Here is a 72,089-nt window from a genome sequence, read left to right on the forward strand (position 1 = left end):
ACACTCAGGTTGGTGGCCGAATTTAGTTTCCTGCAGTTGTACATGGGCTGCATGAGAGCAGGGTAGATATGTGAACAAGAGTTCATAGCTTTTGCCTAAATCTGAATCAGTATTTTCATCTTATTGTCAATGTTGTTACTTTCACAATAACTTGCATTGAAAACATGTCCATGGATTATCTTTGTCATTATCGCATTAAAGTGGAAGTTCAAGAAAAGGTTCCTAGATACCATGAAATCAGTTGTCATTTCTTCGTGGTACCCATTTTGGGAACACATATGGACAGAATAGAGCTCACTCGGGCCACCACACTCAGGAGCATGCACGGGGCCCTGGCTGCAGTGGTGGGTGGTGCAGGTTTAACACTTGGGGCACTGGCTGTGCCCAGGAGCCAGGTGGGGAATGCTGGGGTGAGGATTCCCCAGCAGCTTGTGGGCAGCCTTCTTGCTGTAGTCCTTAGTGCACTCAGGACCCGCACCCTGTTAATACCAAGTGATATTATCTACCTCTTTCCTGATCTCCTCTTTGCCTCCCAGTCTTGGAGGTACTACCCCAGTATTCGGGGTACTGCTGGAGAGAAATAGGTTTCTCCAGCAGTGTCCTGGACAGGGTCCAGACTCGTAATGTTTTTTCTCTACAGTGAAGTGCTGGAATCTCTCCTGGGGAAGCCTGAACTTCTACAAAGTCTCTCTCATCTGTGGCTATGTGCCCAAGTCAGTACCTCCAGGTTTTCCCCTATGGCCATCCAGAGGGTTTGGGGCCCCTTTAGTAGTTCCCGCTGGTTCTGCAGCCCATGCCCAGGCCTGTTTGCCTATTACCCGACACGCAGATGGATGGGACTCCTCCCTGGTCCCTTGACATACGGTGCTGCCTCCCACAACTCCCACACAGGCAATTTGTTCATGGACGGGTGCCAAACTTCAGTTGTTAGAAGGCAGGGAAGGTGTGGCAGAAGAAGGGACGTCTCGTGGAGCCATGACGCTGACGCCACTCCTCTCATGTCACAATTTATTGAACCATCTCCTGGTAGTGGGAATTGAAAGTTTTTGCTACAACAAACAATGGGCTACTAGGAATTCTTTCACGCACATTTCTATGCACTGCTGCTCTTATTTCTTTATGATAGCTGTACAGAATTGGAAAAATCTGTGTGTGTTCTTCTTTTTTAAAAAACAAAAAAGCCCTCGCAATGTGTGTGTTCATCACCAGGGCCTCTTTCATGAAGAGCCCTTTGTCTGCATCCATCAGCGTTTTCACTTATCTGTGGTGTTGTTCTGCAGTTTGATGAGGATAGGTGCATCCTTTTTTTCCCAGAATAACGCGCATTTAATTGAATGCTTGAGAAGTATCATTTTACACGTTTGTTTGGTCATTTAAATGTTGTCCCCCGTGGGATGTCTCTTTTCAGCCTTAGCACATGTTACAGTGATTTCTTTGCCTTTTTACTTTTCAATTTACAGGAGCTCTTTCTATATTATAGGTGTGAATGTTCTGTCTGAGTATATGTTACAATATTTCCCCTCCGGTTTTGTTGTCTTTTAAGGTGATTTATGTTACATTTTATCAGAAAATACGTTATCTTTTGCACACCAAAAATCTTTTATGCCCTATCTTTTCTAGATTTTAGTTTTACGATTACTTTAAGAAGTAAGTGTCTACCTCCAAGTTCCTTTTTTTGTTCAGAGGTCTCTGATGCACCTGGAACTTATTTTTCATTATGGTACGACATCTTTTCTATCAAGTGGATAACCAATGATGCCAGGATCTATTATTAGATGTTTCCTTCCCTGAACTGAAATTAGGTTTTTTCTTTTTTTTGAAAGATGTTATGGGCTAATATTTTTTAATTTTATTTATTTATTTACTTTTAGAGGGAGGGAAAGGGATGGAGAAAGAGTGGGAGAAGGACATCGATGTGTGACAGAAATATCACTAGGTTACCTCTCATGTGCCCCCAGCCTCCTACCTGGCCCGCAACCCAGGCGTGTGCCCTGAGCAGGAAACAAATCAGCAACTGTTCGGTTTGCTGGACGACACCCAACTCAGGGTGCTCTACCAGTCAGGGTGAAATTACCAGTAGCTTTTCTTAATTACTAAATAGTTATACATACTCCCTGGACACTCTGTTGTAGTCAACTCATCTGCTTTTTAAAAATTGATTTTTTTTTTCCTTTCAGGAAGTCTGAAGAATTGTATAGTTCACTCCCATATGCTATTTACTCAGATCCACAGATTATTTCTTGTTGAATTTTGATGTAAAGTCTTTATCACAGTGTTTCATGACATTTCCATCTTACTTATGGTCTTTGTTTCTCACGAAGAATGCATGCTACTTTTTTCAGACGCCTTTGCTGCATTCATCACATTTTGGTCCTTTAGTTTGTTGATAGATTTTGCTAAAGGTGACTAGTTTTTGCACTCCCCAAACAAATTGCACTTGGTCGTGATCTAATCTTTGATGCATTAACAGTTCTGATTTCTAACACTTTGTGTATAATTTTTGCATCCGTTTTTTAAAAGGTTGATAGTTCTGCATTTCTTTCTTTTCAACTACCTGTATGTGGTGCTGGTGTTAGGGCTGTATTAGCTGCAGGAAATAAATTTCTAAGCTTACTGTCACATACTGGATGGTAACAGTATAATTCTTCATTTAAATTATGTTCTTCTGAATTGGTTCTACATTAATACGATTCAAAGAGCAAAATGATCCAAAAAGGCAACATTAAGAAGTCTCACTCTCAGCCTGTTCCTATCTACCCCTTCCCTGTTGAATTTCTTGTTGAAATTCACCTTTCTTCACCTTGCTGCCCCTACAGATACACACAGTTCAGTTCTATGAATCCATTCAATGACCCTTCACGCAAGTACGCTCAAACATAAATACCTGTTTTTATTTCCACCATAATATTTTATTCTTTCATGTGGCTGTAGCACACTTACTGGTGGACATACTTGTTCCCAGTATGTGGTTATTACAAATGAAGCATTCAGATAGAGCATTACACAGAGAGCATTTCTTACATGTGCAGGCATCTCTACAGGATAAATTCCCTGAACTAGGCTCCTGGATCATTAGGCAAAACATTTGTAATTTTGGTTGCCATTGCTAAATTCAGCTCTCTAGTTACTGAATCCCTTTGCGTGCCCCCCCCCCAAACAATGTCCTCTGACACTGCCTGTTTCCCCACCACCTGGAAGGGGCTGAAGGGGCTCCACCAGTTTTAGGAAAGGTATTCTAGGTTGCTGTGTGGCAGCTGCTGTAGCGGTTGCTAAAAAGCTAAACAAAAGAGGTTCTAACCGGGCATTCTTCCTCCCGGGCCTGAGTAGAATAAGAAGATACAAAATAAGATGAGGCAGATGTTTTGTACACTTTTCTCCCACCGTGGGAGCAAGGGAGTAGAGATGTGCTTTGTGAGAAGTTTTGTTTGTCTCTGGGACGAAAAGATGGGAAATAATTTGGACTCTACAGTGATCAATTTCATGGAGAGATGAAAGCTGTTGGACATTGTATTTGCATGTGTCTGCTTTTCTCTGACCAACATTTTACAAGTTTCTGTGATGAGCTGTGTTAGATAATTGAGCGTAGGTGAAGATGGGCAGAAGACAAGGTTACTTCTTGGCCTAATTAGTGTTAAGAATGTACACTGGCTGATGTTTGCATTTTGAGGTGTGTATGTCTTCAGTGAATATGCTATGGTAGGACTCACAGGTGTGGGGCATGACTCGACATCTATGTCATGAAAAGGTATGACCAAGAAGGGTTACTCCTCTTTCTTCTTGGGAACTCCCTCTGCCTGCCTGTGGATTTACTTCTCTTTCCAGGTTCTCCTGCATGCAGCCAACTCAGTTTCAGTCTCTCCTTCTGATTCCTCCTCCTCTGACCCCTCTCTAAGAATTTCCGTCCTTTAGGGTTCTTCAGCCTTCCTCTCTGCTCACTCTGCACTTTGGGAATGGTTGTACTGCCCTTTCCCCATTTGCCTCCCAAATTCTGTGTCTGTAGGCTGACCTCCCGACCTGTATTTTGAGCTAGATGTGCCTGTTACAAACTGAATTCGTCAACCCTTCAACTTGCTTTTTAAAATTAGTTCCCTTGATTAATTTTGAAATCTTGGGTTCACTTTTGGTTATCTTCTCTCTCAGACCCCGCCCCCCCATCCAATCAGTTACAAAGTCTCGATGATGACTGTCTCGGGGCTTGCTTTCTCCATTCTCACTGCCCCTACTCCAGGGCAGACCATTATTCTGTCCAGCCAGGTGTGCTCAAACAAGTAGCTTTTGAGTAGTCTCCACACCTGTAGTCTCTGCTACCCACCCATTGCCAGGGCGCTGCCTCAGAATATAGTCTGCGCTTTACGGCCAAAGTAATCATTTCAAAAACAAACTTGAGCATGCCCACCCTGTGATAGAAAGCCTTTAAGGATGCCCTATTGTTCTCAGGACAATGTCCAAGGCCATTAGTTGGTCACTGAGGACCTTCATATTTGGTCCCAGTGTGCCTTTTTGGCTCTATTTCCTGCCATTGGTTTCTATGAGAATGCAAGTGTCATAAAGCATAACAGATTTTGTCAGTCTCGTTCATTTGTATCTATGATGCCTAGAAGAGGGCCTAGCACATAGAGGCACCCAGTAAATATTTGTTGAATGACAGCTCTACCATTACCAGAGAAATGCTAAGAAGTACCATATACTTTGACATCACCAGCCCAAGGCTCCCAGACACCTCAAGGCTCCTCTGCCTGCTGGCTGCCTGTTAGGCTCAGTCTCTGAAAGAGCCTCTAGAGGCACAGGAGTTGCTTGAGGACGTTCTCAGTGACTCACCAGGTAGTGGTGAGTGGTGTTCAGCCGACTGATCCAGGTTCAAAGTCGACATCAGTGCTGAGTCTGAGGCCACCCATCAAGAGTCCTCAGGTAGCTGCCACCCCCTGAGTGCCTGTGGACCTGGTGGTGGGTCAGGGTCTCAGGATTTCCCTCAGGGTGTGGCCAGCAGAATACAGCAGGCTCAAACAGACCAAGAGGTGGCCTTATGGAAGGGGGCTCTGCACATGACCAGTGGTGCTGGTCTGGCTTGTGAGGGAAAAATGGCTTCCACCCAAGAGCCACACAACTCAGTTTTGCCCAGATTCAGCCGGGCGCTCCCAGAACGTCTTCTGCAGGGCAGGACGAGGCTGTCCACAGTGTGCTGAAAATATTGCAGGACAGAGCCATGGGAGTCCCACTTGGCAGGGCAGAGCTAGTGGCTCTCCAATGGTGAGGCTAGTGCATCTGTCTCCCACTGAAGGCAGAGTGCCACTGTGGTGGCTCCTGAGGCTCCTCTTCTCTAGGACTCAGGGCCTGTGCATGCAGGGAGGGGGACATGCCACTGCAGAGGCCCTGGAAAGGTGGAGAGGGTGCCAGTGCTATAGCCTTCAAGGCTGCACCATTGGCCTGCAGAGGTTGGGGCTGGGCGAGGAGTCACTGCTCTAACCCAGCTTGAGTCAACTCTGGCCCTAGTGGTGGAGGTCTGGGGGCAGTGTGCCACTGCTCCAGTGCTTGGGACGGTGCCCTGTGCCACGAAGTCGCTGCCTGGGACCAAGCGGGTCGGGAGACTATGCTCTGGTCCACGCGGTAGGGGATGGGGAGAGGGGGGTGCGAGCGAGGGTCCACTGCTCTATTGCCAGGACCTTCTACTCGGTCCTGGATGGGGGAGGCTGTTCCTAGCTGTGGTCCGACAGCCACTCTTGCTGGGAAGGGGGTGGGGCTTGGCGAGGAGTCACTGCTCTAACCCACCTTAAGTCAGCTCTGGCCCTAGTGGTGGAAGTCGGAAGGGCAGCCTGCCGCTGCTCTAGTGCATGGGATGCTGCTCTGACCCACAGGGCCCTGGCCTTGGATCAAGCGCGGGGCGGGGAACACACGCTGCTCAGGACCGTGGGGTGGGGGTGGGGAGGAGCTCGGTGCCACTGCTCTCTTGGGAGGACTGACTCCTGGGCCCCGGATGCGGGGCGCTGTTCTAGCTTGTAGGTCAGCTGCTCTGGCCTGCAGGGGGCAAGGTGCGGTGCGGTGCCCTACTGTACTCTGGAGGGCCTGGGCTCTGCCCTCCCCCGAGCCGGGGGGGCGGGGGGGAGCGGGGAGGGGGGAAGGGCGGGCGAGGGCAACAAGCCACCGCTCTATCGTTCTGTCTGGCCTGGAGGAAGGCGGAGGAGCACCGATGCTCCTCAGCTGGCCCACAGATGCTGTTTGTGAAGTTTGCAAAGTCAAGTTCTTAAACGTTTTAGTCAGTTTCACAACATTGTAGGGCTGATATTTCTGTTTCCTTGCTGGCGTTCATCTGGGAGCCACAATTAGCTTCTACAGACCTCTCTCTGGTCTTTGTACATACCTCCCTAATTCTCAGAACTAGTGATGTGGCATCAAATCCTTCTCAAGCGGCCATCTCTCTGACCCTCATTCCAGCATCACATCCCTGTAACCTCAGCAGGGAAAGGGCCTTCGTGAGCTTCTAAGGATTTATGCGATTACATTGGAGCCACCCCGATAATCCAGGATAAACTCTGCACTTTGAGGTCCATAACTGAATTTGACCCGGGAAGTCCCTTTTGCCTGTAACAGCTGCCAGGGATGAGGACGTGAACATCTTCTGTGAGCCATCATTCTGCCCATCACACAACAAGAGGTGAGTGGTGAGTTGTGAGAGAAAGAATAAAGTATCGGACTTGGTAGTTACTGAACTTACTAGCGCTTGCCATGAGACAGGGTTCAGAATTATTTGTACGAAACAGGATGTGGAGAGTGGTGGCATCATCACTCCAGGAGTGGAAATGGGCCTATATGCATAACTTGTGTTTGAGGTCATTTTTCAGATAGTTTCAGATAGTTTTGTTTCAGAACACAGCATGTGGCAATGTCCTGCTGACTGCTAGAAGGTGATACTTGTTCCCGTATCCTGTGATACTGATTGCTTTACATCCAGTGCCGGACTATCTGTAGTATTATTCTGCATGTCAAAGATACGTTTAGCTAAGCAGAGGAGATGATTTTTTAGTGGGGCTGACTGAAAATTAGATGAAGAGTTTTCTGTGTGCGAGACCTTGCCCTCAGTCTTGTAGGCTCAGAAATCAGATACTCCTTTGTCTTGTGATGCTCTGATTGCCTCCCTCAGTTTTCTTTCATCTCTGTAACTTAAGTAATATCTTATCACACTATAGATGTTTTAAGAGAAATAATTTTTGCACTGATTTCCTGTGTTGCTGGAACTGGGATCCAAACCTGTGATAGGGTATATGGCGCCCGAGCTCGGGAACAAGGAAATGCTGAACGAGTAAGTTCCCAAATAGCACAGCGGTTTCTGCAAGAGTTCCTGCCCTTCACAAAGTGAGCAATTTTTTTTGGTCTTTTCACCAACTGAATTTAGCCTTTGATGTTGCTCTGCCTTCTCTGCATTAGCCCAGGTTGTATTTCTCAAAACAGTCCTCAGAAGGATGGTAGCCTTTGTCTCTGAGTATCAAATTTCAGAGCTCTGATGACCCAGCACTGATTCCCTTGGTTCAGAAGGGTGTATCTTCCCCCTAAGAAAGCTGAGTTAAATGGTATTGGCCCTGCCTCAGGGAGCAGAAAGCCCCTAACACAAGTATTGGTAGTCATCTTTTCTCTCTTTCCCCTATATCCCAAGGCCTCCTGATCTGTTTCCTCCAGTATTTCCTACTTCATTTAATGGCATCAACATTCACAGAGGTTTTCCGTTCGCCTTCATTTACCTCACTCCCAGTAATCAATCAACGGGTCTACCTGATTTTACCTCCAAAACATATGGTAACTATGTGAGGTGATGGATGTGTTGATTATTTTGATTGTGGTGCTTATTTCCCAATGTACATTTATATGAAAACATCAAGTTGTACATCTTAAATATATACCATTTTTATTTGTCAAGTATACCTCAGCAAAGCTTGGAAGATGTAGAATAAATAAGTAAATGGATAATGCTCCTTACCATGTAATTCTCTTGCTTGAAATCATTCACTGACAATCCTTCACCTCCAGGGAGGATAAAAGTCAAAACTTCTCAGCACAACTTACTGCGTCATTTATGTCTTGACTACCTCTGCAGTACACATCACACCACAATTCCACAAAACTGCTTGGAGACCCCTGCATACCTCACATAGTTACTGGCCTCGAGTCATTCTCTGCCCTCCGTCTGCCGTGTCTTTACCTTTCCTACAGAACAACCGCGGATAGTATTTTAAGACTCAGGGAAGGTACCACCTTCCCACGAAGCTTTCCATGACTAGCTCTCCCAGCTGAACCTAGTGTTGATTTCCCTCTTCTGAATTACTGTAGTTGATAGTGCCTCCCTTTACCCTAGAGCTGAACATGTTATAGAGTGCTTCCACGAGTGTTTTATCCTTGAAGACAGGAAAATGCCCTCTTTGTCTCTATTTGTGCAATGCATAAAAGACTCTTTGGCACATGTGTAAATTCCATAAAATAGTTGACAAATGAATCAGTAATATAATGAGTGCATTTACTGGAACTTTATTCAAACTGAAGCATGAGTATATGATAGAGGGTAGCTGTTGAAGTAAGGAAAAGAGGAATACCGAGAGCCTAGATCATAACGAGTAACAGTGCAGCCTGACTTACCCAATCAAACACCTTATTGTGGTTACAGAGCTGAAACAACTTCAGGCAGATTCGGGGCACCCTGACTGATTCCGGTGTCTCAAGGCATACCTTGGTGGTGAATTCCTCCTTTCATTCCAACATACTTCATGTTGGCTCAAATGACTTCACCTAAGGAGCTCCACAGTGTGGCAAAATGTCAGGCCAGGAGTCTGCCTCCATTGGGGTGGGTTCCGCTGAGCACTAGTCAAAGGTGATCACCATTGATGACGAAGGCTCATGACATCAAGAACGCAGTGTAACACTGAGTACCTCAACTACTAACTACCCATCCTGATAGATGGTCCCTCAGTCAACTGGGCTGCAGTGGGCTATGGAAGTATGCCTCCTGACAATCTCACTGACATTGGCAGGATGCCTTCTATCCTGGGTTTAAAAATACTTTCAAGCCATACTTGGCTTGAAAAAAATGGCATATAATAAGCAATGGACTATAATGCCAAGGAAACCTGACTTGGAATTCAACAATGCATAGGGTGAATAAAATAAATCCACATCTCTAATAGGATTCAATGTCAATTCATTAATGTTGTGCAACATAACAACTACTGATACTGTTTCTGGTCTGTTTTTAAGGCTGATGCAGCACAACTAAAAGTTAAGGTTCTACCCAAGGAATGATCCTGAGCGATGAGACCATGTTCTGTCCTTGTGATTGTACAATTGCATCAAATGCATCAGAAAATGGTAGTTGCATATTTTCTGTCAAAACCCAGACTACACCTGCTTCTGAGATGTGGGCAGCTTATCAGGTTGCCACCTCTGTCTTGTTTTGTTCCCCACCGGGCAAGTGTTTATCTATTTCTGCTTTGGGTTCTAAAGGTGAACCATCACCCCCACAGTGGTAAACACAGCGCTACTCACTGACCATACACCTCAAATAGTGACTCAAATAGCTAAACACATAGTGGGAGGAATGGTGAATATTGTCTTTATGCAAGTCTTGGGCTATTTTCCTGACTTTCCATTTCTCTCTCCCGATTATTAAAAGCAAGATAATCATGTGAAGGCCAGTGCTCAAAGCTACAAGCAAGTGCTTATCTATCTCAATAGGCACTTAAATGTTAAGAAAGCAATTGCCAGAGACTCATTTTTAAACATAGACAAGGCCACATAGTTATATTTTTCAAAGGCCTTTTGTTATTGAGTTCTTACATGTGATTTGTCCAACTTATGATTCGAGGACTAGAATCCAGAAAACAAAATGGAACAAAATCTAAAGGTGGACATTGGCTAATTGTGCCAATAGTTGGCTTCTCATATGGAACATAAGGAAGCAGCTTATTACATTTTCTCATTCTACCTCTTGAGAGAATCTTAAGGAGACAACACTGAAACTGATGAACACCTTAGCCATAAAGCTACAAGAAAGGGATTTTAGGTCTACTTTTATGTGGATGTGGATTTTTATTTTCCCTCAATATCCTGGGGAAAGTATTACCTTATCAAAACAGTATGATGAACTTGAACTAGAGCAACCCGATTCTTGTCCCTGATTTGTTTTTTCTCTCACCTCTGAGGAACTAGCAAAGCGATGTCAGATAAACTCTGTGACCTTCTTTCACTCATCTTTAGAATGAAGAGGCTGCGCTATTTTGTATTACAAATTTCAATAGATGCTTGTTGACCTGAATGAATTTATGAATGGATCTAATGATGATACGTAAAGTTTGTTCTTTCCAGGATAATGTATGGGTCTCTCATTAGTCCTGTCATTGAGCTTAGCTGTGCAGAAGCTCCATCTGTAGTCGATGCTACCAGAGGAATTCTTGCATTGGGCATTGATTGGCTGGCAACTCCTCAGGGTTCTTCCACCTCTGCTTATCTATGGTGCTATCAACACACAAGACACTGTTCTTGGAGCTATTGTTAAGCCATCCCAGTCAAAACTGTGAAAGCATAGAACCATTCAAATGGTGTACAATGTTTAAAAATTAGTCTCATTAATAATTCCAGGAAAACAAATTGAAGAGGTAACATGATGTCACTTTCTCCTAGCCAATTGGTTTACAGTGAAGCATAAAATGATAGTGTTCCATATTGGCAAGGGTGTTGGGTACCCTCTCAAACCCCTGTGGGTTGTAATTTGATACAGATTTTCGGAAGGCTCTTCCCCTACCTGGCTGCTTCTTATGCTTCACATCTCAGCCTAGAAGGCTATTCATCAGACTTTCCTTGCCCACCTGGGCAGAGTCTCCTTCAGTCCCCACTCTGTGCCATCCCTGCCAGTTCTTCCTTTCATGGTATGTATTGTAACTAATAATTGCATATTTATTTGTGTTTTTAAAGATGCATCAGGACTCTACAGATAAAAAAGAACCAATAGGAGACTGTGTGTGCATCTCCTATTGTGTGCGTGTGCACACACACATATATATTTAGAAAAATTCATTGTTGCAATTGTCGTGTGTGATTGTGGGAGGCTGGCGAGTTTGACAGTTTCAAGGCAAACCGGCAGGCCAGAAACTAGGCAGGAGTTGATGTCGTGCTCCTGAGATGGAATTTCTTCTTCTCTGGGAAACTCATTTTTTGCTCATAAGACCTTCAACTGATTAGATGAGGCTCACTCAAGCTGTGAGGGCTTATTTACTTTATGTGAAGTCGACTCATTATAGATGTTAACCGTATCTACAAACTACTTTCAAAGCAACACCTGGATTATTGTTTGATGAAAGAACTGACTCTTATATAGCCTATTCAACTTGACATAAAACTAAGCATCACAACAGATATAAAAAGTTCCATCAAAGGGCAGAGTCGATGGCTTTCTTGGTGTACTGCTACTGCTATACCAGTAACACAGTACGTGTTCAGTACTTATGGTAGTTTCTCTACATTTGTTGAATGAATAAATGAATGCATGATCTGATGACCACTGGAGGTCTCATATCCTATGGTTTGGTGGTGAAATGGTAGTTTCTTTTAAAATATTTAATTAATTAATTTATTTATAGAAAGAGGGGTAAGGGTGGAGATAGACATGGGCCAAAACATCAATGTGAGAGAAAAACTTCAATTGGTTTCCTCTCATAGGTACTCTGACAAGCAACGAAAACCTCAACCCCAGGCATATTCCCTGATTGGGAATCAAGCCAGCAGCCTTTTGCTTTGAGGAGTGACCCCCCCAACCAACTGAATTACTCCAGTCAGGGCGGTACTTTTTGGTCATGACCATACTCAGTACCTCAGTTGGATAGAATCATGAAAATGCATTTGAGTGCTTCGTGGGGTTTCTTTACAATATTATTAGAACTAAAATACAAGCAGCAAACTTATAAATGAATAGTCAAATCATAAAATGTAAAAACATGCATAATGTATGGTAGGTTTACTTTACTCCTTATAGGTTTATATCTTTTTAAAACTATATTTTATTATATTTTATTGATTATGCTATTCTGTTGTCCTGATATTTTCCTCTTTGTCTGTCTTTACTCAGCAGCCCCCATTGCCTCAGGCAATCACCCTGCCATTGTTCATGTGCATGGGTCATATGTGTAAACTCTTTGGGTACTCCATTTCCCACACTGGACTTTACATCCCCATGGGTATTCTTTAACTACTTATTTGTACTTCTTAATCCCCTCACCTCTTCAGCCATTATCCCACATCCCTGCCATCTGGCAACCATGAAAGTGCTCTCCATATACAAGATTCTGTCTTTGTTTTTTTTGTTTGCTTCATTTGTTTTTTATATTCAAGTGTTGATAGATATGTATTTTTGCCTATTTATTGTTCATAGTTTCGATCTCTTTCTTACATAAGTCCCTTTAAGATTTCATATAATAATGGTTTGGTGATGATGAACTCCTTTAAATTTTCTTGTCTGGGAAGCTCTTTATCTGCTTTTCGATTCTAAATGATAGCTTTACTGGGTAGAACAATCTTGGCTGTAGGTCCCTGCTTTTGATGACTTTGAATATTTCTTGCCAATCCTTTCTAGCCTGTAAATTTTATTTTGAGAAATCAGCTGACATTCCTGTAGGAATTCCCCTATAGGTAACTAACTGCTTTTCTCTTACTGCTTTTAAGATTCTGTCTTTATCTTTAACTTTTGGCATTTTAATTATGGAATGGGCCTCTTTTAGTCTTGGAATGGACCTCTTTATATCCACCTTGTTTGGGACTCTCTGTGCTTCCTGGACTTGCATGTCTGTTTCCTCCACCAAATTAGGGAAGTTTTCTTTCATTTTTTTTCCAAGTACATTTTCAATATATTGCTCTTTCTCTTCTCCTTCTGGCATCCTTATAATGTGAATATTGGACCTCTCTGAACTTGTCACAGAGGCTGCTTATACTATCCTCACTTTTTTGGATTCTCTTTTCTTCTAGTTCTTATTGGTTGTTTTATTCTTCCTTATGCTCCAAATCATTGATTTCATTCTCAGTTTCATCTACTCTACTGTTGTTTTCCTATAAATTGTTCTTCATTTTAATTAGTGTATCCTTTATTTCTGACTGGATCCTTGTTATGCTGTTGAGGTCCTCACTAAGTCCCTTGAGCTTCCTTATAACCAGTGTTTTGAACATTGCATCTGATAGACTGCTTATCTCTATTTTGTTTAGTTATTTTTCTGTAGTTTTGATCTGTTCTTTCATTTGGGCCATGTTTCTTTGTCTCTTCATTTTGGCAGCCTCTCTGTGTTTGTTTCTATGTATTAAGTAGAACTGCTTTGACTCTGTGTCTTGATAGTGTGGCCTAATGTAGTAGATGTCCTGTAGGGTCCAGTGGCATAGCTTCACTTATCACCCAAGCTGGGTATTTGAGGTACATCCTTTGTATGGGCTCAATACACCCTCTTTTTGTAGTTGAGCCTTGGTTGCCTTTGGCACAATAATGGGAGGAATTAACCCAGGGTAGTCAGCTGTGAGGACTGTCTGTGACCACTGACTGCCAACTTCTACTCTCTGTGGAGGGTCAGCTTTGTGTGGCAGGGTGGTCTATAGTTGTCCATGGGGTAAACAGACTCTGGTGTTTCCCAGGTGGTGCAGACCAAGTTCAGTCCCCACCTGTGTATTTCCTGGGGCCACCTTGCCTGATTTATAAAGCAGTCTGAGGTGGTAGATACTTTTGCTGGGCTTGGAGATTCCCAGGCAAACCCAAATTGTGAATCTCGACTGGTTTCTGCTAGTGGCGGGCTTGTGGCCACTTTCAAGTAGTAAAGGGGCTGGGACCTCATTGAGGCTGGATGTTACTTGATAGGATTTAGGAAGTTGTGAAACATGAGCCAAAACCAACCATTCATATGGAAAAATAAATTGGGTGGGCCCATAAGTTGGTTAGGAAGGAGTCTCTGGGGATCTCTAGAGCAGGGAGGGGGGGAAACAGTGTTAGCCAGGTTGATGGAATCTCTGATATGGCACCACCCTGACGGCTCTGTTGCTCTTTGGGGAGGTTTCAGAAAAGGGACAGTGGCCTCAGCATGCTTTTCTCTTTGGGAGAAAGGTGTTCTCCAGCTCTCACCTTGACACCAGACACTTCAGTTTCTCCCTGAGTGCCACGGGTGCCTTTCAAGCTGCTACCCTGGCTCTAGAGTTCAGAGGGAGTGAGTCTGATTAAGTGTATGTGTGGGTTCTTTAAGAGGAATTGTTTGAGATTCCAGAAGTTTCTCCCACTGATTCAATCCCTACCCCACAGTATTTTTTGCAGCTAGAAGTCATGGAAATCTGAGCTGGGAATCCTGGTGTGGGGCTAGGACTCTTTGCCACCAAGATATCCCTCATGAATTTTTATCTACCACACATGGGTGTGTGATCAGCCCATTGCGAGTCTCTGCTCCTCCTGCCAGTTCTGTGGATGTGTTTTCTTTAATTCCTTAGTTGTAAGACTTCCATTCAACTGATTTCTGATGGTTCTGAGTGCTGGTTGTTCTATATTTTAGTTGTAATTTTTTTATTTCTAAATATTTTATTTATTTATTTTTAGACATAGGGGAAGGGAGGGAGAAAGAGAGGGAGAGAAACATCAATGTGTGGTTGCCTCTTGCATAACCCCTACTAGGGACCTGGCCTGCAAGGCCAGGCTTGTGCTCTGGCTAGGAATTGAACCAACAACCCTTTGGTTCACAGGCTGGCACTCAATCCACTGAGCCACACCAGCCAGGACTATTTTAGTAGTAATTTTTAATTATAGCCTTGCTGGGTAAAGTATTCTTGCTTTTCTTTACTTTGAATATTTTGCCATCTTATTTATATCTGTAGTAATGGGATTTTTGTTCAGCTAGATTTCAGGTGATTCTGAATGATGGTTTTTCTGTAGTTTAGATGTAATTTTGATGTGGTTGTTGAGTTCCTGAGTGTTGTGTTTACCTATGCTTGTGTCTTGACCAGAAGTCTTTATATATAGTTTCTATGGGTTTTATAGCAAATATTTATCATAAGAAACTTTGGAAGTCTCACAATTAGGTGCTTTAATAAATCTCTTTTTAGCCCTGGGCAGTGTGGCTCAGTTAATTGGAGCATTATCCCATAGACCAAAAAGTTGTCGGTTCAATTCCTGGTCAGGTCCCAGTTGGGGCATGCACAAGAAGGCAGTCGATTGAAGTTTTTGTCTCACATCAGTATTTCTCCCTCTACCTTTCTCTCTCTAAAAATCACTGTTTTATTAGGTCTGAAGGCATGTAATTTTAACTGATTTGTGTTAAAATACAGATATTTGAGTGGCTTGACATAATAACAAAAAGCTATTGTATTTTTCTTACATCTTTAACTGAAATGCCAGTACATTTTAAAAGGAAAATATAATTCTGGAAAACCTCTCTTTGTTCACATCATAACTAACATTTTTGATTAGGTCAAAGTTTGATACAGTGATTAAGAAGCAAATTTCTACCAAAATACTTGAAGCTGAAGAAATAGAGAAAGAAGCTAACTTCAGATAAACAAGAAATTTATGGAACTAAATAAAACCACAAGTTCTCCTTTCCTCCAGCTTTATTGAGATAAAATTGGCAAGTAACATTCTGTAAGTTTGGTGTGTACAATGTGATGATTTGACATACGTGTATGTGGCATAATGATTACCAAAATAATGTTAGTTAACACATCCATCACCACACATAATTACTTGTGTTTGTGTGTGTGTGGTAAGAACTTTTAAAATTTATTCCCTTAGCAAATTTCAAGCATACAATAGTTTGTTAACTATAGTCACCATGCTGTACGTTAGATCCCCAGAAGTTATTCATCTTATAACTGAAAATTTGTACCCCTTGACTAACATCTTTCAATTTTCCCTATTCTTCAATTACTGGCAACCACCATTCTATCCCGTTTCTATGAATTTGGTGTTTTATATTCCACATATAAGTGAGATCATGCAGTATTTGTCTTTTTCTGTTTCACTTACTTCATTTAGCACAATGTCCTTTGAAATTCACCCATGCTGTTGCAAATGACAGGATATCCTTCTTTATAATTGTTGAATAATATTCTACTATTGTATGTGTATACTGTAGTGTAGCTGTAATTTTATATTTTAGTTTAGTTGTAATATATCTATATAATTATACCTATGTAATTATAATTATACAATTATATCTATTTAATTATATAATTATATATATTTACATCTTCTTTATTTATACATCCATTGATAGATAATTTGTTTTCGTACTTGTTTATTATAGTAATACTGCAATGATCATGGAAGTAAAAATATTTCTTAGAGATTCTGATTTCATTTCCTTTGGCTACATACTCAGAAAGTGAAATTGCTGGATCTTATGGTTGTTCTATTTTTTTTTTTTGAGGAACCTCCGTACTGTTTACCATAATGACTTAGCCAATTTATATTCCCACCAACAGTGTACAAGGGTTCCCTTTTCTCCACATTCTGACTAGCACTTGTTACCCCTTATCTTGTTGATAATAGATATGAGGTGATATCCCATTGAGGTTTTAATTTGCATTTTCCTAATTAGGGATGTTGAGCACTTTTTCATGTACCTCTTGGACTTTTGTTTATCTTTGGAAAAATAACTGTTTGGATCCTTTGTTCATTTTTAAATTACATTATTTATTTTTTGGTATTGAGTTGTATTAGTTTCTTATATACATTTTTTTAATATTAACCCCTTATCAGATAGTGGTTTGAAAATATTTTGTCCAATTCTTTAGGTTGTTTTTTTCATTTTGTTTATCATTTCTTTTGCCATTCAGAGGATTTTTAGTTTATATTATCCCATTTGTTTACTTTTTATTTTGTTCCTTGTGCTTTTGATGTCATATCCAACAAATCATTGGCAAGACTAATGGCAAGGATATTTTTCCCTATGGTTTCTTCTTGGAGTTTTCTGAATTCATTTCTTACATTTAAGTCTTTAACTCATTTTGAGTTAATTTTGGTGAGTGTTATAAGATTGGGAATCAGTTACATTCTTTTCCATGTGAACATCTAGTTTTCCAAACATTATTTATTGAAGAGATTCTTTTTTCTCCATTGTGTATTTTTGGCTCCCTTGTCAAATAATGGTTGACCATCAATCTGTGGATTTATTTCTGGCCTCTAAAATCTGTTTCATTTCTCTGTGTCTGTTTTTATGCCAGTGCCATACTTTTTGGATTATTATTGCTTTGTTCTAAGATCAGCATGTGTGATATCTTCACTGTTTTTCTTCTTTCTCAATATTGCCTGGTTAAGGTAGAGGAGGGAATATGAAATATGTCTTTCTGTCCTGAATAAGAGTCTTTTCCCAAACTTCTAACTATCTTCATCTCAGTTTATTTTACATTTTTTTACTTGACTGTAATTTCTCTGATGGCACTCACATGTTGGCACATTCAGTCAGGAGGTGGGACCAATACCCTGTCCCTGTAAAATGTTCTGTCTCATGTCCAGGGGATTTCACAGACCTCTTCCCCTTCCACTTTATTCATACACATGCTTTCAGGTGACTACTCTTGCAGTTCAATATCTTACAAGCAGCTAAAGGATAGAAGCTAAAAGGATGCTGAGAAGTGGTTTGGTAAGCCTTTGTTTGAATTACCAGTTGAGGCAGTGGAACTAATTAATCTCAAGGAAAAACAAAACTTATGTTTAATTTTCCATCCTGTGACAATCATCATGGCAGTAGGAGAGCATTATTACAGAACATCAAGGGGCTCTTTACTGCCCCCAAACCACGTGTGCCTCTGAAAGAAACTTGAAGGAGAAATGAGTTGCTCTGAAAGCATGGGTACAAGGTACATTACTACCTGGAAAATCATTGCTATTGTGTTGTTTATAAGAAAGTTGTCAAATAGTTTTTGAGTAAATTATTTTTCTCCTTTCATGAATGCATCAAGATCAGCAACATAGTTTGATTTCCTGCAAGGAATGGATAGAAAGAGATTTTCTCAGTGAGGTAAGTTCAGAGAGACATGGCACACATGTATTAGAATGGCAAAAAAAAGCATGTAAAACTGATAATACCAATTGCTGACAAGGATGCAGAACAACAAGGACAGTACAAAGAATGAACCTTAGTATATGCAAATTTTAAAAAGTCTATTAGGAAGTTAGGGAGTCCCAGGAAGTTAGGAAGTATTTCAGAATGTAACACAAGAATCTAACTGTATGGAACCGGAGAGCATTATGCTAAGTGAAGTAAGCCAGGCAGTGGAAGACAAATACCATATGATCTCACCTATAAGTGGAACCTAATTAACAAAACAAACAAGCAAGCAAAACATAACCACAAACACTGAAATAAAGAACAAACTGAACAAATTGAATAAAATACTATTGGATTTTAACACAAATTATAATAATAAATATCTATGAATTCATACTAATACAAATAAATGGTTGACTAAAGAAATAGATGGAGGAGAACAGAAAAATCTCCCTTGTGGAAGATTTATGTAGACACTCTGCTGTCAAGGATGTGGAACATAGTGCAGGTTGTGCGTAGTGACTTCCAAAGAGTAAAGTATGGAAAGGGTGGTGAGGGGAGGGATAGTAAATTTATATTAGAGAAACCTGAAACACTACTTCATCCAGATGATCAAGATTAATATCATTGGTGATAAGACATGGGGAGGGCACATACCTTTAATATGATATGATGAGAATAGCTTACCTCTCCAATCTTTCTCCCTAAAGCCCATAACCTTGGCCCAGTCATGAGAAAAACAGTTGAGGGAACTTTCTAGAAAACACCTGACCAGTACTCTTCAAAATTGTCAAGATCTTCAAAAACAAGTCTGAGAAAGTGTCACAGCCAAGAGAGCCTAAGGAGACATGACAACTAAATGAAATGTGGTGTTCAAATGAAATCTGCCAAAGAAAAATAACAGTAGGTAAAAACTAAGGAAATTTGCATGAAATATGAACTTTAGTTAGTAATAATGTGTCATTATTGTTTCATTAATTGTGGCATATATACAGAGTATCCTTAAGTAATGTTGTCTTGTCCAAGTTGTTTTGCTATAATATTGATGAGAAAAAATATCTATTCAAGAAAAAGTATACACTGCCAGGGCCACTGTCAATGTAGTTTGTATGTTCTCCCCATGTCTGTTTGGGCCTTCTCTGGGGACTTGTCCCACATCCCAAACATGTGCACATTAGGTAAATTAGCATGTCTAAATTGTTCCAGTCTGAGTGAGTGTGGGTGTGGATGTGGGTATGAGTGTACCCTGCAATGGAAGAATATCCTATCTAGGGTTAGTTCCTGTCTTGCATCCTGGCTGCCAGGACAGGCTCTAGTGACTGCTACCTTGAATTTGAATGAGCAGGTAGGAAAATAATTATCTTACTTGTTTTAATTGATCTTTCTCAAATGGAGGTATAACTCACATTTATTTCAATGTTTAATATTAGAAGTGTTTTAGATCTTTATTTAAAAGTTTGGTGAAACTTACACCATACACAAAAATAAATTCAAGGTGGATAAAAGGCTTAAATATAAATCATAACACCATAAAACATTGGCAGAAAAATCTCAGACATTCCATGCAGCAACATCTTCACAGATGTGTCCCCTAATGCAAGGGACATAAAGGAAAGAATAAACAAATGGAACCTCATCAAATTAAAAAACTTCTGCATGGCTAAAGAAAATAGCATTAAAATGAAAAGAGAACCAAGTATTTGGGAAAACATATTTGCCAATGATACCTCAGACAAGGGTTTGATTTCCAAAATATATAAAGAACTCATATGACTCAATGACAGAAAGATAAATAATGAGAATGAAAAATGGCAAAGGACCTGAATAGATAGTTCTCCAAGGAGGACACACAGAGGGCCCAGAGGCATATGAAAGAATGCTCAGCATCACTAGCCATCAGAGAGATGCAAATTAAAACCACAATGAGATACCACCTGACACCAGTCAGAATGGCCAACATAAATCAACATACAAGTGTTGGATAGGATGCAGAGAAAAGGGAACCCTAGTGCACTGTTGGTGGGAATGCAGACTGGTACAGCCACTGTGGAAAACAGTATGGAATTTCCTCATGAAACTAAAAATGGAACTGCCTTTTGACCCAGCAATTCTGCTGCTGGGATTATATACTGAGCTCTGAAACACCAATCCAAAAGAACCGGTGCACCCCAATGTTCATAGCAGCACAATTTATAATACCCAAGTGCTGGAAGCAACTTAAGTGCCCATCATCAAATGAGTGGATCAAAAACCTATGGTACATTTACACAATGAAATTCTACGCAGCAGAGAGAAAGAGGGGGCTCCTACCCTCTGGGACAGCATGGATGGAAGTGAAGAGCATTATGCTAAGTGAAATGAGCCAGGCAGTGAGGGACAAATACCATATGATCTCACCTTTAACTGGAACATAATCAACCAAAGAAAAAAGCAAACAAAATATATCCAGAGACATTGAAATTAAGAACAATCTAACAATAGGCAGAGGGGAGCGGGGAGGGAACAGTGGGGAGAAGGGTTTTCAGGAACTACTATAAAGGACATGTGGACAAAGCCAAGGGGGAGGGTGGAAGCAAGGGAGGGAGGTGGGTTTGGCTGGGGTTGGTGGGGACTGGTGGGGAGAAAATTCAGACAACTGTAATTGAACAACAATGAAGTAATTTTAAAAATGGTTTTGTTAGGGTTAAGAAAAATGTTATTTCTTGTCAAAATAAAACTGGAAAGAAGTCCAGAAAAAGCAAAATGAATGAATGAATGAATGAATAAATAAATAAAGTTTGGTGATATTTTTGTGACCAGAAATAGGCATGGGAACTTACCTTTTATTTGTATCAATTAGCCTATGATGAAATCGGTTTCATTACATGTTATTCTGCTTAAAGTTGCGGTTTCCAAGAACCTATCAAGGATTTAAATCAGAACTTATTGTACTATACTAAATTAAAATGTTTAAATAGGCAAAAGTAGGTGTGGGGCACTCAGGAACTTTGTACCAACTCTAATAATTCTGCAAATCTAAAACTGTTCTAATATAAGAAGTTTATTTAACTAAAAAACATTGCAGCAGTTTGAGGTTATTAAAATCAATTCATTATTAATTATTAATAAGGTGTTTAACTAAGGGTCAGAATTTGTTGACTTTTCTCTGACTACAGTAAGTCCTCAGTGTGTTTGATAGATTCTGTAACTTTAAGTGAAACTTTTAAAAAAACTAATATCATCACAGGTGAATTGATATAAACAAGAGTTATGTTCCTGGGGCATATCATTAATATAATGAACACTGAACAAAATGATGTAATTGGAGAACATGCTGTACTTCCTTCCTTCTACAGAACCTTCATCTGAGTATTTTCTTAGTGTCTATTTAGGTTTTTTAGAGATGTTGGGCTTGAATTAAGCAAAAAAATGGCTTAGTCATAAATATAGCCCCTTTACTGCAAGGGACCAACCTTAAAACCTGATTATAACTTTTATATGGTGCTTGCATTTAGCTTGATCTGAGAAATTAAACCATTGCAAACTCCACATAGAGAAGGAAGGTGTCAGATGGAGCCTGATGTTTTCATTTTCTTTGAACATTAGCCATCTTGAAGTCAATGTTAGTTAGCCAGTTATTGAAGAATGCACTCTGTCATTTCAGGTAGCTTACTGAATGACAAAACGGTAAATTAGATGAATTCTCAAACCTTGGGAAATGTTTTCTGGCTTATTTTAATGGATGATGTGAAAGCCTTCTGTGCATATTGGGTTCACCTAATGTCACCTAAATAGAAACACCCAAAGGCCCTAGCTTCTTCAAGGACCCTAATCTTACTTCTGCACAGGTGCTATAAAGAATAGAATGGTGCTGACCTTGTCAGAGAGAGAAGTTTATGTCTAAGGTAACAATTAGTGAAACTCCTTTAAAGAAAAGCTCAGCGAGCCTGTGGAATGATTACATCAATAGAAAGAGGCAACACTACAGGACTATTTAACCAATATCAAAGTTAACATCCAAAAGGATGGGCAGATCTAAGATGGTGGAGGAATAAGTAGAAGCTACACTAACCTTCTCCCAGGACCAATCCGGAATTACAACTAAATTGTATATAAGTCATCCAGAATAACCATCTGAACACTAGCTGGAGAGAACCCTTATAACCATGGACAGACATAAAAAACCACTTCACAACAATGTGACTGGTAGGGAGTGTGGAAAAGGCAGAAGAGGACTGGCTGGGCTCCCACAGGTGGCAGCTGAAGTTCTGGAGGGATATTTCAGCAGCCAGGGAGTTCCCCTTGAGAAGTGTGGGGTCTAAACTGCAAGCTGGGCTCCCCAGCTTATAGCACCAGAGGTGAAAAGAAACCCACATAACATTCAGCTTTGAAAAACAGCAGGGTTTCTGTCTGCCAGGGAGAGATGGCTGGAAATGCTGAGAAGCTCTTAAAGGGCCTAAGCACAAAATTTCATTTGCAGCCACTTACCCTGGGCTCCAGCAGAGGGAGTGCAGAGTGGACTAGAGATGTTTGAGGAGAGTCTAGGGCTGGTGGCTCTGAGGAGAGAACTGAAGGAACAGCTACCAGGATCCCTATATTGCATCATTCCCTGTACTGCAGGAGCCATCTTTCTTAGGCAGAGCACACCCCTCCAAGTGGCATCAGCCTGAGGGTAAGCAGTAGCTTTGCCCACAGGAATTACTCTGCCCCACCCAGTGGTACTTAGGCCTGACTGCTGATTACAGCTTGATTAGTTTAACAACTGGTCAGTTTCAGGGCTGATTAGTTTTTTTAGGATTTTATTTATTTATTTTTTAGAGAGGGAAGGGAGGGAGAAAGAGAGAGAGAGAGAGACAGAGACAGACAGAGAGAGAGAGAGAGAGAAACATCAATGTGTGGTTGCTGGGGGCCATGGCCTGCAACCCAGACATGTGCCCTGACTGGGAATCGAACCTGTGATACTTTGGTTCACAGCCTGCTCTCAATACACTGAGCCACGCCAGCCAGGGCCAGGGCTGATTAGTTTTAACATCTGAGGTGGAAAATACAAAGCAGCCAAAATGGGAAGACAAAGAAACAGACCCCAAGAGAAAGAACAAGAGAATTCTCCAGAAGAACTAGATGAAACGGAAGCAAAAAATTTATCAGATACATATTTTAGAGTAATGATTATAAAGATACTTAGCAGCATGAAAAAAGATATAGAAAACATAAAAAAGGGCCAGTTGGAAATAAAGAATGCAATATCTGAGATAAATAAGACACTAGAAGGAATAAACAGTAGGTTAGATGAAGCAGAGGGAGAATTAGTGTTTTGGAAGACAAGGTAGAAAAACCAATCAGGCAGAGCAGCAAAAAGAAAAAAAATAATTTAAAAAAATGAGGAGAGCTTAAGAAGCATCTTGGACAACATGAACATAACATCCTCCTCATGGGGATACCAGAAGGAGAGGAGTGGGCAAGGGGTTGAGAATCTACTTGAAGAAATAACTGAAAACTTTCCTAACTGATGAAGGAAAAAGCCACACAAGGCCAGAAAGCACAGAGAGTCCCAAACAAATTGGACCCAAAGAAGCCTACACTGAGGCACATCATAATTAAAATGGCAAAGCTTAAAGATGAGAGAATGCTAAAAGCTGAAAGAGAAATGCAGGTAATTACCTACATGGGAGCACCAATTAGACTGTCATCTGATTACTCAATAGAAACATTTCAGGCTGAGGGGAATGGAGTGAAATATTTAACTCAGAAGACCCATCTCAGATCAAAAGATACATGCAGAGTAAAAGTAAAGGGTTGTAAAAAGATATTTTGTGCAATTAGAAAAGAAAAAGTGCCTGAGGTAGCAGTACTTATATTTGACAAAATATGCTTCAAAACCAAGGTTATAGTAACAGACAGAGAAGGACACTACATAATGACAAAAGGAACAACCTAACAAGAGGATATAACCCTAGTAAACATTTATTCATCCAACATAAGAGCACCTAAATATGTAAAGCAAATCTTGATGGACATAAATGAAGAGGTCAACAGAAATACATCGGCAGTTGGAGATTTTTACACCCCATTAAGTTTAATGGATAGATTTTCCAGACAGAAAAACAACGAGGAAACAGCGGCCTTAAATGACACACTAGATCAAAAGGATTTAATTGATATCTTCAGAGCATTTCACCCCAAAGCAGCAGACTATACACACTTTTCAAGTGCACATGGAATATTTTCTAGGATAAATAACAAATTGGGACACAAAATAGACCTCAGTAAAGTTAGGAATATTGAAGTCATATCAAGCATCTTCTCTGACGACAATTCCATGAAGCTAGAAATCAATCACAAGAACACTGAAAAATATGCAAGGACATGGAAGCTAAATAACATCCAGTTACACAATAAATGGGTCAACACTGAGATCAGGGAAGAAATAAAAAAATACCTTGAAACAAATGAAAATGAGGACACAACAATCCAAAATCTGTGGGATACAGGGAAAACAATCTTAAGAGGGAAATTCATAGCATTGCAGGCCTATCTCAGAAAACAAGAAAAAGCTCAAATAAACAATGTAACTTTACATTTAAAGAAACTTGAAAGGGAACAATGAACAAAACCCAAAATGAGTAGAAGGAGGGAAATAATAAATATCGGAGCAGAAATAAATGATAAAAAATATACAAAAGATCAATGAGTCCAAGAGCTTGTTCTTTGCAAACATAAATAAGATTGACAAACCTTTAACCATACTCATCAATAAATAAGAGAAAGGACCCAAATAAAGAAAATCAGAAACAAAAGAGGAGAAATAACAACTGACAACAAAGAAATGCAAAGGATTGTAAGAAAATATTATGAACAATTATATGCCAAAAACTGGACAACCTGGATGAAATGGATAAATTCCTAGAAACATACATTCTTCCAAAAATAATCAGGAAGAATCAAAGAATCTGAATAGACAGATTACACCTAATAAAATTGAAGCAGTAATCAAAAAACTCCCAACAAACAAAAGCCCTGAACCAGATAGCTTCAAGGGTGAATTTTACCAAAAACTGTGAGAACAACTTACACCTCTCTTTCTCAAACTATTTCATAAAATTAAAGAGCAGGGAAGGCTCCCGAGCTCATTTTAAAAGGCCAGCATTATCCTAATTGCAAAACCAGATAAAGACACTATAAAGAAAGAAAATTATAGGCCAATATTCCTGGTGAACATAGGTGTTAAAGTCCTCAAAAATATATTAGCAAACCAAATACAGCAATGCATCAAGAGGATCAAACACCATGATCAAGTGGGATTTATTCCAGGAATGCAAGGTTGGTACATTTGCAAATCAATGAATTTGATTCACCATATAAACAAAAAAAATGAAGGATAAAAACCACACGATCATATTAAGAGATGAAGAAAAAGCTTTTGATAAAATCCAGCATGAATTTATGATCAAAACTCTCAACAAAGTGGGAACGGGGGAACAAAGCTAAACATAATGAAGGCCATAAATGACAAACCCATAGCCAACATGATCTTCAATGGGCAAAAACTACAAGCATTCCCCTTAAGGTTGGGAACAAGACAGAGATGTCCACTTTCACCTCTCTTATTCAACATAGTACTGGAAGTCCTAGACACAACAATCGGAGAAGAAGAAGAGACAAAAAGCATCCAGATTGGAAGGGAAGAAGTTAAACTGTATTTATTTGCAAATGACATGATACTGTACATGGAGAACCTCAAAGATTCCTCCAAGAAAGTACTAGATCTGATAAATGAATTCAACAATGTAGCAGGATACAAAATTAATATTCACAAATCAGTTGCATTTTTATATGACCATAACAAACTAACAGAAAGGGAAATTAAAAAAAAATCCCATTCACAATTGCTTCAAAAAGAATAAATTATTTAGGAATAAACCTAACCAAGAATGTGAAAGACCTGTCTGTACAAGGACAATTATAAAACACTGAAGAGAGAAATTGAAGAAGATAGAAATAAGTGGAAGCACAAACTGTATTTATGGATAGGAAGAATTAACATCATTAAAATATCCATACTACCCAGAACAATCTATATATTTAGTGCAATTCCTCTCAAGATTCCAATGATGTATTTCATAGAACTAGAACAAATATAGGGTCTGGCACAAAAAACACCCCTTCCTTATTGCAAAATCTTTTGGTACAAAACCATAGGCATGTAATTCTGTAACATAATAATATCACACTCAAGCACACCATATGACATTTTAGGTGAAATGTTCAACTTAAAACTATAAATTATTACACCCTTATATTATTGCCCTACCAACCACACTCAAGCAGGTGTTACTTCTGTCAGACCCCATATTGCAAAAATTTATATGGAACCACAAAAGAACCCACATAGCAACAGTGATTCTGAGAAAGAACAAAGTTGGAGGATTCATGCTACCTAATATCAAACTATATGACAAGGCCATATTAATCAAAACAGCCTGGTACTGGCATAAAAACAGACACATAGATAAATGAAACAAAATACAGAGCTCAGAAATAAACCCACACCTTTATAGTCAATTAATATTTGACAGATAAAGTAAGCACATACAGTGGGCTGAAGATAGTTTATTCAATAAATGATGTTGGGAAAATTGGACAGATATGTGCAGAAAAATGAAACTAGATCACCTTCTTATACCACAAATGAGAATAAATTCAAAATGGATCGAAGACTTAAATGTTAGACCTGAAACCATAAAAGTCTTAGAAGAAACATAGGCAGCAAAATCTCGGATATTGCTCATAGAAATTTTTTATCAGATATATCTCCCCAGCCAAGGGAGCCAAAAGAAAAAAGTAAACAAGTGTGATTACATTAAACTAAAAAGCTTTTGCACAGCAAAGGAAAACACCAACAAAATAAGACAACCCACAGAATGGGGGAACATATAAGCTCATACATCTAATAAAGGGCTAATATCCAAAATCTACAAAGTAATGATAAAACTCAACAACAAAAAAAGCAAACAACCCAATTAAAAAATGGGCAAAGGACCTGGATAGACACTTCTACAAAGAGGACACACAGATGGCCAGTAGACAAATGAAAAGATGCTCAATGTCACTAATCCTCAGAGAAATGCACATTAAAACCACAATGAGATATCATCAATACATCAACAAACAAGTGCTGGTGAGAATGAGGAGAAAGAAGAATGCTTTGGCACATAATATTAGTCAGAATGCAGACTGGTGCAGCCACTTTGGATAGCAGTATGGAGATACCTCAGAAAATTAGAAATGGATCTGCCTTTTGACCCAGCAATCCTACTTCTGGGAATATATCCAAAGAAATCCAGAACACTAATTCGAAAGAACATAATCACTCCTATGTTCATTGTAGCGTTATTTACAATCGCCAAGATATGGAAGCAGCCCAAGTGTCCATGAATGGATAAAACAACTATGGAAAATTTACACAATGGAATTCTACTCAGTTATAAAAAAGAAAGAAATTTTGCCCTTTGCAACAGTATGGATGGACCTGGAGAACATTATGCTAAGTGAAATAAGCCAGTTTGAGAAAGACAAATACCATATGATTTCACTCATATGTGGAATCTAAGGAACAAACTGAACTAACAAGCAAAACAGAGACAGACTTATAGATGGAGAGCAGATGACAGCTATTGTGGGGGAGGGTAGTGGGTGAAGGGACTGAGTAAAAAGGAAAAAGGATTCACAGACATGGACAACAGTGTGGTGTGTTCTTGGGTTGGGGAGTATTAGGGGACTAAATGATAATGAAAAAAATACAATTAAGAATAAATAAATTATTAAATAAATAAATAACACTTAAAAAAAGTTAATGGCAGAGAGAAATGCAGTGTTAGGAGAAAAAACAACCACAGCCAAATAACTAAAATATTTAGGTATCTCCCTCCATTGAATCATGAAACAAGTTTCTACAAAGAAGACTAAAAGACTACAGTATTTAGCAAGTATCAAAACTAGTATTTGAGAGGAGAAAAGCTACCTTGCTAAATGGAACTTTGATAAAGAAAAATCAAAACTTGAAAATATCTGAAATTCACAGCCTGATCAAATATATTGTGTACTGTGCTGATAATTTTTAGAATTTATTCTTCTCTTTATTATGTCTCTTTAAATCCCCACCACAACTCCTTTTTTAAAAACTGTTTTTCTGCCCTGACTTGTGTGGCTCAGTGGATTGAGGTCGGGCTTGCAAACCAGAAGGTTGCCAGTTCAATTCCCAGTCAGGGCATGTGCCTGGGTTGTGGGCCAGGTCCCCAGTAGGAGGTGTCTGAGAGGCAACCACACATTGATGATTCTTTTCCTCTTTTTCTCCCTCCCTTTCCCTCTCTAAAAATAAATAAATAAAATCTTTTAAAAAAGAATTTATTCTTCTCTTTATTGTGTCTCTTTAAATCCCTGAACCACTCCTTTTTAAAATTATTGTTCTATTACAGTTATCCCAATTTTTCCCCAGCACACTCCCCTGCCCACCCCCTCCCCACTCCCACAGTCAATCCCCACCCTGTTGTCCATATCCATGGGTCGTTTATGCTTGGTTCTTTCTAGGGGTGTCCAACATTTTGGTGTCTTGGTGCCACACTGGAAGCACAAGAGTTGTCTTGGGCCATACATTAAATTTTGTGACACATTATCACAAAAAATCTCATAAATTGTAAATTTATAATTTTGTACTGGGCTGTGTTTACAGCCATCCTGGGCTGCATGCAGCCTGTAGGCCAGAGGTTGGATGCCCCTGATAGGCCCTTCCCCATCTTTCCTTCCTTATTCCTTGTGCCCCCACCCTGTCCCCGTCAGTTTGTTCCTTGTTTCCATCTGCCATTACCCATATAACACATGTTATAAAACTTGTCCTTTTCTTTTTGTGCATGGATTGGTGATTCTGCTGATTCCTTGCCTCTTTCATGTTCCCCTATTCTCTTCTCTGCTCTGTACAGTATTTACATTTAGAAATAAGCTAGGAGCATTCACAAAGTAGTGGGAAGCATGACTCCAAAATTCACATGCATTGACCCTTAGGATTTGAGAAAGAAGATTTTCTTTATATAAATCAGAATACATTTTTCCTAGGAGATTTAATGAAGCTGTTGAGTTTTTGTTTTGTTCTCTAAGGATTCTAAAATTTTTGTTAACTATGTTATTTATGCACCATAGTTTAATAATATTAGTGTTTTGTCAGAAAATTAGCATTTTTACCTTAAATATGTAGGTTTAAATCATACAGAATGTGGTTCTTTATTCTCCTTTGTGACTCTCGTATTTTACTTGCTTTAATTTTATCTTTTTGGAGGAGTATATCTCTTATGTTAAAATGAAAGTCAAGGCAAAAAGTAATTCAAAATACATACATTTAATTATAGGAAATATAAAGTCCATAATGTGAATTAACTCTCCTCTGCCAACACCATGGAAGTAGTAAACTCTATTATGCCATTGTATTGACCCTCTCCTGTAAAAGCTCTGCAGTTCAATTTTAAGATCTAAGATTTAGAGAAACACCAAGACTGTGTTCATATGGCAGAAATACAGAGTCATGAATGAATCAGTGATTTAGATAACTAGTCTTATATATGAAAAAGTATTGTTAACATAATTAAAACCATAAAATTGATTACCAATCTGTCACTGTGATTAACTCAGTTAAATCATGGAGTCATGTCTTTCACATAGTAGTAGTAGTTGTTGTTAGGAAGAAAGGATTCTCAGGTTCTTCAGTTGGATGTCAATTGGCTCCTTCACTAGATTCATTCCCTTTCTTTTTCTGCCTCTTCTACTTGCCTTCTTTCCTTCTATTATATATTATACTCCTCTCTTGGGGTATGGAGTTATATAGATATAGATAAGTATAGATTATATAAATATGGAAATCCCAAGGGAGATGTTTGGTTGGACTTTGGGGCAGGGGGGTTCTTAGAGAGGAATGAAATTCTCCTCTTAAACCATTTGCAAATGGAGGAGAGAAATAATAAGCTTTTTTTGATCAAAGCCTTAATTCATTTAATAGATTTACATATACACATGTAACGAGAACTATAGAGAAAAGGTATTATATTTGCATTTTTATTGTCTTTATGTAGTAGACTTGTGCAAAAATTATTTTCACAAGAAACAATTTGGTTTATTCCTGTCTTATGGTACTTTATGCATTCTAAATCAGGGGTGTCAAACTCATTTTCATCGGGGGCCACATCAACCTCACAGTTGCCTTCGAAGAGCCAAAATAATTTTAGGACTCTATAAATGTAACTACTTAACTGTTAAGGAGTTAAAATTAGGTTTGGCCCTTTGAAGACAACAGAGAAGCTGATGTAGCCTCTGATAAAAATGAGTTTGACACCCCTGTTCTAGATGATAACACACTAACCTGGATAAATATACTTCTCTTATGTTTTAAGCTCCTAGTTGATATCTACAGTATTTGATTCCTATTTTATCCCTTGTGGTGTCTAACATAGTACCTGGCACAAAGCAAGTACTCTGTGAATGTTTCTTGAATAAATGAACTGTAGGAAGTGGAAAGCTATAAGACAACTTTTTAACTTTGAACAAAACTGTAGTCCTTGAGCTGTATTACCTAGGTTCTGTATACATTTCAAAATGATTTAAAAAAGTGAAAACTTAGCCTCATTAATTATAAAGTTTTGTGTTGGCAACCACCTAGTTCCTATGGTTACATCTCTAAGAAATTATAAAATAGGTACTTCAAGTATTTGGGAACAAAAACAAATTGGCTGTTATAGAATTCATGAATGCTAATAATTCATTTACTGATAATTAATGGGTTTAAAATTATCTACTGCAGTCTTAAAATGAATAGGATATTTAAAGGTCACCATTGCTATTGGCTCTCATTTGAAACTCTAATTAAACAAAAATACATTGTGGATATCAATTAAAACATTTGAAATTATTCCCTAGCTAAAGTTGGCCTAGAATAATAAATGATGCATTTACTAGCTATCTTTTGAGGACTGTGACCCATACTCTGTGATGAAGTTATTATAAAACCATAATTTCCAGGGTTTTGTATGATGGGGGATAGCCCAGTCATTTAAGAAATGGAGTGAAGTAGAATAAATTATGTACACACCATGTAATTCCTTATTTGATGTTTAGCAAGGAACCCTCACTATTTTTTTCTTCCCTGGAAATGCCAATTGGTATTATGTACTAAGCCATGTTTAACACTGAAGATATCAAATCTAATTTAAAAATCCTTTTTATCAATGATAGCACATCCTACAATAGATCACAACAAAAATAAAACACATCTCTATACATAATGCAAATGCAGAAGTAATAGTATTTCTTGTAATTAAAAAATATTTTATTTACTTTTAGAGAGAGGGGAAAGGAAGAAGAAAGAGTGAGAGAAACATTGATCGGTTGCCTCTCACATGCCCCCAACTAGGGACCTGACCCACAACTCAGGCATGTGCTCTGACTGGAAGTGGAACCAGCAACCTTTCGGTTTGCAGGCTATCACTCAGTCCATTGAACCATGCTAGCCAGGGTGCTTTCTTGTAATTTTTGACTAGAAATGTATTAACAAATATGTTGATACTGCTAAAATGGGTCATTTGTATTTTTAAAATTATAAATCTTCAGAAAAAGGTCACACTGTTGATTCATACAATTTTTCAAACTGTATTCCATGGAATACTGTTTCAGAAAATGTTTTTTGAAATTATTATTTTTATTTTTCAGTTACAATTGACATTGAATATTATATTAGTTTCAGGTTTTCAGCATAGTAGTTAGACATTTAAATAACTTACAGTGTCTTTCCCCCAATATTTCCAGTACCCACCTGACACCTTACATCATTATTACAGTATTATTGTCTACATTCCCTATTCTCTATTCTACATCCCTGTGACTATTTTGTAATTTGCTAGAAATGCTATCAACAGTGCTCCACAACCAAATAAGTGTGAAGAATTGTGGATGATGGCTCTTTAGCTGTATCTCCTTAAACAGGTTTTTCTATAGTCCCAGATGAATCCCGGAAAGCATTATCTATCTGCTTAATGATGTTTTTTCTATTTACCACAACATCAAAAAACATTTTAAAAAGATTTTATTTATTTTTAGAGAGAGGGGAAGAGAAGGAGAGAGGGAAACACCAATGTGTGGTTGCCTCTTGCACGCCCCCTACTGGGGACCTGTCTTACAACCCAGGCATGTGCCCTGACTGGGAATCAAACCAGTGACCTTTAGGTTCACTATCTGGTGCTCAGTCCATTGAGCCACACCAGCCAGAGCCATTTTGTTTAAGTATGATACACACATCAACAATATATAAAGAAATACAAATGTGATGGGTTATATTTTCCAAAGGTAACTGCAACAATATCTCTCTCATTGTTCTTACAAAGTACTATTGTCATTTCTCCTTTGGAGAAATGGGGTCTATTTTCCCTTCCCTTAAATTTAGGTGAACTTGTAACTACATATAACTTCTGCATTGCATGCTACTTCTGCATGCAATGAGATTTTTGAGGCTGGATCATAAAAAGTGACATAGTGTCTGCCTGGTTCTTTTCCATACTTGGTTGGAGCCCTGACCAGTCATTTAAGCAATCCAACTGTCTTGAGAGCTCCATGCAGGACCATGAGAAAGTCCAGAACTAGCACATATGGACTCACCACATGCAGAGGCCCTTAGATAACATGAAGTGAAAAGAATGCATGGCCAGGCCCCTGTTGCTTCAGTGCCCCCTGCAATTCCAGCTCTAATCACCATCTAACCACAATGACATGTGAGATCTGAGCCTGAATCAACAAGCTGAACCCTTCCTGGAATTCCTAGCTCACAGAAACCATGAAAACAATGACACGATTTTTATTGTTTTAAAGCATTAAGCTTTAGGGTGTTGTGTTATGCAGTATTAGTAACTTGAATATTGGATACCATATTAATCTTTAGTAATAATACTAAGGCTCTCATCATAATAATAAACTTGCCATAGTCCCTTTGACCTTTGGCTTTGCCATTGTGAAACAAGGATAATATTTTGATTAAAAAAAAGAAATAAGAAAAGCAGATAAAATATTTCACAAATTCCATATCTTGAGACCTTTGGTAGATAAGCTGTACGATCATTGTCAAAGGTATTTTCAGGAACAAAATTTAGGTTTACTAAGTCACTAGGATCATATGGTTTAACTTGTTCTTCTTGAATTATTTAAATAAAAGAGAATATTAGAAAATTTGGCACCAGTTTCTTTACTATTTATTGCCCACAAAAACCCTACCATGATTTATTGATTCAAAAGGAGTTAAGTATTCATAGAAACCTATATTTAGACTTGAAAGGGCCCTCTGTATACCTGAAAGCAATCAGAGAAATCGACTTGAAGACAATGATTCAAAGAGTTTTACAGGACTCTTCTCTCACATGGGGGAAAACTGAGGAGACCTGCCAGTAGATTTCCTGGAGATAGGAGTACAGCGCTCTTCATTAGTAATAAAGAGCCACTTAATTGGTTTGGTTGCCAGTGTTCTCCCTCGTGAGGGGACAGGAGACTTCCTAGTCATAAGTTAGCAAATTTGAAAAGGGCCATTTAAAAAAAAATATTTTATTGTTGTTCAATTACAGTTGTCTGCATTTTCTCCCCACCACTCACCCCCCCTCCAAACCCACCTTCCTCCCTTGCTTCCATTCTCCTCCTTGGTTTTTGGAGGATTTTGTCCATGTGTCCTTTATAGTTTTTCCTGAAAACCCTTCCCCCCATTGTCCCTTCCTGCCTCCCCTCTGGTTATTGTTAGAGACATTTTAAGGGGGTGTTGATGATATACGTTTGAAGTAGGGAATGATCCACGTCTGGGAAAATATTTTAAGCTCTAAAAAAGAGTCCAGTGTCTGCCTAGGAGAGTGAAATGTTACCTATCTTTTTCTAGCCAATAATTGAAATTTCTCTAAATGCTGACCTACAATCTTGTCTTAATATATAGAGAGGCTAATTTCTTCTTTATCATCTACTCAATGGAGTTCATCATCTCCACTTAAACTCACTTAATATTGCCTAGTATTTATTTATCCCTTACCAAGCACCTGGTACATGTATTAACCCTTTTAATCCTCACAGAAACCCTATGGGATAGGTACTGTTATTATCATCCCCAGTTTACAGATGAAGAAACTGAGGTCCCCAAAAGTTAACTTGCCCAAGATTACAGTCAGTAATTGACAGAATCTGGATACAGACTTAGCAGTGTGGCTCCAGAGCCAGTGCTGTTCAACATCAAGCTAGATTGCCTTTTTTGAACATTTGTTTGTATATAGTGCTAACAAAAGATGATACTGAGTTTTTTAAGGTCACTGATTCTGACCATGGATAAGTTACTTAATCATTTTTACCCTATGTCTCTGTGACTGTATTGTGAGGATAATAATGTTCCTATGCTTATAGTGCGGTTTTAAGGATTGTAAAGTAATATATGTAAAATAGCTAATTTAGCACTCAGTATATAACACTGCTGCTCATAATGATGGTAGTACCACTTCCTTCTTCCAGGACTACCTAATCAAAGCTTAACATGATCACACACAAGGACACACAGAAACAGATATGTAACACAGTGGGTATTAGATGGTTTATTTGAGAAGACTGATTTATTTGAGGTGAGAATGTTATATTGGTAAGACAGGCTTGAGGCCACTGAGAGCTTTGTCTTTCCAAGGTTTATGCTGAAATGAGGGAGAAACTGGCAGTAGGATTGTTAGATGTATCCTTGAAGATATAAATCTGAAGTTATGATTGCATGAGAAAGCATTTTCTTGGGAGATCTCATTTATATTTTAAAATGTGCTGAAAATCCATAGAAACATAAGAAATAGTTTGAGACTATAATTATGAGCAGTGACAGAAAATAAGTATGATAATAATATCCACAAAGTCTTTAGATTATCTTTTGGTCTGGAAATAATTTTGGAGTATTTATAGTATTCTGTGGAAAAATAGATATTTTTAAAAGTTCTTTAGTTCAATAACTAAGCCAGTATAGTATTCTTGCATCTTCATACTTTATAATGCCTAGGTTAATATGTTCATAAAGCATCTATGTGAAAAAAATCCAGATGTAAAATTCTCATGTATTTAGCAATATGCAGGTAATCTGCTAAATTTGGCCTCTGTCTTACAGTTTCAATGTCACAGTGGGATTTATCTCCACCTCTTTCACACAAACTTATTTTCAGAAATTGTTTTTAATTACATGAGTTAAGAATTTGAAAAACTAAATATATCCACATTCTCAAACCACTAATCCCACCCTTTAAGAGGTGTTTTAATTATTTTTAAAAAGCAGAAAAACTATTGGGCTTATTTTATTACTCCTCTTGAATGAATTCTTTAATAAACCTTTTGTTGACTGTTAACGGAGGTAAATAAAAATCTCATTTAATAATTATGTTTGGTAAAATATAAATCTGACCTTTTCAGCTGTATCAGTCAACAAAATTTATTGAATTCACTTTGTTGCATCTGAGACAAAATTAAACTTTGAGATGCAAAGGAAGCTGAAGGCATAGAATTATGTATTGAGCTACAGTTCTGACACTGTAGTGTTTAGAAGGATAACTTGGGGAGCTTGTTTAAAATGGAAATTATTGGGCCCTGCCTTCCAGAAATTTAGACTTATTAAGTCTTGGATAAAGGCCAGCAATCTACATTTCCAATAATCTTCCAGAATCAGATGATTCTGATGCAGGTGAACCTCTATCAACTACTTTTAACTCGAGAGGTAGACATATTCATGCATAGTGGTTTTCAAAATTTGCATTGCATTGGAATTCTCTGGGAAAACTAAAAAATACAAATGCTTAGCCACCAGTTCTAGATTGTCAATGCCCATTATATGGGAAAAACACTCACCTAGGATGAGCCAAGACTACTCTTCTCTTTCCCATTCAATCTCTTGTTCACCTCTTACTGACTTTACTCCTAATGCTGAATTAGATAAGATCTTTGTCTGAAATTTTAAACTCAGTTCTATTTCATGCTAAGCATATGCAATTAATGTCTTTACCAGTTTTTCTCAAAGTGTGAACAATGGCTCAACTGTATCAGTGTTGCTTGGGTAGTTTCTTAAAAATGCTCATCCTCAGACACAATCCCCAGAGATTTTGATTCAGTGGATTTTAGATAAAGCCTGATCTACACTGGTCAAAAGTACCTCAGATGTTTAGGATCCAAGTGGATCATTATCTGTACTGAAAACGATTAATTTCAGCAGCCTAGAAAATCATTCTGTCACGTCTCCTATTGACATCTCCAGTAATAATAAACTCATGAATTTCTCAAGTGGCCAATTCCTCTTTTGAAAAGTTCTGGTTTTAAAATTCTTCCTTAAACTATACTAGGCTCTAGGTCAAGCCCCAGCTTTCTTTGGCACTTGGTGTGCCCACTGGTACTGGATATCCTTGCTTCTAGGTCCTCTGGGTGGACAGAGCTAAGGAATATAAGTATGTTTATACATACATAGATACATTCTGTTTCTCTAGCTATCTGTATGTATGTTAAAAACACTGAGTTCATACTGATTTTAATTCTATACCAGAGTTCACTCTAGCCCTCTCTGTTTCCTTATTGTAACTTGTTCAAGGACACCAAGAAAACTGGCTCTCATTATCTACAATGAATTTAGTAATTTGCTCAGTCCTAGAATACATATAAAGTAGACCACAATAATTATAGTTCTATATGTCTTTAAGTTCAGGTAATATATTCAAAATAATATATTTGCCCTAGCTGGTGTGGCTGAGTGAATTGAGTGCTGGCCTGTGAACCAAAGGGTCGCTCCTTCAATTCCCTGTCTAGGGCACATGCCTGAGTTGTGGGCCAGGTCCCCAGTAGGGAGTGTGAGAGAGGTAACCACACATTGATGTTTTTCTCTTTCTCTTTCTCCCTTCCTTCCCCTCTGTCTAAAAATAAACATAAAATGTTTAAAAATAATATATTCAAGAATTAATTGGCTAAGTTACCACCCTTATATCTGCTCTCATTGTGATTGTGTTATGGAATTCATTTGACACACAATTAGCTTAATTTGTTTCTGTTTTTTATTTAATTTCTGAGCCCCCTCCATCCTTGTTAAATGTATGTATATATGAATAAGTGTATTTAAAAAACAAAATATTTTTTTCCTTAAAATCTACCTGCGACTTTTACCTATAGAGCTCTTTCCCCTGCCAGAACCATTTCTCCAGTGCCCAGCCCACCTCCACCCCTCACTTCCAATACATTTTATTTTCTGCAAACTAAACATCCTTTGTCTTCATGTGAGGTGGACTAGAGGTTGATATTATTTGTCAATGTGTGTTTTATTCATCATCTACACCAGTCATGTGGAATGACTTATTAAGATTCAGACTTCTGGGATCTACTCTAAATCTATTGAATCAGAATCTCTGGTCAAGAGACCTAGGGGCCTACAATTTATTGAGTTCCCTAAGTGATTCTGATGACAGTGGGTCATAGACTACCCCTTGAAAAATCATGGTATAGAGGTTATATGTGTGGTATTTACAGTTAGGTAGAATTCAGTTAAAATCCAAGCTCTGTCACTAATCACCTGTACTCAGGCCCTAAACAGATCTCATGATTAGTGGCCCTCATATCTGTCCTGCCATCCATTGTTCCCTGTTACAATATTGCCTTCTGTGCATACTCTATTAAGACATTTCCCTTTGACCTTGGTCAGGGAAAGCCTCCTCAGTAGATGTTACTATTTCTATCATTCCCTTCCTGTATGTGTCCATTTATTCAGTTGTCCTATCTACTTTTTCTAGTCCCCTGTGTCAAAATGGTTACCAGTTCTCCTCCTGAGTCCTGTTTGCTAAATGGCTTGGATTCATTCTTCTAACCAATCTGAGTCCCAGTCATTAATGGTTTTGTTTTGGAGTCACCCAGAGTGCAATGCCTTTAGACCAACCACATCTGCAATGTACAAGATATCTTTGCAAATGTTACATCTCTCCCTCACTGTACCCATTGCTCCTTTGTTTTCCAGAATTGCCAACTCCCCTATGTCCTATCCCATAGCCACAGAAGACATCACAGCTCTTGTAAGTAGAGCACATGCATTTGAGTTCTGCCTTAAAGGATGGTCTTGGTCCACTGTCACTGATGGAGGGCAAGGGCAGACCAGAAAGAAGCACCAATATGAACAAAGGCAAGAATGCTATAGATCAGTGGTTCTTAAAGTATGATCTCAAGACCAGTAGCATCAAAATCACCTGAAAATTTATTAAAAATGCAGTCTCAATCTACACAGCAGACTTAGTTAATCAGAAATCCTGGAGATGGGTCCGAGTTATGTATGTTTTAACAGGCTTCCAAATGATTCTGATGCATACTGAAGTTTGCTGCTGCTACAGAGCTTTTTAAGCTCTGGAAGTATAAGATATTGTACTTGGTATATTGGGGTTCAAATCTCATCTGCTGTCACTTGGGAGATCTACTTATGGAATCTACTCCTCTTACTTGCTACTTGCTCTTACTCTTTTCACACATCCTCTCTTTTACTACCTACCCATAGATACTGGTCTAGTGGGCAGCCATTTCTTTCTCATAAGACCTCTGTCTTAAAATGACTGCCAGTATGTCTTCTTAAACACAGAATTTACTGTTGTGACTAATCAGAAGGCTAGTATTGTTCTGTTGTTACTAATTTATTTAATTTATAGCCTTTGAATACCTGTGTTCAAATTTCTACACTGAACTAGAAACTTGGGTATTTGTTGTACCTTACCATTTCTTTCTCTAAAATTTAACTTTCTTTTTAAATTAAATTTTTTTCCAATTACAGTTTACATTCAGTTTAATTTTGCATTAGTTTCATATGTACAACATAGTAGTTAGACAATCATATACTTTACAAAGTGTTCCTCCTGATATTCCAATACACATCTGGCACTATACATAGTTATTATAATATTATGGACTTATATTTTCTTTGCTGTACTTTACATTCTCATGACTATTTTGTAACTACAAATCTGTATTTCTTCATCTCTTCACCTTTTTCACCCATTCCCCCAACTGCACTATCCTCTGGAAGCCATCAGTCAGTTCTCTGTATCTATGAGTCTGATTCAGGTATGTTTTTTCATTTATATTGTTCTTTAGATTCCACATGTAAGTGAAATTATGATATTTTCTTTTTCAGACTGACTTATTTCACTTATCATAGCACTCTCTAGGTCCATCCATGCTATTGCAGATGGTAAGATTCTTTTCTTTTTTATGGCCCAGTAATACTCCATGATGTGGCTATAAAAAATGTAAGTACCACAGCTTTTTAATCCACTTGTCTATTGATGGGCACTTGAGTTGCTTACATAGCTTAGTTAATGTAAATAACACTGCAATCAACATAGGGGTGCATGTGTTCTTTCAAATTAGGGTTTTGGGTTACTAGAGATATATATCCAGAAGTGGAATCACTGGGTCATAAGGAAGTTCTATCTTTAACTTTTAAAGGAAATTCCATACTGTTTCCACAGTGGCTGCACCAGTCTGCATTCCCACCAACAGTGCACTAGGGTTCCCTTTTCTCCACATTCTTGCCAGCACTTGTTCTTTGTTGATTTATTAATGATGGTCATTCTGACAGGTGTGAGGTGATATCTCATTGTGGTTTTAATTTGCATCTCTATCATGGCTACTAATGTTGAGAATCTTTTCATATGCCTATGGGCCCTCCGACTGCCCTCCTTGGAGAAGTATCTATTCAGATCCTTTGCCCATTTTTAAATTGGATTGTATGTCTTCCTGGTGTTGAGTCATCTGAGTTCTTTACATATTTTAAAGATCAAACTCTTATCTAATGTATCATTGGCAAATATGTTCTCCCATACAGTTGGTTTTCTTTTCATTTTGATGATGGTTTCTTTAGTCATGCAGAAGCTTTTTAGTTTGATGTAGTCCCATTTATTTATTTTTCCCTTATTTCCTTTGCCCTAGGAGATATATCAGCAAAAACATTGTTCTGTGGGGTGTCTGAGATTATACTGCCTATGTTTTTGCTAGGACATTTATGGTATCATGACTTATATTTAAGTTATTTACTTGTTTTGAGTATATTTTGGTGTATGGTATAAGTTGGTGGTCCAGTATAAAATTTTTTGCATGTAGCTGTGCAGATATCCCAGGACCATTTATTGAAGAGACAGTTTTTATTCAATTGTATGCTCATGCATCCTTTGTCAAATATTAATTGACTGTAAAGGTATGGGTTTATTTCTGGGCTATATATTCTCTTCCATTGATCTATGTGTTTCTTCTTATGCCAGTACTAGACTGTCCTGATTACAATGGCCTTGTAGTACAGATTAATATCAGGTATTGTGATCCCTCCAATTTTGTTCTTTTTCAGGATTACTGAGGTTATTCGGGGCATTTTTTGTTCCATATAAATTTTGGAAATATTTGTTCTAGATCTGTGTAGTATGCCATTAGTATTTTAATAAGAATTACATTGAATCTATAGATTGCTTTGGGTAGTATGGATATTTCGATGATGTTAGTTCTTCCAATCCATGAACACAGTATATGCTTTCATTTATTTGTATCTTCCTCAGTTTCATTAGTCAGTGTGCTATAGTTTTCTGAGTACAGGTCTTTTACATCTTTGGTGAGATTTATTCCTAGGTATGTTATTTTTCTTGTTGCTATCATAAATGGGATTTTTTCCTTAGGTTCTCCTTCTGATAATTCATTTTTGGTGTACAAGAATGCCATCGATTTCTGAACATTGACTTCGTATCCTGCAACTTTGTTGAGTTCACTTATTAGGTGGAGAAGGTTTTTGGTAGAGACTATAGGGTTTTCTATGTATACTATCACGTCATCTATAAATAATGACAGTTTTACTTCCTCCTTTCCAATTTGGATGCCTTTTATTTCTTTTTCTTGTCTAACCACTATGGTTAGAACTTCTAGTACTATGTTGAATAGAAGTGGTGAAAGTGGACATCCTTGTCTTGTTCCTGATCTCAGTGGGGAAGCTTTTAGTTTTTGCCCATTGAGTATGATGTTGGCTGTAGGTCTCTCATATATGGCCTTTATTATGTTGAGGAGTGCTCCCTCTATTCCCACTTTGCTGAGTGTGTTTATCAAAAATGTGTGCTGAACTTTGTCAAATGCTTTTTTAGCATCTATTGACATGATCATATGATTTTTATCTTTCATTTTGTTTGTGTGAGGTATTGCACTTATTGATTTGCGAATATCATACTATCCCTGGGATAAATCCCACTTGATTGTGGTATATGATCTGTTTAATGTATTGCTGGATCTGAATGGCCAATACTTTACTGAGGATTTTAGCATCTATGTTCACCAGAGATACTGGCTTGTAATTTTCTTTCTTTGTTGTGTTTTTCCCTGGATTTGGAATTAGGATAATACTGGCCTCATAAAAAATAGTTTTGAAGTCTTCTTCTTTTTTGAATTTGTTGGAATAATTTGAGAAAGATAGGTGTTAGTTCTTTGGTGAATGTTTGGTGAAATTCGCCTGGGAAGCTTTGCAGTCCAGGGCTTTTGTATGCCAGGGGCTTTTTGATTACTGCTTTAATTTCACTAGTTGTTACTGGACAGTTCAGGCTTTCTGCTTCTTCTTTATTCAGTTTTAGGAGATCGCATGTTGCCAGAAACTTTTCTACTCTACCTAGGTTGTCCAGTTTCTTGGCATATAGTTGTTTATAGTAACTTCTTACAATCCTTTGTATTTTTAAAATATATTTTATTGATTATGCTATTACAGTTGTCCCATTTCCTCCCTTCACTCCCCTCCACCCTGCACACCCTCTCCCACCCACATTCCCCCCTTTAGTTCATGTCCATGTGTCATAAGTTCTTTAGCTTCTACGTTCCCATACTATTCTTACTCTCCCCCTGTCTATTTTCTACCTACCTTCTATACTACTTATTCTGTGTACCCTTTCCCCTTCTCTCCTCCTCCCACTCCCCTGTTGCTAACCCTCCATGTGATCTCCATTTCTGTGGTTCTGCTCCTGTTCTAGTTGTTTGCTTAGTCTCTTTTGTTTTGTTTTAGGTGTGGTTGTTAATCATTGTGAGTTTGCTGTCATTTTACTATGTGTTTTTTATCTTCTTTTCTTAGATAAGTCCCTTTAACACTTCATATAATAAGGGCTTGATGATTATGAACTCCTTTAACTAAACACTATCTAAGAAGCACTTTATCTGCCCTTCCATTCTAAATGATAGCTTTGGTGGATAGAGCAATCTTGGATGTAGGTCCTTGCCTTTCATGACTTGGAATACTTCTTCCCAGCCCCTTCTTGCCTGCAAGGTCTCTTTTGAGAAATCAGCTGACAGGCTGATGGGAACTCCTTTGTAGGTTACTGTCTCCTTATCTATTGCTGTTTCTAGGATTCTCTCTTTCATTTTTATCTTGGGTAATGTACTTATGATGTGCCTTAGTGTGTTCCTCCTTGGGTCCACATTCTTTGGGACTCTCTGAGCTTCCTGCACTTCCTGGAAGTCTAATTCCTTTGCCAGATTGGGGAAGTTCTCCTTTATTATTTGTTCAAATAACTTTTCCACTTGTTGCTCTTCCCCTTCCCCTTCTGGTACCCCTATAATTCAGATGTTGGAATGTTTAAAGGTGTCCTGGAGGTTCCTAAGCCTCTCTTCAGTTTTTTTGAATCCTTGTTTCTTCATTCTTTTCTGTTTGGTTGTTTCTTTCTTCCTTCCGGTCCACACCATTAATTTGAATCCCAGTTTCCTTCCCATCACTATTGGTTCCTTGTACATTTTCTTTCATTTCACTTAGCATAGCCTTCATTTTTTCATCTAATCTGTGACCAAATTCAACCAATTCTGTGAGCATCCTGATTACCAGTGCTTTGAACTGTGCATCTGATAGGTTGGCTATCTCTTGGTCGCTGAGTTGTATATGCTGTGGAGCTTTGATCTGGGCCATTTTTTTTTTTTGGCCTTGATGCACCTGTTACATAGTGAGGGGCAGAGCCTTAGGTGTTCACCAGGGTGGGGCAACCCAGTCTCTGGGTTGTGACACTGTATGTGGGGGCAGGGTTTGAGAGGGAACAATGGAGCCTGCTCTGCTCTCTGCTGGATTCCATTCCCTTCTGCTTCTTCCCCCAAGCAAACTGGGCCTTTCTGGTGATGATTTTCAGGTGAGTGGGCTTGTGTACATTCTAGGGCTCTGTGGGTCTCTCCAACGAACTGTCCTGTGAGGCTGGGAGTATCTCCTAGCACCTCAAATCCCACAGGTGTTTTCAATCAGTGTCCTGAGGCTGTATTTCACTGTGCTGGGACCCTAGGTTGTATGGTCTGTTTTCACCTGGTTTATTTGCACGTGAATGTGTTACTGCCCAGTGAGCCAGCTGCCTCACTTCACAATCACCACCTTACTGGGTCTGCCCACTGCCACCCTGCACCCAGGGTCTGCCCACTGTGGTTTTGTGTGCCTGGTGCCACTGCTTTTTGTGCTGCGACCCCTCTCCGCCCAGAGGCTTGACTCCACCCTTCCTACTGGTCTGGATGAATGTGTGTATTTTAACTTCTTGGTTGTCTGACTTCCATACAGTTCAATTTTCTGTCAGTTCTGGTTGTTTTTGTTTCTAAATTGTTGTCCTTGTTTTCGTTGTGCGAGGAGGTACAGTGTGTCTACCTATGCCTCCATTTTGGCTGGAAGTCTCCCTGCATTTTTGTGGTATTGGATTTTTCTTCTTCTCTTTAATTTCTAACTTTATTCATTTGGGTCTTCTCTTGTTTTTTTCCTGATGAGTCTGGCTAAAGGTTTGTCAGTTTTGTCTTTTCAAAGAACAGGTCCTGGATTCATTGATCTTTGAATTGTAGGATTTTTTTTTTTTTTAGTCTCTATGTCATTTAATTCTACTCTGAACTTGATTATTTCCTTCCTCCTACTTTCTCTGGGCTTTGTTTCTTGTTCCTCTAGTTCTTGTGGATGTGAGGTTAGGTTGTTTATTTGAGAATTTTCTATCTTTTTTAGCTAGGCCTATATTGCTGTGAACTTCCCTTTCACACTGCCTTCACTGTGTCCCATAGGTGTTGGATTGTTGTGTGTTCACTTTAATTTGTTTCCAGATTTTTTTGATTTATTCCTTGATCTCATTGTTAACCAGTTTATCGTTTAATAACATGTTATTTTATGTCCGTATATTTGCATATTTTTGAATTTTTTTCCTTGAGGTTGGTTTTAGTTTCAAGCTATTGTGATCTGAGCAGATGCTTGATATGATTTAAATTTTCTGGAATTGTTAATGCTTGTTTCATGTCCTACCATGTAGTCTATCTTTGAAAATGATCCATGTGTGTTTGAAAAGAATGTATATTTTGCTTTTTTGGGGTGAATTGTTCTGTAAATATCAATTAAGTCCATTTGATCTAGAGTGTTATTCAATGCCACAATATCCTTGTTGATTCTTTGCTTGGAAGATCTATGCATTGTTGACAGTGGGATGTTAAAATCCCCTACTATGAGTGTATTGCTGTCAATATTTTTCTTAAAGTTCTCCAAGATTTTTCTTATATACTTGGATGCTCCTATGTTGGGTGCATATATGTTTCCAAGGCTTATATCCTCTTGTTGGGCAACTCCCTTAAGTATTATGTAATGACCTTCTTTGTCTCTTGTTATAGCCTTTGTTTTGAAGTTTATTTTGTCTGATATAAGTATTGCTATCCCAGCTTTTTATTCATGCCCATTTTCTTGGAATACTTTTTTAATCCCTACGTTTTAGTCTGTGTAGATCTTTCATTTTCAGGTGGGTCTCTTGTAGACAGAATATATTCAGGTCATGTTTTCTTATCACCTCAGCTACCCTATACCTTTTGATTGGAGCTTTTAATCCATTTACATTTGAAGTTATTTTTGATAGGTACTTGTTACTTGCCATTTTTCACTTTGTACCTGTATTCCTTTCTCTCACTCTCTCTTTTTCTTCATCTTCTTAAAGCAGTCCCTTAAACATTTCTTGCAATATTGGTTTGGTGGAGATGTATTGTATTATCCTTTTTTTTTTCTGGGAAACTCCTTATTTTGCCTTGTATTTTAAATGAGAGCCTTACTGAGTAGAGTAGTCTTGGTTGCCGGCCTTTGCTTTTTATTACTTGGAATATTTTTTGTCATTCCCTTTTGGCTTGTAGTTTTCTGTTGAGAAATAAGCTGATAGCCTTATTTGAGCTCACTGGTATGTTATTAGCTATTTCTCCCTTGCTGCCTTTAAGATTCTCTTTGTGTTTAAATTTTGCTATTTTAATTATGATGTATCTTGGAGTGGGCCTCTTTGGGTTCATCTTGATGGGGACAATCTGGTCTTCCTGAGCTTGCATGCCTTTGTCCCTCATCAAGTTACAGAAGTTTTCTGTCATTACTTTTTCAAACAGGTTTTCTATCCTTGTTCCTCTCCTTCTCCTTCTGGTATCCCTATTATACAAATATTATTATGTATGTGTTGTCCTGCAGCTCCCTTAAACTCTCTTCCTTCTTTTTGAGTCTTTTTTTTTCATTTTGTTGCTCTGTCTGGGAGTTCTTTCCTACCTTGTCCTCCAGGTCTCTGATTTGGTCCTCTGCTTCGGTTCTCAGCTTCATCTAGCCTGATTTTAATTCCTTCTAATTTATTTTTCATTTCAGATATTATATTCTTCATTTCCTCCTGGCTCTTATTGACAGTTTCTGTGTCTTTTTTCATGCTGGTGTAGTTTGCAGTAAGTTTCTTGTAGTTTCCATGGAATTCCCTGTTGTTCTCACTGAGCTCCTTGAACATCCTGATAACCATTATTTTGAACTCAGTGTCTGTTTGTTTGCTTCCTTCAATTTAATTTAGCACTCTTTCTTGGGATTCCTACTTTCTTTTCAACTGGGGATATTTTCTTTGTCTCTCCATTTTAGATGAGTTTAAATTTTTTGTTTCTGAATACTAGATTGATCAGCTTTGACTCCCTGACTTTTTGGTGTTGACCTTCTGTGGTAGGAGACCTGTGGGATACAGTGGTGCCATCTCCTTGGTCTTCTGAGCTGTATTCACTTAGGATGTCCTTTATGCCATTTATGTGGGCTTTCTGGTTGTAATTGGGTTTTGGTTGTTGTTGGGCCATTTTTTGTTGGGTCCTTCTTCTGGCTGGCTGACTGAGAATCATACCACCCACCAGCACCCACCATGTGCAGGTGCTGCCTAAACAAAACCAAACAACCCAAGAAACATACCCACAGTGGCAAAAATGTCCCCTACCCACAACCACATTATCAACAGGAAATGAGGAAATATAAATAAAGTTGTAAAGAGATTAAGACTATTATAAGAAAGGAAAAATGAATATGACATTACTGAAAGAAAAATGGGGGTAAGAGGGTAGAGGGAGGAGAAATAATAAATAATAGAAACAAGGCAAAGAAGGAAAGAAAGTAAACTGTACATCATAAATAGAAAAGGGTAGGAAGAAGGCAGAATGGAGTAAGAGAAAGGAAGCATATAGTATTTAGGCTTAAACAAAAATTTTTAAAAATTTATTGAAAAAGGAAGATGGCAGCTTAGTTGGAGGAATCGTGATCGCCTTCCTCTGTGCAGGGAAGAAAAACTCGCGGATCTGCGGAGAAACAGAGCAAGAGGCAAAGGATATCGAAACATTTATGAAAACAGGACATCAAAAGTTATAGCGGATATTGAAAAATCAGATGGTAAGGATACTGCTTCAGGACAACAGGGACCCAGGGATCAGTGTGGGGATGGGGAAAGGGGGGTGGGGGTTGCAGCTCCCAGGCCTGATGCTCCTGGGTCTGCCTCAGGGCACCTGGGAGAGCAGAGTTGCTGCTTCCTCCCTGGACTGTGGGGCCTGAGAAACACCAGGGGAGACCTTGTTGCTTGAAGGCACAGAGAGGGGAGTTGGACTGGGAGACAGTCTCGCAGGGGCTGTCTCAATTTAATTTAGCACTCTTTAGCACTCTGGCATCCAAGCATAGCCCTGGGAGGGGTGAGTGCCCCCAGCCTGCACAACCAGAGGTGGCCTGGACATGTGCCCGTGCCCCCAGACTGGTGGGAGTGTTGATCTGTGGAAAACACAGACCTTGCAGCCCTGAATAAGGAAAGGGTGTGGGGGTTCACTGGTTTTTGGAGCCTGCAGTAGTGAACTTGGGCAGTGCATGCCCTTTCAGGATTCCCAACTCTCGCGCTGTGAACCCGGAAGGGACGTTGAACTTTGGGGGTTCCTGGAACTGGCAACGGGTAAACTGGTGGAAGTGCACGCCCCTTTGCAATCCCCAGAGCTTGCACCATGAACTCGGAAAAGACGCAGGTGCTCTGCACGGCCCTGGAGCTCGGGAGACCCCGGCAGTGAGCTCCAGAGAGCGTGATTGGGAGTGCCCAGGGTCCTGCAGGGGGACTTCGGATTGGCTCTGGGGAGAGCGCCCTACTGGCCCTGGGGACAGTACCTGAGAGACTGACTGACGTTTGACTGGGAAGAGTGATAAGCATTCCAATCACCCCTTAGCCTGCTGAAGCCAGCAAGACCAGAAAAACTGGTCTGGCCAGTTAGAAACCAACAAGAGGTTTTTGTTTTTTTTTGTTTTGGTTGCTGTTGTTGTTGTTCGATTGTTTGATTTTACCTTGTTTTTAAGTGACTTTTTAGTTTTTAATGTTTATTATTTTTATATCTCTCAATTCCTTATGTTTCTCTTCCTTTCATCCTAGTATTATTGCTTCCACTCCAAATTTATCTCTCCTGCATTCTATCTTCTGCTCCCCCCCCTTTTTTTGAGCTTGCAAGTTACTGCAAATTTGTATTATCTTTTTCTCACTTTTCTGACATTTTTTATTTTAATAGTATTTTGGTATTCTTTTTCTTTCTGTATAATCTTCTTTGCTTGGCTGGTTATACTGTCATTTGATAGGTTCCCCCTGTTATCTCAGTCACAGTGTGTTGATAATTTACTGTCCTTCATTTGTGTTCCATTAGTACACCTCTCAAGGTTCTATACTCCTTATTCTTGTTATCTAGATCCCATAGATTCTGCCACATGATTGTTGCTTTAATATTACTGTAAACAAGACCTAGTTCATACAATTGTAAATATTACTCAACACCCCTTCCTGATCTCAGCCCACTTTGCAATTTCCTGAATTATATTATTCTGGGGGTTGTCTCTATTCTTTTACACACTACTCCTATTTACTAATCTTTATTCCCACTCTACCTCAGAATCTGACCTCCCACAGCCTCACAGCTTTCTAGATCCAAATAACAATCCTTTCCTCTCCAATAAGAGTCTTATCTTTTTTCCATCCTTTCTAAAACGTGGCTAGTGTGGTGGAAGATCACAGTTAACACTATAAGTAGCCAAAGGATATCCCATCTCTTCTCTACTGGCTGCTAATGTAAATATTATAGAATACTGACTGTTTTGCTGTCTTAAACCATTTTGAGTTACTCCTTCAACTGATCACAGAAAAAGAGTAGGGGAAAGCTGTGAACACCAGGATACACGAAGGAGACTGCTCCACTGAATCTCACAGGTATTCTACCACAGAAGTTCACACCATAATCACAGGGACCCAGAAAGGATCAATTTAAGAAACAGAGGGTAACAAGAAGAGTCTCACAAACAATGAGAAGACAAAGAAACAATCCCCAAATGAAAGGAAAGGAGGAAGCCTCAGAAAAAAGTGCTAAATGAAACAAAGGCAACTCAACTCTTAGATATTGAGTTCAAAACAGTAATTATCAGGAAGCTCAATGAACTCACAATGAGCTACCAGAAACTACAGGGAAGCTACAATGGACTCACTGCAAACTATATCAATATGAAAAAGGAAACAGAAACTCTAAACAAGGGCCAAGAGGAAATGAAGAATACAATTTCTGAACTGAAGAACACAGAAGGAATGAAAAGCAGGACTGATGAAGCAGAAGACCAGATTAGTGAATTGGAGGACAAAGTAGAAAACAACACCCAGAAAGAGCAAGAAAAGGAAAAGAGTCTCAGAAAGAATGAAGAGGGATTAAGAGAAATGCGAGAGAATATGAAATGTAAAATATCCGTATAATAGGGATACCAGAAGGAGAAGAAGAGCAAGGGATAGAAAACCTATTTGAAAAAGTAATGATGGAAAACTCCCCTAATTTGATGAGAGAAAGAGTCACACAAATCCAGGAAACACGGAGAGTTCCAATTAAGAGGAACCCAAAGAGGCCCACCTCAAGACACATCATAATTAAAATGGCAAAATTTCAAGACAAAGAGAGAATCTTTAAGGCAGCAAGGGAAAAACAGGAAGTAACATACAAGGGAGACCCAATAAGGCTAACAGCTGACTTCTCAATGGAAACACTCCAAGCTAGAACAGAATGGCAAGAAACATTCCAAGTAATGAGAACTAGAGGTTGGCAACCAAGGCTACTTTACCCAGAAAGACTCTCAATCAAGATAGAAGGCCAAATAAGAAGCTTCCCAGAAAAAAGAAGTCTAAAAGAATACACTTCCACCAAACCAGCTCTGCAAGAGATGCTAAAGGGATTGCTTTAAGGAAAGGAAGGAAAAGAGAGAGAGAGGAACACACATACATAAAAGGCAATGAATAAGAACCTATCAATAATAACCTTAAATGTAAATGGATTAAATACTCCAATCAAAAGACATAGAATAGGTGAATGGATAAGAAAACATGACCCACACATATACTGCCTACAAGAGACCCACCTCAAGATAAAATACCTGCACAGGCTGAAAGTGAAGGGCTGGAAAAAATTTTCCAAGCAAATGGACAGGAAAAAAGAAAAGGCAGGGTAGCAATACTTGTATCAGACAAACTAGACTTCCAAAAAAGGGCCATAAAGAGAGACCCAGAAGGTCACTTCATAATATTCAAGGGAAGAATCCACCAAGAAGACATAAATATTGTAAATATATAGGCGCTGAACATAGGAGCACCCAAATACATAAAGAAAATTTTACAGGACTTCAAGAAAGATATGGACAGCACAACAATTATAGTGGCGGATTTTAATATCCCACTGTCAAAAATGGACAGATCTTCCAAAGAGAGTATCAACAAAGCTAGTGTGGCATTGAACAATACCCTAGATGAAATGGACTTTACTGATATACACAGAGCCCTCCATCCCAACGAAGCTAAAAACACATTCTTTTCAAATGTACATGGAACATTTTTAAAGATAGACCACATGACAGGACACAAAACAAGCCTCAACAATGTCAAGAAAATGGAAATCATACCAAGCATTTTCTTGGATCACAAGAGACTGAAGCTAGAAACCAACCCCAAGGAAGAAAACCCCAAACACTCAAAATCATGGAGATTAAATAGCATGCTATTAAACAATGAATGGGTCAAGAATGATATTAGGGAAGAAATCAAAAGGTTTCTGGAAACAAATGAAAACGAACTCACAACAACCCAAAACTTATAGGATACAGTGAAGGCATTCCTGAGAGAGAAGTTCATAGTGAGACAGGTAAACCTAAAAAAGTTAGAAACATTTCAAACAAACAATCTAACCCTACGTCTATAAGAACTCGAGGAACAACAACAAAGACAGCCTAGAGCAAGCAGAAGGAAGGAAATAACCAAGATCAGAGCAGAATTAAATGACACAGAGACTAAAAGCACAAGTCTAAGGATCAATGAATTCAAGAGCTGGTTCTTTGAAAAAATAAACAAAATTGACAAGCCTTTAAGCAGACTCATCAAGAAAAAAAGAGAGAAAACCCAAATAAGCACAATCAGAAATGAAAGAGGAGAAATTACAGCATATGCCAAAGAAATACAAAGGACTGTAAGAAATTAGTATGAAGAACTGTATGCCAAGAACTTTGAAAATCTAGGTGAAATGGACAAATTTCTAGAAAAATATAATCTTCCAAAACTCAATGAAAAAGAAGCAGAAAGCCTGAACAAACCAATAATAGCAAAAGAGATTGAAGCAGTAATAAAAAAACTCCCAACACACAAAAGCCCTGGACCAGAGGGTTTCACAGGAGAATTCTACAAAGCATTTAAGGAAGAGCTAACCCCTATCCTTCACAGACTATTCCAAAAAATCCAAAATGATGGAAGACTCCCAAACTCTTTTACGAGGCCAACATCATCCTAATTCGAAAACCAGATAAAGACACAACAAAGAAAGAAAACTTCAGGCCAATATTGCTGATGAACGTTGATGCTAAAATCCTCAACAAAATACTGACAAACCGCATCCAACAATACATTAAAAAGATCATACACCAAGACCAAGTGGGATTCATCCCAGGGATGCAAGGATGGTACAGTATTTGCAAATCAGTAAATGTAATACATCACATAAGAAAAAGCAAAGACAAAAATCACATAATCACATCAATAGTTGCTGAAAAAGCATTTGATAAGGTACAGCACCCATTTATGATAAAAACACTCAGCAAAGTCGGAATAGAGGGAGCATTCCTCTACATAATAAAGGCCATATATGAGAAACCTACAGCTAACATCATACTCAATGGGCAAAAATTAAAATCTTTTCCATTAAGATCTGGAACAAGACAAGGCTGCCCACTTTCACCACTTCTATTCAATATAGTACTGGAAGTTTTAGCAACAGCGATCAGACAAGAAAAGAAATAAAAGGCATCCAAATCAGAAAGGAAACAAAACTGTCACTGTTTGCAGATGACTTGATAGTGTACATAGAAAATCCTATAGACTCCACCAAAAAAACTGCTTGACCTAGTAAATGAATTTGGCAAAACAGCAGGATACAAAGTCAATATCCAGAAATCAAAGGCATTTCTGTACACCAACAATGAAACAGCAGAAGCAGAAATCAAGAAAAAAAGTCCCATTTGAAATAGCAAATAGAAAAATAAAATACCTAGGAATAAACCTAACCAAGGAGGTAAAAGACATGTATTCAGAAAACTACATAACACTGAGGAAAGAAATCAAGGAAGACACAAACAAATGGAAACATATACTGTGTTCATGGATCGGAAGAATTAATATCATCAAAATGTCCATACTACCCAAAGCAATTTACACATTCAATGCAATACCTATTAAAGTACCAATGGCTTATTTCACAGACATAGAACAAACACTTCAAAATTTTATATGGAATCATAAATGACCCCTAATAGCTGCTGTAATTTTGAGAAAGAAGAGTAAAGTAGGAGGGATCACAATACCTGACACTAAACTATACTACAAGACCACTGTAATCAAAACAGCTTGGTACTGGCATAAAAACAGGCACATGGACCAATGGAACAGAATAGAGAGCCTAGAAAGAAACCCAAGTCTCTACAGTCAATTAATATTTGTCAAAGGAGGCAGCAATATAAAATGGAGTAAAGGTAGCCTCTTCAACAAATGGTGTTGGGACGACTGGATGGCTACGTGCAAATATATGAAACTCAAGCACCAACTTACACCTTATACAAAAATAAATTGAAGGTGGATAAAAGACTTAAATATAAACCATGATATCATTAAAGTCCTAAAGGAGAAGGCAGGTAGGAAAATCTCAGATATTTCACGCAGAAACTTTTTTACTGGCATGTCCCCTAGAGGAAGGGACATAAAGGAAATAATAAACAAATGGGATCTCATCAAAATAAAGACCTTCTGCACAGCTAAAGAAAACAGTATCAAAATAAAAAGAGAACCAACTGTATGGGAAAACATATTTGTCAATGATACCTCAGACAAGGTTTAATCTCCAAAATATATAAAGAACTTACATGACTCCACTCTAAGAAGACAAGCAACCCAATTAAAAAGTGGGCAAAGGACTTGAACAGACACTTCTCCAAGGAGGACCTACAGAGGATCCAGAGACACATGAAAAGATGCTCAGTATTGCTAGCTATCAGAGAGATGCAATTTGAAACCACAATGAAGTACCACTTCACACCAGTCAGAATGGCCATCATAAACAAAGCAACAAACAACAAGTGTTGGAGAGGTTGTGGAGAAAAGGGGACCCTAGTGCACTGTTGGTGGGACTGCAGACTGGTACAACCACTATGGGAAACAGTATGGAACTTCCTCAGAAAAGTAAAAATGGATCTTCCTTTTGACCCAGCAATTCCACTGCTGGGACTATATCCTAAGAACCCTAAAACACCAATCCAAAAGAACCTTTGTGCCCTGATGTTCATAGCAGCACAATTTACAATAGCTAGGTGGTGGAAGCTACCTAGGAGCCCATCAGTAAATGAATGGATCAAAAAAACTATTCTACATTTACACAATGGAATTCTATGCAGCAGAAAGAAAGAAGGAGCTCCTACCCTTTGCAACAGCATGGGTGGAGCTGGAAAGCATTATGCTAAGTGAAGTAAGCCAGGCAGTGAAAGAGAAATAGCATATAATCTCACCATTAAGAGGAACCTAAACAGCAAAACAAAGAAAGAAGCAAATATAACCAAAGACACTGAAATAGAGGACAGGCTGACAGTGACGAGAGGGGAGAGAAGAAGGAATTTCAGGGGAGAATGAGAAGGGTTTACAGGAGGAAATTTAAAGGACACATGGGCAAAAACTAGAGGGAGTGGGTAATGGGAGGGAAGTGGGGATTGTTGGGTGGGTGGGCTGGAATGGGAGTAAAAGGGAGAAAACTGTACTTGAACAATGATTAAATTTTTTAAAAAAGTAAAAAGAAAATATTGAAAAAGTAGGAACCACATTGGAGAAAAAATCCACCACAGCAATATCAAGAACATATGAGCAAAGATTAATGTAAGGTGGAATGAGAGTGAGAAGGAAAAAAGTAGGAAAGAGAAGCTTATGAGATGTCTAGTGGAAAGAAAAGTGGTTTTGAGAGAATGGAGGGAGAACGAATACTAAGACTGTGGAATACAAACTAGTAAGACAGGGAAACATTAAAATTTAAAACAGAAAAAAGAAAGGGCAGAGGGAAGTCAAAATGTATTAGGAGAGGGTAATGGTAAAATTTGACATTTGCAATACAAAAATGGTGAAAAGCTAGAAATAAAATAGAGGAAATGGAAAACAACTACCGTATCAACAACTAACACAGAAAGACTGATAAAGGTGGAGAGAGAATAAAGGCATTTTAAGAATGTCAACAATACCCTGGCTGGTGTAGCTCAGTGGATTGAACTCGGGCTGTGAACCACAGTGTTGCAAGTTTGATTCCCAGTCAGGGTACATGCCTGGGTTGCAGGCCATGACCCCCAGCAACCGCACATTGATGTTTCTCTCTCTCTCTCTTTCTCCCTCCCTTCCCTCTCTAAATAAATAAATAAAGAAAGAAAGAAAGAAAGAAAATCTTACAAAAAAACAAAGTATAATCAATACAAATAAAAAGAATGGTAACAATAATGTGACGTGATTAATGACAAGAAAAATGGTTCTGAGATGCTGGAGGGGGAGAAATTATAAGAGTATGGAATAGAAACAAGTCTTAGCAAGAGAAATTATAAAATTTAAAACAAAAATAATAAGAGGAAGGAAGAACATAAAATGGAATAAGAGAAGGGAGAAGCAAAATATGAGGTTTGTAATAAACTAAAATATATAATCTAGTGAAATAGTAGATACAAACCTGAAGGACAAGAAATGAATTTTAAAAAGCTATGTAGGAGAGATTAGCACAAATCATGAAGAAGATTGTGGTGGGATTTGTCTCGGCAGAGTCTAGTGTCACTGTCTTCTCTTTCAGTATATGTCCATGGTAATGTCAGATGGTGTCCTAGTCTGGCCCTAGGCAGCCTGTTCAAGACTACAAGTGATCCATAGTCTGTGCTGTCTCCTTCAGATTTGGCTGGTTTCCACTGTTCTTCCCTGTTGACTTTCCATTAGCCCAGTGCCCAGGAGTGCTTCATTTGATGACCTAGATGACTGCCAATACCTCTTCCACCTTTCTGTCTATAATCTCTCTGATCTGGTGATTTTAGTGTATCAGGGCCTGAGGAACAATGTAGCTCACAGTATCAAGTAAAGGGACCTTTCAGAGCTTTTCCTTCTTCCCCTGTGGAAATACACCCAGCAGGGTGCTCCTGAGCCAGTCCTCACTGACCTGCAGAGCCTGCAGTATGGAAGGTGGGGGTTGGTCTCATCTGTCTGTAAGGGGACCTCCCTGGCTGCAGCAAATCTCAGGTGTTCAGCTCCTGGTGATCCAGTCCCTGGTCTGCTGTTCTCTCTCTGGAGTCTTGGGCCCAAACTCTCCACTCTGTCCAGTCTGGAGTTTTGTCTTAGCTCCTCTTTTAAAAGAGTTTCTGTGTGGCTGGCCTCTGGGGGGGGGTTCTGTTCTCCATGTGCCCCCCAATTATTGAAATATATAATATATTTCAATATAAAAATATAAAAATATGTTTATTTAATTTTAGAGAGGGAAAAGGAGGGAGAGAGGGAGAGAAACATTAATATGTGGTTGCCACTCACACATCCCCAACTGGGGATCTGGCCCACAACCCAGGTATGTGCCCTGACTGGGAATTGAACCAGCAACCCTTAGGTTCACAGGTCAGTGCTCAATCCACTGAGCCACATCCACCAGGGCTAAATATATTGAATTTTTAACAACAATAATAACAAATTATTTTTACTGAATGTGTATTACATGTAAGTTTCTCAATAACCTGAGAAAACTGAGCTTCAGGAAGGTTATTTTTCCAAGGTTCTATAGCCAATAATCCAGCCACTTTTTCTTCAGAGTCCAATTCATTAATTATTTAGTTGTACTGATCATTTGAAGTCAATGGTAAGCTACTGGAAGATCTTAAATAGGGGAGAGAGATGGTCACATTGAACTTATGAAAATATCACCCTAGTTACTATGCGGAGAATTATTTGGATGGGTTGGGTCAAGCAGTAGGAAAACCTGTTAAAAATCTATTGGAGAAGCCCTGGCTGGCGTAGCTCAGTGGATTGAGCTTGGGCTGCGAACCAAAGTGTCGCAGGTTCAATTCTCAGTCAGGGTACATGCCTGGGTTGCAGGCCATGACCCCCAGCAACTGCACATTGATGTTTCTCTCTCTCTCTCTATCTCCCTCCCTTCCCTCTCTAAAAAATAAATAAATAAATAAAAATCTTTAAAAAATCTATTGGAGAAATTCTTGTGAAAGATAATGATGGCTTGAACCAGGATGAAAATGGAAAGAAGTGAATGAACTCAAGGTATATTTTAGAGATAGAATTGGTAGATGTAGAAATATCTTCCCTCTGTATCCTTTAATGTGATGCGTGCCCACCTGCCTGCAGTGAGCACGGAATGCTGTGGAAGGTTCATCAAAACACGAGAAAAAACATACACAGAGACAACCAGGTCCTGTGGGGGAATCAGGACAAAATGGCCACTCCTCACGTGGGGAGCGCCTTGTCCCCTTGCACAAGCAGGGTTTTATTCTTGAATACCAATACAGTTTGCAAATTACAAGTAGTTAGCTTTTGAAAGGTGCTGGCAGATTTCCTACTGGGATCCTAAGCCAGAGATTTGGGGGTTTTATCATTTAAAAAGACTACAGGATTTAAAGCTTAGTTCTGTTTCCTGCCTGTGACTTCATATTCTAATTAAAGAGCATCCTCCAGCAAGTAGATTTCACAGGGTTTTTCATATTCTATGTCTTAGGCCTGATTACCCCGGGAGTCCCCTGTTTCTGGTCTGGACTGTACTGCCCCTGTTACTTCCAATGGGCCTGAGTTGGGCAGAGGAGACAAAGGCAGCTGGGGGACTTGGATTTCTCAAGGACTCAGGCATTGGCAAAATTGGTGAATGATGTCGATCACCCTGTTATTTCAATAGCCCTTTGAAGATGTCCCTGTTATTCCTTTGTGAATGCATCTGTCTTAGATTCATTCTCTATCCAAGAGAATTGTTACCCGTCATTGACTGGCGTTCAAGCCAGGGAAATAAGTTTTGTCTCCTTCAGTGGCTCCTGGTGCAGAGGTCTTTTACTCAGCCTAAGTCATGGGGGTTTACAGCTTCCTGAGACCAGGCAGGGTGGCCCACAACATTAATGTATTCTTAGGTACTCTGCTGTTTGAAGAATGGATTGAAAATGGGTAAGAGTGGATGCAGGGAGACCACTTACAATTCAACAATGAGAAGTTAGTGGTGTGAGATATAGAGAAGTGGTAGGAAATGTGACCAGAAAGAGATAGTCTGGGGATAAGTTATAGACACTCCTGAAGGTCATGGTACAAAATGTGGTTTGTATCCTAAATTCAAGTACAAGCCATTGGAAGTGTTTAAACAGTTAATGAACACAATTAAATCTAATTAATTTTTTTTTAAAGATCACCTTAGAGGCTGTGAGGAGAATTAATGGCGGAAATGGAGAGTGAAAGGAGGAAGGCCAGTTAGAAGGCTAATGTAGTGGTCTAGGAAAGATATGAAGGAAGAATGGTAATGGTGTGGATGGAAAGATGAAAGTATATATAAGAGATAAAAGGTCATAGAACTGATAGGACTTTGTGGTGGAGGTTTCTGGAATAAGCTTATTGACTAAATGTCACTGACTGAAATAAAGTTGATGAGGAAAATTAAAAGTAAATCCAGTTTGAAGTGACAAGTGTGTGTGAGTGGAGGGGGAGATCAGGTGATAAATTCAATTTTAATAATCCTTACAACAAATCTATTGAGGATTGTAGAGATGAATGAAGTAATTTGCTCAATCTCACATGTTTGGGAAGTAGCAGAGATGTATTCATCCCTAGACCTGTCTGATTCCACAAATTATGTTCTTTTAGTTTATACTTCATGTCATTTTCATGGTAGTAAGTCTTTGGTATAATGTGTAAGGCAAGAAGTAATACGATATGGCAGAAAGGAAGTAAACAGGGCTCATTAATTGGGCTTCTCTTGGCAAGATAGACAATGTTGAGACTGCAGGAAAGAACCTGGGTTTAGGCAAAGGAGACCACAGTGAAGAACTGAGTAAGAATGTTCAGAAAAATGAGAGATGGAAAATCAAGGACTGTAGACTTTTTGTGCTGAGCCTAAATTTTCACTCACAAACAAAATCATTGTTTGGATTTGACATGCTATAGGGGTGATGTACTACATGCTTAAGAATATAGGAGTTACATAATCCAAATAACACATAGAGAATATATTTGTTTATTACCATAAGAAAGAGGGTTTGGTGGCATTAAGGACACAAGCAGTCATTCAGCTGCTTGAGATTTGATTGGGGTGTAGAGAGTAAAGGGCATATCTGAGACTTCTAAATTTTAGGATATCTTTGAAGTGCTCTAGGTTTATGTCTTGAGATCTTTTAGTCTCATGAGAACTCCTTTGTAGGTAATTCTCTGCCTTCACCTCACTATTTTTAAGATTCTCTCTTTATCTTTAACCTTTGGCATTTTAATTATGATGTGTCTTCGTGTTGCTGTCTTTGGGTCCAACTTGTTTGGGACTCTCTGTGTTTTCTGGATTTGTATACCTATTTCCTGTGCCAAATTAGAGAAGTTTTCTTACATTATTTTTTCAAATAAGTTCTCAATTTCTTGCTGTTCCTTTTCTCCTTCTGGCAGCTCTATGATTCAGATGCTGGCCCCTTTGGAGATGCCCCAGAGTCTTCTTACAGTCGCCTCTTTTTAAAAATTCTTATTTCTTCATTTTGTTCTGGTTGAATATGTATTTCTTCCTCATGCTCCAAATAGTTGATTTGAATCCCAGCTTCCTTCCCTTCACTGTTGTTTTCCTGTGGATTTTTATTTATTTTGCTTAGTGTAGCCTTCATTTCTTCCCTTATGCTTTTTCCATGCTCAGTGAGATCTCTGAGCATTCTGACCAACCACTGATGTTTTGAACTCTTTGTCTAATAAGTTGCCTATCTCTGCATCACTTAATTCTTTTTCTGGGGTTCTGTTCTGTTCTTTCATTTGGGCCATCCATATTTCTTTGTCTCCTCAACTTGACTGCCTCCCTGTGTCCGTGTACTAGGTAGAGCCACTTTGAATCCCTGTCTTATCACACCTATTAAGTTGAATGGGGTGGAGCCTTGGATATTTTCCAGGGCAGGCAGCCTGCTTCACTGCTTTGTGGCCCCATGTGTGCAGGAGGGGTCAAAGAGGGAACAATGCTGCTGCTGGGTGACTTCTGGGGGCTTTTCTGGCACTCACCCCATTTCCCGTCACTTTACCCACTTCCCATATGTGACTGGTGCCCCTCCAGCTGCTGTCCTGGCTGTGGTTCCCAGAGTGGGTGGGTTTGCATACATTCTGGGCTGTCCTGAGAAACTGGCAATTTCTTCTGCTGTCCCAACCCCCACTGATTTTTACAGCCAGAAGTTATGAGGCTTTATTTTCTTGGCACTGGAACCCAGGGCTGTGTGGTCTGGCCTGTGGCTGGGACCTCTTGTTCACAAGGTGTCCCCCTGATTTTTATCCACCATAGCTGAATGAGGAATTGCACATTGTGCTGGCTGCTGTCACTGCCTCACCACTGCCAGCTTGCAACCACCACACTGCATCCTCTCCATCCTGACTCCCCATCTCTGCCCCTCATACCCATCTGGATGAATACACCTTCTTTAAATCCTTGGTTGTTAGACTTCCATACAGTTTAATTTTCTTGTATTTCTGGGTGTTTTTTGTTTTGAAATTAGTTGTGATCCTTCTTATGGTTGAACAAGGAGGCAAAGCATTTCTATCTATGCCTCCATCTTGACCACAAGTGACTGAAAATTTTAAGGAAACCCTTTGGGTCTTTTTTTTAAAGATTTTATTTATTTATTTTTAGAGAGGGAAGGGAGGGAGATAGAGAGAAAGGGAAGGGAGGGAGGCACAAACAGCAATGTGCGGTTGCTGGGGGTCATGGCCTGCAACCCAGGCATGTACCCTGTCTGGGAATCAAACCTGCGACACTTTGGTTCACAGCCCATGCTCAATCCACTGAGCTATGCCAGCCAGGGCTCCTTTGTGTCTTTAACAATCCTATCAATATATGTCTAAAATAATTCATAAAGTTCTTAAATTCTACCAATAATATAAGCCACCATACTCTTACATCATTTTTATCACCATTACTTGCAAATTGGAATTCTTTGTACAGCCTTTTAACAAAAAAGTCTACCTCCTCCCTGCCCCTACCCAATTCTTAAAAATTACTATATCCTCCATTTCTAATAGAAAAGAGCAAAGCCATGTTAAGATGCAGGCACTTAAAAAAATAAAATAATGTCTGTGGTGGGTGACCAGCTAGGTTCACTCACTAGCTAAGTGACTCATCTCCATGCACCAGCCACAGCGAGTACATGGTACAATTTCATGCCCCAGCACACTGACAAATGACTATGTGTCATGAACCTTCAGAATCACTTGAGAATAATTGGAACTGAGTCTCAAACCTGGGAATGCTTAGTAAAGGTTGACTACACATTAACCCTTATGTCACTTAGTTAAGATAAAACTATTGCTCCAAGCCCCCACCTACCCAGTGATTATAATCACTCATTTGGGCATTTCTGCTTGTAAGGATCAAACCATGGGTCAAAGGGGGGTTGTATATGAGCATGAAAGTGTTGCCTCTTTTACACGGCACTGCTATTATATCCATGGAAACCCTATGTCAGTGATTTTTGCCTCCTTGGCAACATTTGGCAAGACTTTGGTTGTTATAAGTTTGGGAGTTGTGTTACTGGCAGCTAGTGGGTAGAGGGTAGGGATCTTGCTAAACATCCTACAGTGTACATGACACTCCCTACAACAAAGAATTATCCAACTCAAAATGTCTGTAGTGTCCAGTTGATAAACCCTGTCCTATGTCAAGAGAATCATCTAATCAGGGAGAAGCTGCTTTACATTTTTTCCACTAAAAGCCATTCCTCTTGTTTTTTTTTTCCCTCAGTGCTATGATTAGGAGAATCTATAGTCCCTAGAGTAAAGCTACAACATTTTTCTATCTTCAAACTCATTTCTTCTAAGTAAGTCTCTGACCTTTGTGATGTTTACATCTATCCCATGTATAAATATTGCTATGGACTTAGTGTTTCTGTCCCCTTGAAATTCATATGTTGAAACACTAATCTCAATGTGATTTTAATAGGATCCAGGGGTTTTGGTCAATAATTAGGTCGTAAGGGTAGAGCCTTCATGAATGGGATTAGTGTTCTTATAAGAAGAGGCCGGAGAGCTAGCTTACTTCCTTTCCACCATGTGAGAAGTCAGCCTTCTGACACTCAGAGGAGGGCCCTTATCAAGGACCCAACCCCACTGGCATGATGATGTTGGACTTCCAACCTCCAGAACTGTGAAATATAAGTATTTGTTATTTAAGCCACCCAGTTTATGTGGCATTTTGTTATAGCATCTCAAGCTAAGACAAATATTTTGTGTCTACTGTGCTAGTTCTGAGTTATAGTAAAGAATAAGATGGACAAGCAGTCTTCCCTTATGGTCCCACAGAAGTTGCATTTCAGTGAGAGATATAGGCAAACAAACAGACAATCACAATGCTGAATGGTAGGTGTGATGGTGGAAGTCAAGGTTCTCTGGAACCTCAATATGTGTCTATTAAGACAAGGCATTTAGTGGCAACTAAGCTTAGAGGTAACTCTTCTGTATAATGTCTTGAACTTATCATTTCCCCTTTCACTGGACATTTAATTAGACTGACATTCCACTTATCTTAGTCCTTGATTTATCCCTCCTTTCTGGGCAGGATAGGAGGGGGAATGGAGGAAAATGACATGGAATAGAGTGTGAGGGCATCTTCCTGGATAAAGTGACATCTTAGCAGAAACAGCAAGATGAAAAGAAATTAACCATGTACAAATAGGGAAAGGAGAAGAAGGAAGATATTCTAGGCTAAAAGGAAAGCATGTGAGAGACCCTGGACTCTTTCAGGATCTGAATTTGCCCTCTTTAGCCCAAGATGTCCTGAATTTGTATTGGTGGATGACAAGAATAGAGGATTGAAGGGAAGGCTCATGAGGATCACACTGGTCTCATTTCCCATCCTGAAATGATTTTCCTTTTAAAAATCCTTGTGTATGTTACAAAAATAATCCTTATTCATTGTTAACATTTTCCAAAGCATATATAATGAGAGGAAAGTCTCCATCAGCACCTGTCAACTTCCTTTTCCAGAGGTAGAACACATTAATAATGTGTATCCTACCAGCCTTATCTTTGCTTCTTTCTTTTCTCTTTAAAAAAATTTTAATTACATTTATTGGGGTGACAATGGCTCACAGAACCATAAAAGTTTCAAGTGTACAACTCAACAAAACATCATCTGCACACTGCATCATGCATATGTCAACCAAAGTAAAGTGTCTTTCTGCCCCTATTTATCCCTGCTTGCCCACCTCCACCAACTCCCAAGCCCCTTTTTACACCTTTATATTCAGATACCGTATATAGTCCTGAGGGTTTTAAAACATAAATTGCATTATTATATAGATACACATACAAACTGCTTCCCCTTTTTACTTTTTGCAATATTTTTCTGGAATTTTTTTTACATCAGCAGAAATGGATTTACCTTAGTCTTTTAATATCAGCTTAGATTTCATTATATCGATGTGCCATAATTTACTGGGGCTCTTAATTCACTAAAGTTCCACAACTATAGATATCTTTTCTGCTAAATGGGCAGAACAGTGGACTGCTCCTTGAGGAAACAAACAGTGGGCTGTGGGATGATGGAGAAAATGAGAACTCCTTAGTTGAGGATTACATACAGAACACCTGCACCTGAAACCTCATTCCCCAAACCACTGACTCCACCCAAAGCATGTTTGTCTTCCAGTTTCTACAGAAGCCTTTCAGGCTGCATGATTTTTTAGTCTGCCCTGCCCATCAAGAATACTTTTGAGGTTCACCTTAATGTGATTTTATTTGGATAAATGCATTTGAGGAGGGGAAAGGCAAGGAGATGAACTCAGTGGGATTTGCCCCAGAAAATGCCCACTCCCCTTTTCAGCTGTGCTTCAAATGGAACACAATCAGTTGTTTTTAGGTGTGATTTAAATGATAATCAGGCTTTTAGAATATAAATAAGGCACAGAAGGGAACATTAGCAAAAAAGTAGATGAATGCAGTTAATAGGAACCAGAGAGTGGAGGCACCTGACTACATGCTGATGGTAAAATAAGCTATGTTTGAAAGGCCTCAGGCTCAGAGGGATTTATTTGAATTGTTAACTATATTATGTTTTTTTATTCCTGTCTTCACCAATTTTACTGGTATATGTTTACAGAATTAAGAAAACAGGCGGTGTGAATTGTTGTTTTATAAAAAGTACCTGTAACACCAACATTTACAATTTTTATAAAAAGATGGGATCATCTTCATCCCACCAGATAATCACAAAGCAAAACCAGATATCACCTGGTGTGAACTACAGCAGGTGTGATCATTGGAGTGGTAGATGGTCAAGGTACACTGCGAAGCCTGGTGCTAAGAGAAAAGAACATAAGGAGACAGGCTAGGGCAATTGCTGAGAAAGCATGGAAGGAAAAAAAGAAGTGGATTGAGGAAGGCAGGAGCCATAGCTGAAAAGAGAGGGCTGAAACTAAGAGAGGGCTCAATCAAACCAGTCAGGAACAGGAATAAAGAAGCCTAAAGGACCATCAAATAGACTGCCAGTGGACCAGGTTGAGTGCCCAGGAAACTGGATTGGCAAGAAAAAGCCACTATTGACAAGTTACACTACTAAAATAAGTTGCATCAAAATTGTCGAATCTTAGTTTGAAGAACTCTGAGGATCCTACCGGAGTGGGGTGGGCAGATTATGATTTTAGTGGGAAAGATTAAAGGACACTGAGTGAAGCATAATAAATGGGTGGTGAATTCTCAGATATAAAGCACTTTGGTTCGTATTCTTCCCAGTTTCCTAGGCACTTAGTTTAGGAATCCAGGGAATCCAGGGTAATCTGTACTTCATAGTCTTCTGAGCCATTTACTATTTCAGAGGAGAGTAGTTGTACTCATGGTAAGAGGAGAACAGAGTCAATGTTAGTTCCATTGGGCAGACAGAAGAATGTCATGGATCCTGAAAATGGACACTACATATGACAAGAATGTTGTCAGGTTAAAGAGCCTTAACAGCAGAGGAAAGCTCTATGAAAATATCCTCCAGTTTCTTAAAGGGATGGATTAGTGTGGAAACACAGGTGCCCATTGTTTAACATGAAAAAAGTGATGCTGCAAAATACAACAAAAGTTTATTTGGGGTCTTATTAGTATTTTAATCTGAGAGTCACAGATTCAGGAAAAAATCTTAAATGTGCTCCAGGGAAGAAAAAGAAAGCTGTAGCTTACTAAATCCACAAAGGAAACGTTTCCTATTGGAGTCTAATATAGCCTGATAACTAGTTCACAAAGGTTTGGTCAGGTTCAGGTGGTGAGGCTCTGAGATAGGCATTGACATGGAAACAGGGAGACGAGTTCCAGGTTGGGCTTCTACGGCAAGCACAAAAGTCCAAAAGTTCAACCCTCATCCATGTACGGGTGTGAGTAAGTATGACTTTTGTAGTGGCCTCCTGACTCCAATTTAGAGCCCCCTGACATTAGTGACCCCATTTTAGATGTTTCTGGTCATATTCTTGCCATGTGTTTGCTTTGCTTTGCAATTGACTTTGTCCCACTAAACTTTGTGGGGAGCTCAGAATTTACATAGGACAGTGGTTTATACATTTTATTTTTCACAGTAGGTTTTATTTTCATCAAGTGGAATCTTAAAAAAAGCTATAATATACAAACATATGTTAGCATATTTTAAGTTCAAATTTAAGCCATTTACTTAGGTTATAATCAGTACCTGAATTAAGTTTTGATAAATACAAACCTTTGAAATAGGTTCTGGGTGACAATTGTATTCTTATGTCCAACTTCAGAATCTAATTTATTTTTTCTATGAGGTTTCGGCTGCATGATGTAGAAACATTCCTACTTCACACAGATAAATGGCAAATATAAAGAATATTTTGGGATAGCTTAACTTGCAATCTCAGGGAACTCTTGAATTCAATAAAAATGGTAGGAATAGCTATCAGTCAAGGTCTACACCAAAAAATAATTCACCTGGTAACACAAATTAATAGCATAATAGTTTCTAATATATTATAATTTATTACCTCCTCCATTTGAGTTTGTTATGATCCTACTATGTTTTTAATGAATTTAAAAATATAATTATTGTAGTTCAAATGAATGCTTTCAGAAACACTATGACCTCTTTGAAGAATATTAAAAGTCCTTGAAACATAATTATGAAACCTCATGACCTAGGGAATGTCTTCTCTGGAAAGAACATTGTGAGAGGTGAGTCAGAGAACTGAATAAGAGGAAAACTGTCATTTGTAAGGAAGTGATGTTCAGAATCAAGCCGGATGCTTATGTAAGCAAATTCCAGGATTCACAGGATGCATTCTCAGTTGTTCTGTGGGTGATTCCACAGTGCAAACACTGGCTACCTGACTGTCAGAGTCTGGGGCAGGGTAAAGGTAGGGTAACAAAGTAGGCCCTTGTCTGGAGTGCACAAAATAGGTGGTTACTGAAGTCTTTTTTATCCTTTCTTTTCTTTTTGTATATTTAGGTCCTATCACAATATGTGGTACATAGTAGATTTTCAGTAAATGCTAGTTAAATGAGTGGAGAGGATAATGAATGGTGATCTGGCTGAGGGGTTCACAGAAGCAAGATAGCCTCTGGGAATATATTGCTGTCCTCAGCACATAAGAAGGCATTGCACATGTGAATGAAGACACAGCCCTCTAACCTGGGAAGCCAGGGCCTGCATATATTTTTTCCCATCCTCCTGCCCCGACTTTTATCTTCTTTAGCCACCCATATCCCCTTTAGACTGGGTCTTCTCTCAAGGAATGTAGCTCCAGCTATGACTCTGGCTAACATGGTCAGAGCTGATGCCCCAAGTTCTCTTTTGCTCTTATTTACATAAAACCAGTCCTAGACTCAGTTGCTTCTGTTAGTGCCTTTTCCCTTCCTTAGGTACACCGTTATTTTATTAACTTGCATGCCTGCCTAACCTACACTGGTATCTCAATGGCACTGAGCCCTCCCTGCCACCAACAACTCATGCAACGCCTTTCTTTGTATTAGTCCCTTTCTCCATCTCCCTTTATTTTCCCTGATGCACCTAAATGTGGAATAGTGAGGCTAAATTATAATGATAGGTCATATTTATTTAGCATGTACTGTGTGCCAAGCACTGAGCTAAGAGCTTCATATACTTTACCTCAGTCTTCACAAAAACCCAGTGAGGTATGTACTGTATTTTTGTACCCATTTCACAGCTGAGAAAAATGAAGTCCTTACAGAAATAATTAACTTGCCCAAGGTTATACAAATTAGTGTGAGAGCTAGAATCTGATTCCAAACACTGGCCTCCTAATTACTTCTTATATTCTGCCCTTACGAAACAGCTTGTTGGAAGGAAGCATATAATTAGCAAATAAGTCATTGTTTTGGATTCTGGCTGGAGTCCAACTTATACACAAGCCTATGGCATGAAGATTGGGAAACTTCTTTTTATATCTGTACTATGGATCCCAAAGGCAAGCCCTGATACAATTCCTTCTGTTTTTTTAACCAGATTTGAGGTTCAGGGGTAGTTTTTCATAATTTAGAAATGGTGAATATAAGTGGCACTGAGAGGGTGAGAAAATGTCCCAGAGTCACATATCAAAGGCATGACAGATGCAGGAACAGAATCTGTGAGTTGTCAATCCTTACCTGCCTATACTCCCAGGCTACACCTAGATAAGAAACATGGGGTATTTCCAAACCTGTTTGAGAACTCCATATTACTCTTAAAAATATCTTCAGTAAGACCTCTTTCTTTTCTTCCAGTGCTAGCCCCCATTAATTTTTCTTCAGCAAAAATTGCTTGTGAAACCACAGTGTATTTATTCCTAATTTCCATAGAATTTTGTAGTGAGTTCCATCCTCTTTTCCAGATGGATTACCTCCTGTCTGTCTCTGTCTCATCTTCCTTAGTTTGGACTGTTTCAAGCTAATACTCCTAATGCTTAGTGGGCACCTTGAGGTGCTTCTCTCTTCCCTAGATACAGGTATAAGAATCAGTAGGTTTGGGGTCTATGTATTTGGAATTTAATATTGCTCTGTGAATGTGATGCCTGCTCAGGGCTCTTAGAGGTTGTAGGTTACATCCCCTGTGACTCTCTAGAGAAGCTTAGTGTCAGGACTTAGATGTGACAGTAACAAAATACAGAGACAAAAGCTATGATTGACAAAATAAAGAGTATGGAAAAGTCTAGGTCAGAAACTGAGTAGGTCAGTGATTCTTGTATGCATGTATGATAGTTTTATTCAAAACACCTGAAGAGATAGAATTCAAAATACACTTGCTCTTTTCCCCTGGATTGTCCAATATTTTTTCTAAATCTGTGTGAAAGTCGATATAAGTGGAACCATTTTAAAATGGAGCTGGAGCAGTGATTCCAGAGGAACTGCCTTGCTTGTCTTTTTGGACTGAGACAAGCCTTTGGACTGGGTCATGCCATAATTGTTTTACAAACAATGCCATAATTGTTTTACAAACAATTACCTGTAAAGTCATCAGGAAGGTGGACATCCTGATCACAAGGACTGATGATTATGCACTTTCTATCTGAAGATAGAATTGGCCAATCACGTATAGACATGAGTAGTACAGCTTGTCAATACCAATAGAATTTTTCTTCTTTTCATGGAATTATTTCTTTCCTTTTTTTTCTCATAAAAACCCATTGCTTTCACCCTGTAATCAGGAAACTATTTTGGTTTCTGCCTGACTCTATGCTCCCCAAATTGCAATCCTTTGATTCCAAATAAATGCTTTGCCTCATGAACTGGTTTATTTTTTAGGTTGATACCTACTGAGAATCACTATTATTTACTGGAGTGTGACATATCTCCTTTGTACAGGGGGAAGTAATAATAATTAACATCAATTGAATAGCTACTATGGGTCAGCAACATATTGTTAAGGTATACTAATTCATATAATCCACACATAGATTCTATGAAGTAGGTGCTATTACTACCATCTCTAGTTTTCATTTGGGGTAGCTGAGGCACAAAAAGAATTGGAAGCTTGCTCAGGCTTACATGGCCTGTAAGTGGTAAAGGTGGGGTTTAAATTAAGGTACTCTGCCCTGATTGGTGTGGCTCAGTGGGTTGGGTGTCATCCTGTGATTCAAAACGTCCCTCTTTAATCCTAAATCATGGTACATGCCTAGGTTGTGGGCCAGGACCCAAGTTGGGAGCCTGTGAGAAGCAGTCTCTTGCACATCGATGTGTCTGTCCTTCTTTCTCCCTCCCATCTTCCTCTTTAAAAATAAAAATAAAATCTTTAAAAAAAATATTGAGTTGGCCTAAAAGTTCATTTGTTTTTTTTCCCATAAGATGGCTCTAGTAGTGCTCAGTTGTCTTTAACTTCATTCAAAATAATTTTGTTAGATTATATTATGACAGCTCTGATATCAACATGCATTTTAATAAATTACCAAAATTGGTGAATTTTTGTGTAGCCATTTTAATATTGATGATGGAAGAAAATAAGCCACATTTTCGACATATTACACTTTATTATTTCAAGAAAGATAAAAATGCAACTGAAATGCAGAAAAAGGTTTGTACAGTGTATGGAGAAGGTGTTGTGACTGATCAAACATGTCAAAAGTGGTTTGCGAAGTTTCATGCTGGAGATTTCTGGGGGGATGATGTTCCACAGTAGGGTAAACCAGTTGAAGTTACTAGTGATCAAATTGAGACATTAATTATAACAATCAATGTTATATCATGTAGGGAATAGCTGGCATACTGAAAATATCCAAATCAATAAAGTTATTGGTGAAAATAAAAAATGTGTCTTTTACTTTATGGAAAAAACTAAATGGTCTTTTTGGTCAACCCAATAAATAAATTAAGGTACTCTGACTCCAGAGCCTACCTCTTTCCTTACTCTGCTATACTGCATCTCAGAAATACGGTCACATGGATGTCATCTAACAGGGAAAGGGGAAAGATATGTGTAGGGTATCTATCCTATATCTGTCTTACTATAAGCCAGTTTAAATTTCTTTTGGAGAGTTTCAAAGTGCAGATAATACAAAAATAGTGCTGGGGACCCAGTCAGTTACTGAGATGTCTGCAAGGAATGGCAAGGAGACCATCTACAAGCAGTTGAGGTTAAAGGAGTAATGCTGTAGCAACCCAAAGAGATCTCTGTTAACTGTCACTCCAACATTTTCTAGAGTGCTTCTGATGCCTTCAGAAATCACTGATGTGGTTGGCCTTTCATGTACTTTAATTAATCCTCACAACAACCTAATTATATAGGTGTTAACTTTTGGTCTCTACCTTTCAAAAGAAGGAACTGAAGTCCTAAGAGGACAGCTATCTTGTCTAGGGTCACAGAGCTGGTAAGTGACAGAGCAACCTGGATTGAAATTCAGGCACTTTGTTTTTAGATCCCACATGTTTAAATGCTGCAAATGATGTAGGAAATTTGGAGTCCAAAAAGCTCATGTAAATCAAAGATCAGAGCAATGAGTCAGCAATCTAGGGGAAAGCAAGAACCTGGAGGACCAACTTACTGAAAAATAAAGGCCAATTTTGGAAAGAGATTCAAGGGATAAAGGTGCAAAACAGGGCAAAGTTGATTGGAAAGCAACCTTGAAGACTAGCACAAAGGATATTTGAATTTCATGTGAACACCTGTAACAGCCATGAAACTTCATGTATGTTTCCTGTTAATGCAGGGACCAGTCTCAGGGCTCATCTAGCCTAAGAGCTGTAGGGAGAAGTTGGTTAACTAGGAATACTTGGATGGAGTGGCAATGGCATAAATGAACATATTTAGATAAACAGGTGCTAAAGACTACCTACAAAACTGATAAAATTATGCACTATTAGAGGTAAGAAAAAATACTAGCCTTTTCCCCACCACATTTATTCTTAAGTCTTTTAAAGACATTCCTTGCAAAGGGTCACCTAGATTCTGCTTGAACACTACCTCCTGGGACAGCCTGTTTGATTTTGAGGCAATTTTCACAGTTCAAAACTTACTCTTTATGTTGACCTAAAATCTGCCTTCCTGTGCTTCCTCCTTTTGGCCTCTCTGGCTATTTTCTCCAGGAACACAAATAAGTCACTCCCCTCCATCCACAGGAAAACACACTTTAGGGCACATTTTGGAAAGAGTAAATTGTGCTATTAGCCTAATGTGACTGGAAAAGTAAGCACAAACTGACTTTCTCATGGAATGGGAGGTTTCTTTGACCATAGCAACTTGAGTTTATTAAGCCATGACTTCTCCATGGAGGGTTTTCTTTTGGACTTGCTATTGTCTGAGCTCATTCTTATGGATCTTTCAAAATAACCTCAGAGCAGTTTGTTCCCATGATAAACTCAGTTGTAGCTTCACTTTGTGTACTTATTTCTGGCCCTGAGGTCTTTGACCCATTTAGTGAAGAGTATAAGGAAGGAATTTCTTTTCCAAATGGAGCCAAAACTCAGCAACTCTCTCTCACTATCCCTGCAAGTGTTAAATACATCCCGAAATAAGTGCTTTCATTATAGTTAAGCTCGTCATTTAGTATAAATATTCAGTATTTGCAGAGATACAGCATAAGCATAATAAAGACAGAAAGAACAGGCTTTGTTTTATTTTGTTGATGACTTTAATAGATAAATTAGAAAAACAATGTTGAAACAGGCTAAAGGGACACAAAAAGTTATGTATTCTTTGTTGAGACAGAGAGTCTGTACCAGACAGAAGGAGAAATATGCCATACAGGATAGTCTGAGAAGATCATCCAAGATACATAGCTTCTTGGCCTCTGTATGATGAGAAAGGAAAGAAAAATGGAAATAATAGCAACTGTAGATAAAAAGTGAAGTTTGTGAATAAAAATTAAGGACTTATGAACTGCATGAAGCCAGAAATTCCATACTGGATACTTGTGAATTTTTCTGACAAAGAATCCTGAAGAATAAGAAGATATGTATTAAGAAGTTGAGGCAGTAAGTACTTAAGAATTAAAAAAGGAATCATTAGGTTTAAATTGGAACTCAAAGAAGCAGAAAAAAATGAGTTTAACAGAAGCTTGGAATAGTATTTCATGAGGTTCCTTTTCTTCCCTGTGGGGGAGTGAGTGTTACAGAGGCAGGGTCTCTGACTTGACAAAGATCTAAGTCCCAAAAAGTGCTGGTGTGGCCTTTGTAAGGTAATGCCAAGAAAATAGGGGGTTGGAGTGCAGATCGGGACAAACCTGGTTTAGTGAAAAAGGGGAGGGGGAACACAAAAGGCTATTCAAAACAAAGAGGTAGAAGCCCTCCAAATAGTCCAGAAATTATATTGAGTCTCCTAAGAGCTCTTTTTCAGTTCTGCTGCTGCAACAGCCAAGTGCAAAGATGGATCATGAGGCAGTTTTAGAAAATAAATAGACACCCAGAATGCTAGAGAAGTAGACTAAAACACACTCACACATGAATAGTATTATTCTGGAAAAGCCTATAACCTAAACCCAATGGCAATTCAGGTCAAGGAAGAAGTACCATAAGTAACATAGGGTACTGGTGTGAGCTCACTGGTGTGAGCTCACTAGTGTGAGCTGGATACTGAAAAAGTCCCCCTAGCCCTGACTCACAGATGGTGAACCAAGAAGTTGCAAGCAAGCTGCATTGTTGTTAGAAGCTTCTGTAAGCATTTCAAAATCTTGGAGAAGATATTTCCTAGATTTTTTTTCAGAATAAGGTAGAAAGAAAAATTACACTGAGAGCCCAAAGCAAAGGGAGCCAGGCAGAACCTTTTGTCCTGTATTTGCTGTTGTCAAATACACCCTCAAGAAGTGTTGAGTGTATGTTGTGTGGGACATGAGGCAAACTTCTCTGACCTCATAATTTTACTGAAGATGATGAAAAGGATGAGTGGAACCTTTCTATTTTCAGTAGCAACAATTGGATAATGGGAATGGAAATTCTGCTGCTGTAAAACATAGGGTGGGGCAAAAGGAGGTTTACAGTTGTTCATGTGGAAAATGATATAATAATTAATGAATAACAATAAAATAATAAACTCTGCTTTGCA

Source organism: Phyllostomus hastatus, unplaced genomic scaffold, assembly GCF_019186645.2.
Source record: "Phyllostomus hastatus isolate PE091 unplaced genomic scaffold, TTU_PhHast_1.1 phas_scaffold_28, whole genome shotgun sequence".
Classification (NCBI taxonomy): Eukaryota; Metazoa; Chordata; class Mammalia; order Chiroptera; family Phyllostomidae; genus Phyllostomus; species Phyllostomus hastatus.